The sequence below is a fragment of the Echinococcus granulosus genome (genome assembly GCF_000524195.1).
Source record: "Echinococcus granulosus chromosome Unknown EG_S00029, whole genome shotgun sequence".
NCBI classification, from domain to species: domain Eukaryota; kingdom Metazoa; phylum Platyhelminthes; class Cestoda; order Cyclophyllidea; family Taeniidae; genus Echinococcus; species Echinococcus granulosus.
In genome coordinates, this window is record NW_020170409.1 from 24,335 (window position 1) to 89,590 (window position 65,256).

The following is a 65,256-nucleotide window of genomic DNA, read 5'->3' on the forward strand; positions in this document are numbered from 1 at the left end:
GATTATAGCCACTCCACTCACGTTGATGTAGGCGCATATGTGTTTTCAAGGAGCTTTCCTGTGTGTAGGACTTATTGCATAGACAACAGACGTATGGTTTAACACCTGAAAGAGGTATCGAGTTAGAATACAGAAAAAAATAATGCGGAATGAGAGTGAAGAACGGAGAACTCACCAGCATGGATGATTTTGTGATTGTTGAGACTACGTTCGATTGCGAAACCCCGGTTGCATTCACTGCATCTGAATGGCCAATCTCCCGTATGGCTATATTTATGTCTCTTCAGATCTCCCGGCGTTACAAACGCCTTGGAACACATGTCGCAACGATGGCGACGGACCTGTTTTAAAGGTGGTGAAGTAGCACTCAATTAAACAAATTTCCTACTAAAGTTAGTCAAATAAATACTTAGGAAATCCTTCGACTTCATCACGAAAGCGTTGTTTGCAACATTTACTTCCCTGTTTTAACCAGCTTCTTTTGTAAACAAAATTCTCTAGCTTTTTCATAAGCTTCTACCCCCAGAGCAACTTACGTTGGAATGTGTATACACATGAAAGATGTAGTTGGAACCAGCAGCAAATCGGCGTCCACAAGTTCTGCAGACGTAAGGTTTGTCTCCAGTGTGTATTCTTTCATGAGTGTTGACACCACTACGAGTAGAAAAAGCCTTGTTACAGTATTGGCAAGGAAAAGGACGCTCTCCAGTATGACTGAGGATGTGTCGATGGAGAAGAGATGGTCGGTCGAAGGTCTTATTGCAATAGGGACATTTGCGATCCTTCCTTTGGGGACGTCTTGCTCCTCTTGTATTGTTTGGCACAGAATCAGATGCTGACATGGACGCTGAGGTGGAGGTGACAAAACTCGTAGCCTCCGCAACGTTCGAAATACTCTCTTGCGGCACTACCAATGGCACTACCGCATCACGAGTATTCAGTGGGGTGGAAAAGTTATTCGGTAAGTGGGCCTAAAAGTAGGAAAGGTGCTGTGAAGCATATAGTTTGGATAAAATCCAGAAGTAGGTAAAGCAATACTCACCCCTGTCGATTCAGGACTCCTTCGAGAGGAAGGAAGTCCCGATAGGGATGAAGAGAGCTGAGAGACTCCAATGCCACTGTCTAAAAGAGTAAATTTTTTTCACACTAATTTAAGACACCACTAAACTAAAATGATAAGTAGCTTACCTTGAACTTCACTGCTATCCTCTATCGTTTTGGGCATCTGATCAAGGGGGAGACGTGTGGACTCGGGGAAGGACTAAAATAAAGACAAGGTGTTTACTTAGCTGGATGGCTATGTGTCACACGTGGATTCGTGTACAAAGGGAAGTTAGGTGCATCCAGTTCGCGCCGATTGTTATCACTACTTTATTAGTGTTTGTTGTTTAATTCCACTCCTTTAACCCCCTCCTCTCCGTCCTTCTCCATGAAATAACACTGCCTCTTTAAGTACAAAATATTCTTAAAGGCAATCTTTTCTTAAAGACAACAGACCCGAAAAAGCAGCATAGGTGGGGCCGAGTGAGGGTAAAATTAGTTCTCTATTTTCTCTAAAACGTTATTGATTAGACCTCTTCAATAGGGCGCCAAGGCATAGGCTACGGCATGACTGCCCAATTAAAAAAGGCCATGTGAACTACTTTTACGTAGCCTACTGCAAATCGGAGCGGCTAAAGTACACCCATTGTGGCATAAAGGATCATCCACTCTCAGTCACTCATTCGCTCACAAACACGCAAACGGCATTGTAAGGCTGTCAGGGTGTGAGACGTGTCGCTAGCAGGGTTGAATCGTTAATATCTGAGTTTATGTTTGGAAAGTGAAAATATCGTCTCTTACGCTAGCCTCCAAGCTCATCATGTGCAGTTGCGAAATTCAAGCAAAGAATTGACCACGCCATCTACCATTGAATTAATAAAAAAGGGGTTTTAATCCACTTCTCCTCTGTTCACTCTATAATTCTTCCTCAAGGGGCTGTTTCTCTTCCCTTAAGCTCAGTTAAGGAAGAGGGTAGACTAATAGACCACTTTAAGCTCCTCTCGATGATTTCTCAAATGCCTTCTTTTTTAAAGATTTTCCTTAGGTTTTGAACACGCAAAGTCCGACATTTGGTTTCCCTGTTTCAGAACAAGTCGATCTGATCATATGACACGATTTTTATAAATGGATATAGGATCTGCAATCAGAAACTAAATGAGAAGCGTGGGGAGCTATTAGCAGGAGGATCCCCTCCCCCTTCTCTGCCAAATGGCGAGGGAGGAGGGACATTTGTGGATTCACCTATCATCACGTGCTGGTTTCGACCCCCCACTGAAGTGGAAGCGAAACCCAGCCATTGCATCCAATACACCGATTGGTCGGTAAAATCGTGAGAAAGGCAGGGTTCAGAGCTTGCATACATTTGTGCTGCACTCTCCTGACCGTGGGAGAGATACGTCAGATATAAGATAACAGTCAAAATGAAACACGCGTCTGGGACAACATTATCACTACGAAATAGACGAGGTGAGGGGTCGCTGTCAAAAATGAATTCACGCATGGTCTATTGTCCCGACCTCATAAAAACTCTCCCCCTTGCCTTGGCATAGCAACATTGCCCAGCTTCGCCCATTGAGGACGTGGCAGAGGTGATCGTGAATGAGTATGACTACCATTTCCCCATTTCAATCAGCCTAAGAGACAATCTATGGTGCGAGGAAGGCTTTTTGGGGACCTCAATCCCTAGGCCAGCATATATTTTTTATCAAAGGTTCTTACAGTATCGTCATTTCATTTAGCACAATTTTTTGCCTAGAGGTATTAGTGGTCTACTGTTCCCATGGTTAATTCTGCTTTGTATTATTTTTGAAAGTATGTTGATATCTATAAAAATTTATTAAAGGGAGAGTTAGGTGATTCGTATGTTTATGGAGTAAGCAAAAAGTTTGTGCGATAACAAAAAATGACAATAATATTTAAACTCTTGCAGAGAACTCCCTAAACTATTTTATTTGTTGGAATAGTCGCCAGCGAAGATCAAAAATAATCTCTTACCTGTCGAACGAATTTAAAAATTACACTTCCAATAAGCATTTTATCTCTAAAAGCAACCAACACTAGCTCCAGTAGCCTAATTTACCTCTCACTTGATTCAATACCGTCAAAGAAAGGGTAGAACTCAACCATAAATGGTTGCACTTCATCTGGAATTTCATTGTGAAATAATTCACCTGCAGTGTAACAAGCAATCTCCCCTTATGAAAATCATACATCTATCTTGACTTTGCAAGATCTATCGCCAAAATCAAAAAAGAATGATCCTTTTCCTAATGCTAAATAAGAGGCCTTATGAGTATCCTCTTCAGCCACAACTTTGAAGGCGATTTAGACTCCATTCATAAGGCAGACAAATTGGAGCTATATCCATCACGTTTAACTGATGTGTTAAAATACTAGAGCACAAGAAAGCTTGCTGATTTATTTCGCATGTAAAAAAAGCACATGCATTATACACGTTTCTGAAAGTTGAAACAAGGCATTATAACAGTACACTCTTTGATCACCTGATGCATTTGGCATAAATGTCCGAGGTTTGCATTCATTATTTAAACGGACTTCCAGGCAAAATACGTGGTCCAAATAAGGCTTACATTGATTAAATTACTTAATGTAAAGAATAGCAATTTACTTAAAAGGACCAGACGTGGGAGAATAAGTTTCTCGGAAGCAAAAACTGGAATGGATAAAGAAAAAAGCCAGCACGCACCTCTCTAGGATTAGGCATATGAGGGTCCGATGTTAGAATCGACGATTTGTCTGATCCAGGACTTTCCATCCTACGACGCACAGGCAACAACTCAAAGGCGAAGCTGTAGTGATATAAGGCTTATTTATACTCAATCTCTTTGACCAATGGGAGAGCTGCGAGTGGCCGGGGGTCTTACCCGACTTCACCCTGCCCTATATATTGGCCTATTAGGCACAGTTGCGATGCTCGATTCTCATTGGACGGTGCACTATACGTTTTATAATGTAAAATAAGTGGATGCTTGCCTCTTAATGTTAAAAAACACGAAATTTCTTTCAAATTCAACAATGTAAAACACGCCTGTGATTGACTTATTTATTATGAAAGAGATGAGTACCTTAAACACGCTTAACTCGCACATAATGTAGGTTATGGCGCGAATGCCCCACTTGACAAAAATAGAATTGATCTTATGTCAAAGTAATGGCTAAATCGCACCACATTCAGGTTTTTAAACAAGTGTTGTGATGGTTCGGTTTTATTTCAGTCTGATTAGGGTGTGCTTCCGGATCGATGTTAAGACTTCATCTGTCAGAAATTTGCCAAATTCACCCATTAACTGAAGACCCTATACACAGTGCTAAGAAAGTAGAGCAGGTTGCCTGCAGTAAAATTATTATCATCTAGACTTTAAGAAAGCAAATTATTACTGTGTTTGAGGATTTCGCCATAGCTTAAGTCACATGCAGTCAATTCCCAGCGTCGATCAGTTATCACAGCTTTCCACAGAACACCTCATAACACCAGAAAGAAGGCAATTTCTGTTAAGATATTGCTTGGAAATACCCTTTTTTTATCTTTTCAACAGGCCATGTCGTTAGTAAAGCCGAGATGATAGGTAGTTATCCACTCACACATCGTACTCTTCAACTTAGTTAAATGAACACCACATACATCCCTTACAACGTAATGAGAATGAAGAAATTGATAAGTCGAATTTTTTATGATGTTCATTAGCTGTGGTGCACTCTACAACTTCTGATAAGTGATATTTGTGGCAAAGTAATTTTTGTTAATGCCCAAAATGATGATAGCAGACGGGCGTTGCTCTGGATTTTTTATTAAACTACTTGAAGAATTCATTTGCCATTACGCTAATCATTATTTAGCATTGCTTGTACTCGAGTGAATTACTCGTTCATCCTACGCCTTACATTGCGCATTCAGTGGTGAGGGGCGTCACCCTCATATCATACATCTAATTTAATAATAGGATATCTTAACCCTTTTAAAAATCATGCGCATTATTATTCCATCGGCCTAAGTATCTGCACGCCTGGAACTGTCACAATAATTGATAAGGTAATCGACCACTGCCTGATTTTCAGGCTAGAATTTAAGCGTGTAAATAACATGTCATTAATTGTGGTGCTTTAACAAAGAATAGTTCACAGAATCACTGTTTACACCTGGCATTCAAACTCACCAGGTGGCTAAAGAGCGTTCAAGTCAAACTAATGAGTCCACTCTTAAAGATACAAAAGGCAATGCTACCGTGTCGGTAACGTATTTAGGAGTAAGAAATCAGTCCACATTTACTCACGATGGCAGGCAGCGGTGGCAATGCCTGCATGTGGCAGCGTGTGGTTTAAAATCAGGGTTAATGGGAATGAATGCGGTGAAGCACAACCTGAGGGCATTCACAGAAGCCTTCAAGCACAGTGCGGTGGTGAGACGCTTGTCCCCTCAGCAGTACGATGCCTTAATAGTGTAAGCGTTTCTAATGCCTCCCTACGCCTATGGGTGATTGGGATCACAGCCGTAAGGATTCCAGCCAACATTCTTGGCAGTTGTTCAACCCTGTGGAACGCCAGATCGACAGATATGCTATCCTTAAATCGCACAAGAGAGGAGCTGTAGGCATGATTTAATAGTTCATGAAGGTCTGCATAAGTGGTCAGGTTGTCTCAAGATAGTTCAGCCTAACCGACAAATATTTTTATTTTGACGTCTTCCTGGACTCGGATGATAGGCAAGACGTGTTTTCATTGGTCCGACTATTAAAGTCTTCCTCTATCGAACTACAGCCCGGAGAGAATGGTGCCCTCAATTCCTATTACGAATACCAAAGCCTATACGATTGGGGCCAACTTCCCATGCGCCTTACGCATCAGGAGTAATGAACAGGAAACAGCTCAACTATGGAATATAATCCCCGTTAGTATTTGGCCATACCTTGATTACGATGTCCCATGTGTTTATGGTGCACCAGTTTTGTACTGTGTGGCAGGTTCCTATTAAAACTACTTCAGAATATACTCAAATTAGTGGGCATCCTAAAAGAACGCGTCTTGGGGTATTAAATGCAACAGATGAGAGTCTAGTTAAGAGGGAAATTAATTCGCATAGTGCAAATTTCATCATTTGAAAATGAAGCTGTGTGAGGTATCTCTAGATCAGGTAAAATCTTAACACCACTTGCCGATAATCCACATTCTTTTATAATGCCTGGAGATTGGCCGTATAATTGCAACCGCATACTTTTGGCTCCTCCGTGATCACTTTAATGGCTGCTGTGGATGTATCAAGGGGTGAAGTTTGTACTGTTTTCCAACTATGATCATTCAACCTTTAACGCAGCTGATATGGGATTAAAGGTGTTTGCAAATCGTGACAAATAACGCACGACAGCCGATAACAAAAGCAATAAGGTGCTAAAATAAAATTACAGACATAGACATGCCCTGAAATGCGTAAGAAAAATAGGGAAGGTGGATTAATATTTCATAAACGTGAGTAAACATGACCTTAGCCTTGAACGTTTGCCCCGATTTTTTGTGAGAGGTGATGTTAGTAAGACATTATCACGTGGATATGATGAACCAGCTCAACATATCTATCCATCTATTTATCTGGTGACATCGAAAAGCGATATCACAAGGTGGTATAGCAACCTGAATGACATGACAAACTATAATCTCGTTTATTTTCCACTACTCCATCATCATTTTTGTATCCTTGATGGGAGGATGTTGCTAATATTAATATTATATTGAACCCGGATCCCATGCGTGGGGTAGTCTGAGGCCTTTTGAAAGGGTTAAAATATAGAGCCCTGGCTACCATCGTTTCTAAGCCGTGACCCCCACTGAATGGACCATACTCACCCGGTGGATCACGTTCTTCTCCCACCTCAAAAACACAGGGCTGATATAATTATAGGTTTATTGAAAAACAAGGTGAAATTTTGGTACTATAAGTACACACCCTGTCGCTATAGCCACTTGCGGTGCTCACCGAAATTTCTGTTCGCAAGTCATTTCCTAAAAATATGGCTACAGTGATTTCTTCACTTCTCTTTCTACCTTGTAGTGGCACAAGTCCTATAATATCCTCATGAATTCGCTCCCTAGACACAGTAAAATCCTTTTTTTACGTTGAAGAGCAAATAACTTTTATGCTAGAAAAATCATTCATTTGTTATGGCAAATTTCTCTTACGAAAGGAGTCATTTAGTCTAACGAACATTTAGAATGAAAAAAAGGGCAATGAAATACGATACAGTGTTAACCACCAACTTGCTTTTGATGGAGCATCAAAAAAGCACCACTTAAGGTAATAGTCATTCTTTGCTTAACCATTTACTTCCAGTAATTTTCCTTGCGTTCACGATTCTTAAAAGTCAACGGGTGGCAGTCTGATTGATAAGGCTTGACTTATTAAAGTATAACACTTGGGCACATCTGTGGTAGTTACTAAGCCAACCCCAATGAGGGGATGACTTTTCGCTTCATGAATTGAAGCCTTGCGGTACGTGCGTTTGACCTGCTATTTGGGATGGTTACTCGAATGAAATGACACAATCGTGTCATCCCCCGCAACACTGTATTCAAGTCTATTTGATGGGAGGTAAATTTCCGTCAACGGTGTTGCAAGGTTAATCATTGGACAAACGAAACCTTTATTCAATTCTATGGAACAATGACTGGGGAAGTCAAATGCACAATCATTTCCACCTCCATAACCCACTCTAGCCATGTAAGGTTTGGGTTGTTGCCATTTCCTTCATACAAAAGCAACGATTAACAGAATGTTATTTTCTTAATCTGCTGGTGTCATAACCAGAACGTGCCAAAATGTGTAGAGATGGTTGACCTGCCACCGTAAAATAAGCATACCTTCACGCGGTGAAACTTATTTCACTTTTAATCATATTATAATCAGAACATGGCTTAGCAATGGGGGATTAATGTCGGTAAATATGGATGTGGTGTACATTTTTTGTAGGTAAAACCCTTAAAATTCGAAGTAAAAATCGCTCATGCAAAAGCCAAACAATAATGAGAGATGTTGCTTGAATCTGATAGGTCCTAGCATTGGCTGTGTTTGCTGAAAAGCTCAATATTTCCAGCAATGTCTGATATTTCACGATATTCTTTTGTAGAAAAGGAAGTATTTTGATAGAGATCAGAAGTCGCTTTTCAGATGTGAAGTACGAAGGATCCAGCTACAATGGCGAAATCAGCGCTAACGCTTGTTCCCCTAATGGAGTGGTGCAAATGATGTCCTCAGACCTGATGCCTTTGTGTTGAGACCACGCAAAGCGAATTAGCTTTTCCTCAGCTTTAGCTCTACGTCGGCTTTCTACTGAACATCCCATTTTAAATGTTTACGGCACTATTCAAAATCATCCAAAGCAGTAGATGGCATAGTCACATTTTAAGCTTTCACCTAGAGTCGGTGTCCAGGGTGGTCATGTATTAACCAAATTTCCATTTTGTAAATCGGAGACACCGATATCCAAGTGAGTCCATGCTCACCCAGCATCTGGCTTTAGTTTTTATCTAAGGACGGTAGTCTGTTGGGCATTGTCCCTGGGATCACCATTAGGGTGGCTTTGGCTTGGTGACTCAGGAATAGTGAATCCCCCTATTATATCAGTCTTGATGGGTGAGTCATGGACAATGCCCTATGAACAATTAATTGTTGTTTATTTTTCGAGCCGCTAAGTCATCTATTCCTGTGTGAAGCAACCTGACCATGTAAAAGTGTCCAATCAAAAGATCACAAGAGTCGTAGACCAAGATTGGATGGATCAGTATTCTGCATTTATGGTATGCCGCCATATGACCAAAACCACTGAAGTGCTTATTTTTCTGCTTTGTTTTATTCTTTTCGATTTTTTGACTCAAGTTTGAGAAGTGGCTTCTCACATCGATTTCAAGCCTCCCATTTAAGACCGTTACATGGAAATGTGAAGGCAAATCAATGAAGAATTACATTTATGGTGTGCCTGCGCAAAATACCTTGACGCCAAGAGAGGAGGATAGATTGACATTGGACACCACTTTGGCATTCTTTAAACAAATGTAAGTATCGGTTGACACCTTCAATTCCTATTATTGCAGGTCTGCTGCCTTGAGGTAGAGGTCATTTAAATAAAATAAACATATTAGTAGATCGCACTTTTGGAAAACTATGAGAGAATTTTGCACTTAAAAATTAACCTCACAGAAATTAACTGATTATCTTCAACTCAAACTAATTTCACATATTTCTTGGTAGCTGTGACCACCTTTCTTGACACATTCCTTCTGTAGGGGCTGCATCAAGCCATTACGTTCTGATAACAGCTAATAGGTCTGTTGGATACGATTGTTGCCTGTCTTCTACCATAGCGGTACATCCATTTCTACCTGCTACTGCTCATACGTAGGAAGTATAGTGAGTCGTGTGCAGTGGTATGATCTGTGCCTTCACAGGAATCGCGAGGTATCAGATCTGCACACTACTCAGAACTGCCAACACTAGTGACACTATTCTCAAACAAGTCAATTGAGATTTTAGCAAATGAAAGGGAGGAGATACGGTTAGAATAAGGCATTTTCCATCGAAAGAATAATTGTGGTAGAAAGAGCACCACTTCGTGGAAGAACTTGATTTCAGGGCTAGCAAGAGTAACCAATCGATCCACTGTGTTTCAATGATTTGGTGGCCTGTAGCTTTATGAACCCTAAACTTCCAGTAAAGCGCCAATTCGGCACCGTGCGCGCAGACCACTGGGACAATCATGCCATTATGGAAAGAGCTGAGGAATGGGGCCGCCATCCCACACCCCTTGAGGTCGGCCGAGCTTAGACTCCCCCTTCCCCCCCATCCAACATCTGTCACCGCAACGGAACGGAGAGTACATTAAGCTCCGTTTCCATGCTACAACTCCCATTGTCATCTACCGTGAGGTTGAATTCTTGTGTTAGACAAGAGGCCATGGCGGTGGTTTGAATGTGTTCGAGGGTAATGAGAACACGTTTTGGCAATATTCAAGCCTCATTTCAATCTCAAAATTGATCAAAGTTAAGTTAACAATGTTAATCAACATTATTGCGATGTTTCAATTCAAAGGCTTACAGAACTGATAACTATAGGCACGCCTTAAGAAATATTACCTCATAGCAGTTTGGAAATACCATTTCATATAAATTGCCTCCAATGTTGTTTGTTATTCGAACTTTTGGAAAATCACGGAACAGAAAGATTTATGCTCTTCCAGTGTGTGTTTTTTCTAGCTTAATAAGATTCATTCACAGGAGCCACACTGACGTAGAATTTTGTATAATTTCTGAAAAAGGTTTATTTGGCAAATAGAGTTTAAAAGTGGGCAAAATTTCAGTGTGAGGATCATGAAGTGTAGCTTCTAGGCGTACCCCAGGGGGCCCATTCACGAATGTGCTTTTCTTTCTCCTGTTTACATTCTCAGGCGTCTGCCAGAGTCCTACGCTGATGTGACTTCTGCTAGGGCCTTTTGCTTCCAGTAGCGTGGCTTTTTTTTTAAAGACACCAAGGTCAAGTTTGATGCATCTATCGGATCACGCAATGCTAAAATTAAGTGTGCTCTTTCATATCATTATAAGCGGAATAAATGCGGCTTATTAATGCTCCACTTTCGGTGATTACAGTCATTTGCAATTCTCGTGACTAGCACTATTTGTTGTGCCATTGCTTTAATAACTATTTTAAAACATATTACAATCCCGTCACCACAGTCAGTGTCATTTTTAGATTGATGTGAAATACAAATCTTCATTTTAACAGTTTTTTGTAAAGCGAATTCGCTAAATCCTTCAAGTCAACGCCAGCCTAGATGTTGGCTTGTGGCTGTCAAAGCACAGGAGTCAGGAGGGAGAATACTGGAGCTACTGCCATCTGTGACGTGGTCATGGGGCTAGATTTGATACCCGAGGACGGAGCAACACGTGCAGTAAAGTATAAAATTTTGCCAGCTAATGTTGTATTATGTATTCTTAAAGAGCAACAAATATTTTTCCACAATATTCAATTCAAAGAAATCTCTAGAATTATCTTTTCTATCACTGTGTGGGTCATTAAAAAAAGGGAATCAGTCTTGTAGGAGGAAATATGCGATCTTGACTACGTAGGCACTTCAGACGCTATGGTTTCTGCCATCATCATCTACTTCTAAAAGTTTTCTTCTCAGAGTGTCTTCGACGTTATGAATCAGAAATTATATTTTCCACCTAAAATGCCTTATTATTCAGACAGCAAATGTCGCCCTTCTCCACCAGTTCATTTGCTTGGCGTAAACTACAAAATGCACTTCCCCCAGACGTCAGTTTTATTGTTTTAAGCTCAACCAATCTGTTTCTGACGCACAATTTATTCCAACCACTTATCATGGACCGATAAGATGGAGCTGTCACACATTTGTGACGCTGCAAATGCAAAAGTCAAATAGTGGTTTTAGGCGCTTCGACTTCAAAAATACTTCATATATTTGTGCCTAAAAATGTAGCAACTACACAAGTCCTAAGGGCCAAAAATGTAATGCATTAATTGCTCATTTACTTCTCGGTTTTCGCAACGAGCCAGTTAGGGGCTCCGATATTGTACCTCCGCAGGGTGGCCTAACATCCAGGCCATGCCAGTAGCCCCAAGGCCTACTGTACATCGGCAATACGTATTCCGTTCCAGTATTGTGTCTTCTTCAGGGAAGTTACGGGAACTCAGCTAGTTTAGCTTTATTTTGATTGTTAAATTTTAGTTGCCTTTAGTGAAAATTAATCAGTGTGAAGAATGGTAATTAATGCTTCGACTTGTGCAATCAAATTATGGCATTTGCTAACAGGATAGCGGGTTCGATTCCGTGGTCTTGAAGTTGTTAGCTATGCTTAATGCAGCACTGACGTAAAGAATGTCGGTAAGTAGCCCCATTTTACAATTCCCGTTGTGCGTACAACCACTTTAGGTTGAGTGGATGAACATGCGGCAGTAGTCTATGTCTTAAGGTGGTAGTAAATTCACATCTTAAGAGCCTACCTTTCACCCAAAGGTCTAACCCTTTGGTAAGAGGGGATTTGAACCTCGCCGCATTTAATTACCATTAGTCTGTAGACAACGGAGGTTTCACACGAAAGTTGGTGAAAGGTAGTGAATTTAAATAAATTGTGGGATATTGGGTCAGTATACCACACAGTAAGGAAATGCGTAGTAAAAATCCCCCGAACTACACGCACCTAAGGGCTTTCATTAATTAAACCAGCTGAATCAAGAGAGTGATTTTTTGTTGAATACAGTGACGCTAATAAAATTTGTTGATCACTCACTCTTTGTGAAAGGTTGATGTACTTTCAGGTTAAGTAAACTACTAGTATGAAAAATGTGCATGGGGTTTTGTTTTTAAGGCGTTTTACTCAACTCTTCGTCTGTTATTGTGCCCTCTTGGTTTAGCGTCACTATTTCTCAGCGGGTTATAACCAATTACAAAAGCCAGGTGAAACAAATTCTGTCGTAGATACGCTGGCGAAGAGACTGCACCACCCCTGATAGGGCGGCTGTGCTTTATGGAAAGCAGGAATTCTCCGCTGGAGTAGGCGTGTGATGCAATTGAGCTGTCGTGTGGAGTGTGAACTTGCCGTGGGTCAGCCAAAAGTACATGTACACACGTGTGCGAGCGCCATATCATAAGTGATTGACGCAAGGAGAGTGGGTGCTGTGGCAAAGGGGTGAGAATAGCAGAGGGAAAGGAGTCTCGAGGGGATGAAAAGTGTGGTGAGGGAAGGAAGCGCATCGCGTGGCAACGTCACACACTGTGTGCCTACTTGATCTAAACTGATTGGTGCAATGGTAAAGAAAAAACACCTTTTCAGTCAATTGCATGTCTGTTTGTAATCTCAAGGAGTTTCTTTCTGCTAGTTTGGTGTGCACTCATATGCGGGGTAACGGAGCAGGAACTCATTCCTTATAACGAGGGATACGCATATAGTAACCACATATTAGGCAGAACACAAAACTTAGCACAATAAGATGTGGTAGTTCATTAATGGTGCATTAAGGTCTATTTGCAGTGCGTACGACATCAACCCTATCCAACCTAAGAAGGGTGCGGCAATAGAAATCAACGAAAATTATTTATCTAAAATAGCTTTGTTTTTCTTCGTTGCAACAGCAGCAACGACTTAAATGTATTAGCCATTCAATACACCAACAACTATTAATTTGTGTTGTATCCTTCAGTTATACTAAATGTTGGTTTTGATACCAAATTCTCACCTATTTTATCGAAGGGGTGCCTAGTATTTGTGTACGCTTGGAAACTATAAATGACTGCTCAAATTTTGCCAGTCAATGAATCAAAAGAAAATTTCTTACTGAAGTCATCGGCATTAAAGCGTAGTCTCATGCAGTTGCTGCTTTAGGGATAAAATTTCTTTTAACAGGACTTAGATGATCAGCTAACTTTATTTAGTCACTGATTTGGTGCTTTTGGACACTATTTTATAAAGGAGACATCAACTCGTCTTGACTAACATTTGGCGAAATACGCTACTTGAAATGAATGACAGCTGAACTCACTAAATAAAATAACATTCTGTCAGCTCTCTTTCAATATTCTCTAATGCATATTTGTTTAAATACCCCTTTTAGACAAGAGGTGGTGAATTAATACGAACCTCTTGACAGAATGGACGCTATCGGTCTCCGTGGCGGCGGGAACGTACCCCGGACGCCTAACTGTGATACCCCCTCCAACTCGCCCACTCGTTTAAAGGGTAAGGCGGTGAAAGAAGCACAGTGCCCGTTACAAATCAATTAATTGAGAGGGAAGCACAAGTTTCAGGTAATTTGCCCACATCAAAAAAGAAAAAACACCAAGCATTGACCTAGCTTTCCTCAGGTTTCCATGTCCACCGTTACTTGACGAAAAATGGTATTTTAGTGCCCAAGTCTTTTTTAACGAATTCAAAAGATGTGCGGCTCTTGGTAGAACTTCACTGAAGGTGATCAAAAGAGCTGGCGGACACTTTGCGTAAATGACATGAATGATATGCCATGTTACGAAACCGTTGACAAAAATCTATACTCCCCAACTGCGTGGTCCCGCCACTTTAAGTGCTCCAGGCCCTCTATGTTCGCACCCCTGCGTCTGCTATCACATCGAAGTTTGTGTTTTAAACGCCGTCATCCATAAGACAGAACCGAAGGTTGCACACTGAGTTACTGTTTGGGTGAGGTATTAAACTCCAACCTCGGCGATACATCTCATCTATTCCACCAGATCCAGATTTACCTACTTTCTCTGCTGCGTATCCCTCAGCGCATCATACCACTCATGGCGCATTGATGTTCTTCAAAGAGAGCATTTAATTTTCCAGTCGTTTTTGGGAAAAAACTCTTCAAAAACATCCCCATTTAATAAAGCATATTGCCTAGGTTAGTGGGGGTGATATTCGACAGTTACTCCGCCATGCCACATACTTCCAATTTCACTGCTGTGAAGTCGACTCTGTAGATCCCAGTCATCTTTTAGAGCTGTGGAAAAGGTGTCTTTCCATTTGTAATTGGGGTGTTCTTATGTAAGCATCGTTGACATCTTCATAGTGGTCATGCTCAAATCCTTCAAATTTGGCTTTTCTTTGCAAGCTGAATGGTTTACCAGCAAGTACGACAGTGGTCATTTGCCAAAAGCAGACACAACCTTTATGACCCTTTTGCTGTACGACTCAGTATTTCCATCCCACCACCTCCATTTGTGACTTTTGGATTTGGCATCTAGACAGGGAGACCAAGATTAATGTTTATTTGCATCGATCTCTCTCACCACGTCCACCATTGTAACCCCCTGCCCTCTCCAGAGACGTTAAAAGATGTCCAATTTTGGAGTTTTATCAATGTGTAGAACTCCTGATGAGCTGTTAACTGAGGTAATACGAGACACAATTTCACCAACTTGGGGACAAAACTTTAAAGCAATACCCTCTTGTTACACTTTATAGATCAGTGCATCACCCTTTTCGCCAAAGTATTTTATACTTAGAGCCTCAAATTACAAAATACTAATATCAAAGTCACTGGACTATGAATCAAAATAACTGAATTTACCCCATCATCACACAACTCCCTCTCTTACTAGGCGAACCACTTCGGTCTTCAGCGATTCAGCTCGCACGCCGTTGGTATAGGGTTCTGCTGAAACAGTGCTGCTAGCCTCACAGTCCTTCTGGCCACCGATAGCAAAACCACTACCGGATTTGTATGCTTTACAATATTGTCAAAATAACACCCCTGAAATATGCAAAAAACCACTCCCTCCTCTTCAAGCCAGTTGCTGCAATCATTCAGATCAGAGGTAATGCTTGAAATAAAACCCATGCTCTTTCAGGGCAAGGATTGTTACAAAATGCCAATTTTACTGAAAAGGTTGTTTTTAATATTTGAAATATAAATGACTCTGGTATGCAGTGGAAATCCACAGGGAGGGGGAAAGTAACCTAGGAAGGAGGAGGGCTTTATCGTACCCAATGGAGGCGAAAGGATAAAGGACAATGGAGATTGGCTGACATTCAGGATCTGTCGCCACTGCGCATTTTGGACACTTCCGAAAAAGCGATTCGCAGAATGTCCTTTAAGGAGGCGATCTTTTCCCGGGGTTTGCCAAGGTCACGACCCGTCGTTCTCTCCTTCGAATCCACACGCTCCCAGTCCGCGAAGGTCACCGGGCGCACACCTGCAATAAAGTAGCATCAAAAAGGCGCCAATTTTAGTATTTGTTTATCCAGAATTGGGTGGTGCAGTCTTTACGTCTTCATTTCGTTCTGCTTGCACTTCTAGATGACTTCAGTTATCATTCAACGTAACGCCAAAACTTGAACAGAACTGGGTTCTTTTCTGCGCACATTCAAAAGAAAGGTAACAGACCTAGACGTAGAATTATCGTATTTTTCATTCTTTTCGTCAGTACTTCCAACCAACTCCAGTTATTCTGCAAGAGTACACTACACGAAATTACACCTTGAATGTGTCCATTGAACAATTCCTAAGGTTTTTAGACAGCTTTTGCGGGAACAATTTTGAAGCCTTTTCGGGAGATCTTTGGAGATAAGGAGTAAAATATTACCTTAAACGTGTTTCAGAATCTTGGAGCGATTCCCTATCCCGAAGAAATCTAATATGGCACGTTGACTATCAGGATCTCGGGGGAAACGCGACCATCACAGCCCAGATGTCTTAATGTCATATTTTAACATCAGTTATTCTGTTCTACTCTTCCTTTGAAATCTAATTCAGCCCTTTTAACTAAATTCACTCTATATGATTGACGAGCAGAATTGGGTAGAAAAAATGAGGGTATCACACCCATGTGACGCTATTGCATACTGTTTAAAACAAGACCCTTCTACCTGATCTTCATAAAGCACCCTAAAATCGTTCGTGTAAATAACTTTATTCCCAATGAAATTGTCATCGTCGTGGTTTTTCTTATTTGTTCCCACAGAAAATGTGATTGCGTAGTTTAAAAACGTTTCCCATGAGGACTCTGCATAACGCATAAGAAGCTAACATTTCTTACAATAAACAGAGTCATATCAAGCCAAAGCGGTACTTACAAAGGGGAGTAAATGATCAGACGGACAAGTATAAAGTGAATTTGCTTTTTCTTAAAACAAAACAGATTAAAAACGAAAAAGATTACTGCCTTAGAGCTACAGACGTCACGTGTGGGTAACGCCCCGATTTTTTTACCGAAACCCACACGTTAGAAGTGTGACACTTAATTGAGAGGAAGTGAATTGGATTGGAAGGAGGAAGCCAAACTGATGAAGATTGGTGTCATATTAGAACAATAAGGCGTTTGAAATGTGACGACAGATCTGCTTTTGAGAGGGTAGGAAGAACTACATTATACAATTTACTAAAAGGTTAAGTATTTGAGTTTTCTGTTCAACTAGAGTCTCCACAGGTCTTGCCATCACCTTAGGGTCATGCTCTTTTACTCGTGTCACTCCTCCATACATTTTTAACCACGATAAAATTTCACTCAGATTTGTATACTTTACAAATTCCTCAAAATGGACTCGGGCACCATAGCTGAAGGTGCATTAGATGCAAACCCTTCTTAAAACATAATTCCCCATGTAAAAAAAATATTTACCATCATTTTTCCCTATAAGAAGAGATTTGTGAAGCCAAATACAGTGGTAGGATAGGCAAAGCTACAGGAGCAGGGAAGGAGATGAAAGCAGTTTCATGAAGGTAATTTAGAAGGATGAGACTTATTGAAGCAGCCATTCCTAGCACTTACCAAAGGTGCACAAAATGCTAACTAAAAACCCCAGAAGCATCAAAGCCATTTTGAAGGAGCAGCAGAAGGCAAATGATTGAAAGGGAACAAACCTTTTTTCGCTAAGATCTCTTTAAATCCCTCAAAACCCACATGACGAGAGGGCAACTCCTTGCCCGCAAAGTCTGCGAGAATCGCATCCGCAGTGCTGCGTGCATCAGCAAGGGTATTGACAATAACCCCCGTCGCACCGATCTTGGCCCAGCCGGAGGCGTACAGCAGCGCATCCCCGTCGACACCGTAGCTATCACCTAAGGAGAGGAGGCCTGGAACACGGCCGTACTCGTCGCTACAGGCGATTATGCCGCGCTCCTCATCGAATGGCAAGTCGGGATCAATGCACACACTGCGGTGACCGATGCTGCGCACCACTAATCCACACTCCACGCGCTCTGGACTCTCGCCTTCTGCCACCACGCATTTTTGATCCTCGCCCAGTGGACCCTACCATACAAAACTCTTTACCTTCCATAACGCAGTGATTGTAGTTCGTTTGGAAATGCAAGCAGCGATTTTATGTTTGGTTAAAAAATAATTAGGTGCATAAGACAAATGATTTTGTAACACTTTGTAATAGTGCTTGGCAAAATTTCATGGCTCAGGGCAGCAATTCAGCCTTGCCAGCCAAGCAACCAAAGAGATTGCAGTCACTCTGTTTGTTGTGCTTCTAATGATGCGGTATGTAAAAGAAAATGGAAAACCTGCATCAAGGCGGGCAATCCAACCTCACGGGATAACAATAGTAATATCAATAGCGATGAAGTGGATGCTGGCGCTACAGTAACTTAAACAGTGGCAAAAAAAGGAAAAAGAGAATAGCGTTATGCGAAATTAATGCTAATTACTTTGTATTAGCAGCAGCATTTTCGAGAACTGATTTGGAAAAAAAACAGCATTTAGAATCAAAAGTAGATCTAAACTTAGAACCGACATAGTCTGAAGAGAGAAAAGCTTATAAAAGCACAGTTCCTTTCATCTCAATTGATCGTAGAGAGACTAGATACTTGTACTGAAATTTGTAACCAAGTCACGGGGAACGCAAGGCATTCTTAATATCAAACCATTAATCACACTCATATCACTGCCGGAGCCCCGGCTCCATCTCAGACGATGAAAGCACACGTGAAACTCTCCTCAGTACCTTATAAGCCATTGGCATCGGGAACTTCCTCTGTGGTATAATAAAAAAGAGCTTTTAGACATCAAAAAACAAGACAACGGAAACAAACCCTTAAAAACTACTTCCCTCTACCTAGACTATACGATCTTGTAAGAAATGACAAAAGAACGCACAAACAACATCGGATCCTCCAACTTTTTATTTCAACCTCCGGGCTAACACTTTTTTGTCTGCCCTTAAAGAGGTTACCAGTATGCCTATGCTGCTGAGACTATTGATAGGAGAAGGAATAAATCCCGGCTACAAACGTCTTTACTCACTCTAAGAGCCCTAACGAGATTGTACGCAATTTCAGTGAATGGCGTTTCATCACGTTTATCCGAAGACGGCTGATTGTTTTCCGGTCCAAGGGTTGCTAGTCAGTAATATAGCAGGCGCGTTACCATTAATACGAGAGGCGTTCATAAACCATGGCGGTAGTACTCGTGGTATCTGGCCCACATTTCGTGGGTCGGCCCGGAGACCTCTCATCAAGATGTGGAAAACCAGTGTTGGTGCGTTTCAAAACAGTGGTGCGATGAAGCACTTTTTAAACGAAAACGAGGATGCAAGATCGGCGGATACCCTTAAAAAACGGTGAAAACGAAGCGCTGATTGTTGCGAAGTCGCACAAAAGGCAATCTCGTCTTTTAGGAGTGCTGAACACGAGGTAATAATTCACGAATACTTTCCATGTGGACAATTTAGTAGAGGCTGGATGTCATAAGAAGTTCAGCAACTCCGCGGTTTCCAAGACATCAGTTTAACATTAGGATTTGTAAATGCAGCAAGAGATTATATCCAAAAAAATAGTCTCACAGAAGCAATTTCTCACAATAGTACACATCGCTTACCTCCAATACAGCCTATGCCTTTGGCAACGAAAACTAATCAAATACAGCTAAGGCTGCACCAAGAAGAGATCTTGAGCACGAGAAGCATCAAGAGGCAAAATGATACAGGGAGAGAGAGAAAGGCAAATGGAGAACACACCTCCAGCTTGTTCACACGCAGCTCGATACCAGCCACATTTGAGGCTTTAGAAACGGTGGGCGGCGGCAATGTACAATCGAGGACAGGGTAATGGGGCACCACTTGTATCGGTGATCGCAAAAAACGCATCTCACAGGAAAGGGGTTCACCCACCACACCGTGTTCTATAGGCATCGAGCTAAGAGTCGATATCTTGAGCATATGCTCGATCAGCCTGCGTCGTGGACGCGGAAGCTCTGTGAAGAGGAAGGAGAGAAAATTCAATTGCTTTGCTGTAACAAAGTGATTTTGTGATTTACTCTACACACTGATGCAATGGGCTCTGTTTCGTGCATTTCTATTCTACTAATCTCCCAATCCCACTGCACTTTTCACACTCTTGTGGATCGTGATGACTACTAAAATAATTCTAACGCACCACTGACAAAAGTGTTGCCAAACGCACTCCAAAAGAATGAAAAGTCCAATTTTACTGAGCAGAGGCTGCCCCCAAAAGATATAAGGAAGGCATCTGCTGAGAACAACTAAATCTCCAGAGACTCAAAGCGGATCGACCCTAAACCACATCGACTTTTGGTGACACCAACCTAGTGTTTTACTAAAAGGGCAATAATGAAGAAAATGGAGGCGTCAGTAATGGAACTGCTTACAATCCTTTCGTAGAAATAGTGAATTATAAACATCATTTGAAGACTCGACACTTTCGCATGCAGGCGACTGGGCATAATTGAAGCAGCAATAGGGTAGAAAAGAAGAGGCTAGCTTTTACAGTGAATTCTGTATTAACCGATCCTGCTTTTAAGCAATTGTTTCCAATGAATCCGCTAGTGTGTAAAATGCACTCGCTGCAGAACATCGAGTGAGTCTCCACGCTGGAATTCGCAATCAGGAACGTCCTAGGATTCAAGTCGAGCAGAATCATAGAATGGTCAATGCTTCTGTCATGTAGCTGTTTATATCACACCCGATTATGGACAGATAGCGGACGGGTGTCCAGCCATGTAGGAATTTGCGGTCCTCCACGAATCAGCCATGGGGATATACCCACATGGTCCATATGCTACATGTCCCCCGGGCCTTCCACATGCCAATATTAAGACAACCTCGAGACTCAAATTCAGAGATAATCCGATTGTCGTAATGTTCGTTATGTTTTTACTGGAAGCCACCATTACCACGTTCCCCGGTGTTAGGTTCATAAAAATCGCCACCGCCAGCATCAATAAAAATATTGAGGCATGAAAACAAAAACAACCCTGGCAACTAAAGAAGTGAGCTCAGTGGCTGTAAGGGGTAGTAAAATTCGTCCAACCGATTCGAGAGCCGGAAATAATACCATGAAAAAGGTGCACCTGATCGCGACAGAGGTGTTTTATGGGGTTTAGTGCAAAAGCTTTCAACTCGGACGACAGATAATGGGAGTTCAATACAGAAAACCAAATATTAATGCAAGGAAACTAAAAAAACCCTCAGTTTGGTTTATGTTCAACATGGCATACTGATAATGAATTAAATTTGAAAAATTGGAAAAAGGAAAAATGACAAAGACAAATACCACGGTTGCTCATGAGTCAAATGATTTTGAGTACAAAATAGTTTAGTATTATCTGACCATAGTCCACGATGACAATGAAAATGACGTATTAATGATGAGAATAAGCAAAAGCTGAAATATTTTACTTCTGTGATTAACCAACATTCAATGACAAGATCCACATGAAAGCACATATAGACAAACTTGAGTGGTGTCTGCTTGAAGTCTGCTGCGAAGTGGCCTCTACATCGGTAGCCTGGAGCCCTATTCATATCGTCCATGCTACCAATCTTCTGAATATTGATGATAAGCCTGTTTCCAGACGGCGACCTGATGGTGTCTTCATAAGCACCTTGAATGAACACCATTTGGCCAAACCGCAGTTGGAACAACTGATATCAGTGAGTCGTTAGTTAGGCTTGCTAAGGGTGGAAAGTAAGCCACAGCTGCAGATGATGTAACATGAAGCTTTGACGAAAATGGTGGATTAGGGAACTTGCCAAAATACAGGAACGATGAAAAGAATAGAAGTGAGTCTATGGAATTTATTTTGCCTTTTAAAATTATAAGATACACACAGCTTTATTAAGCCCAACTTCACTCACTAAGCGCAGACCAAAAACTACTGCTGGATGATGCGTGATACTATTTACAGCCATAAAAAGCACTAATTTGAATAGTCGTTGAAAAAAAATTAGTGTTTACGATCTATAATCCCTACGATCAAAACCGTTGATAAAACAGAACTGGATATTTCGAAGAATACAGCTATGAAACGCCAAGTAGAATTTAGCAGGTTATTTGTTAACTGAAAGCTAAAAAAATACCGGAACAATTCATTTATGACACGCGGAGGTACTGATAAGTTCAAGCAACCTAGCCTAATGCTAAAAGTTAGACCAATCACCAGCTGCTACTTACAGCAAAAAGTAGGAAAGTCAAGAAGACGAACCTGCGAGAAGCTTAATACGATCATTGCCAGTTGAAAGGGTTTCATTGAAGATGTTCCGTGGAGTGAATTCGATGCGGAGACCTTGAACAAGGGTATTTTTGGTTTTTGGAAGACAACACAACTCCCTGAACTCCTTCAGCGTGAACGCGGCCTGCAGAGGTCCCCGACGTCCTACTATGATCACTCGACGTACTCGGCTGGTAGAGAGATGCTCTATCACTGGCTCTGGGATGTCTGTATTCTGACATCGATAAAACAAAACTTGCGATTAGATGGCCCTTTAAACTGCTTGCGAGTCAACAACGTGGATTATTTTTGAATTAGCTAATATAGTTTGATGAAACAAAAACATTTTCAATATCTACGCAAAAACTTGAACCAAATCAGATATTTCTAGCATCTGGTGAGTTTTTTGTTTTAAAATCACGTCAGCTACAATTTCTAATGACTGTTTTACACCTAGAGTACCACCTTTGCGTTTGACAAAGTACAGTTCAATCTCTGAAAAGGTTACTCGAATAGCATTCGTGAATAGTGCACCAACCGTAAAAAGGGTAGAAAACTAGATTTCTCCCACATTACAACTGAAACATCGACAATTCCACAAAAGAAGCTAGACAATAGCCAGCAAAAGTATCGCAGCAAACTCTAACGGCAAAATTACTTTTCGTGAACTAAGTTACACACGCACATGGTGGTACATTCGAGGTCCCCGGTTTAAATACATCAAAATTGACTAGGAAAGTTGTCAGTTATAGCGGAAGCAGAAGAAGGTTCATTTAGGATCTGATAATAATTGATAGAGGTAAATCATTGAGCAGGAGACGTATTGAAAATCAGAGAATTCATTTGTAGTTGTTTTGCAATAGATTGCTTTGTTTTGATTGTTTTGTAAAAAATATTTACCACAACTCTTTGATGAAAATTTTACTTACTTCAAAGTTTCAAAAAGTGAAACACACCATCTTTTAAAATTTTTGTTTTCAGTGTCTCACGTAATGTGGTACCCAATTGTCAGGTCACAAATCTGTGATAAGTGGCTTTTAAGAATGTCCGATAACTGTTAGTACCAAATCATGGGTAACAAAAAGAAATTGGTTGAGATTAAAGCAATAAAGATGTAAGAAAATTCTGGTCTGACGACAGTCACATTTTTAGGTTATGCGCAGTTTCCATATTAGCTAACTCACTGGTGCCAGTGATGATGTCATACTGGAACAAAAAGCGTCCGAGCTGTAGTGATGGATTTATCTTCGAAACCCTAGTACCGAACATGCTAAACAGCCAATGAAATGTAAACATTCCACAGTGTGTAAGGAAATTTGTGTACTAGATTGTAGGGTTTCGGTTTGTGTTAAAGAGCCTAAAAGCGGATTTTCAAGTTTTCAATTTACACAAATCGCGGGAACTGGGCCGAGGTTTTCGGGGAAAAGAATCAAAATTAGAGCATGAAACTCGCTTCACAATTCGCGGCCACTTTGTCAGGTTTAAGAATAATTATGAGCAAAACAAATATCCTGGGAGGCATTCGGAAATCCGTGGTTGCACGCGATGATAGGTGTTCATAATCTAACCTATACTTAACGGGACAAGAATTGACAGGACTATCATCCCGGTTTTTTATTCCTTTACCACGCTAAATATAAGGTGACACTTTCAAGGTCTCAGAATCGAGATGACCATTGAATATCTGTCTTTCAAACCCACATTAGCCAGATGTCCAAACGGTAGTGAAAACTAAAGGGCATTTTTGAGTTTGGCATTAGAACGGCGCACAAATGGTAGCGGGACTGGAGTTTAGATCCTGCGTGAATCTTGTTCGATTTAGTCATAAGCCAAAAGAGTCAGTAGAAAGACCCTGAAATTAGCGAACGTCTATCATACACTTGGGAAAGACGCCGTATAAACAGGAACGTGGATGAAGGGCGGAGTCATTAATTGTGAGGACTAACAGTGAAAAAGGAGCAGGGGGCTGGGGTCACGGAGGGACACTGGCATCATAGAAGGCTTAACTGGTAGCCATATCATACCAAAATCCAGAAATCTACGAAATACCCGTCTCCATGAAATATTGTTTTCGGTACCACAGTTTTGCAAAACTTTGCCTTCTCAGCGATTTCAAAGCTAAAACTGGACTCTCTAGACCACTCAATGAAATACAGAAAAGGAGTACGAAGCAGGGACTCTGAAGGGATTAATAAATACCAAGGTTTCGTGATGGGACTTCTTTCAACGTTTAGGAACACGTTCGAGATCCAAGGGCCTTCAAAATATGTCGTGTAAAAATCGCCTTTTCCAGAATTTAAAGTCGCGCAAAATCCAAAAATTGATTCAAAATTCTTTTCTCGAATATAGTAACCTTTTGGACAAAGTTAGTGGCTTAAAAGATGGGTAAAAACCTTGAGCGACGCCTAATAAAAAGCATTTTCGGTAGCAGAAGGAATCATTGGTCTTTTTAGTTAGGCAACCAGCAGCCTCCATATATTTATCTCCATCCACTCTTATTAAATTGAGTGCATCGGGTAGTCAATGGCTTTTCTAGATTTACGAACCAAATCCATGATTTGCCACACATTCAGGGAAAATGAATTGAACAGTGGCCAAAGCTACAGCAACAATGAGGGGTTCATATTAGTATCGGGTCCCAATTAAATTCACGTGACACTGATATAAGCCAGTTTCTGCGCAGACGTTATTTGATTTTTTACATTAGCAGATCATGTCAACAGTAAACTAAGAAACCAGTACCCCTTACTCAAAATATTACGGTTGTGGTTATAATTATTCGAAAAAACACAGATTTGGCCCTCAAAACACCTTAGTATCATGCAATATTCGTGTTAGGTCAAACGTCATTTGCGATAGTGCCAGGGAAACGGATGCTATAAAACCACTAACAGAAAAGTGCCAATACAGCGAACCGCAATTAAAGACTCACTTTGAGGCGATCAACAGAACAGAGAAGAATTCTCGCGACATCGAGTGAAACGTTTCCCATACCAACAATGGCAACAGTTTCGCAGTCCAAATATGGTGGAGGCTAGAAGAAAATGGAAAAATACAACGCTGTTCCATATAGAAAAGACTAGACAGTAAAGGTGAGGCTACCGCTTGTAAATCTGGATATCCATTATACCATCCGACCAGTTCCTTGGCTGATAAGACACCCGGAAGTTCCTATGAAACGCATGAAAATACTAGGAACAAAAACCAACCTCACCACTAATATTCATACGTTTGTCAGCACTTGCCCCATAAGCCTAAGCACAGTGTGAATAGGAAAGAATGAGAAAAGAAACAAACCAGTACGATGGCGTCATAATGATAGCGAAGTTCCGCCAGGCTAATATCATCACCAACGGCTATATTCCCATAGTAATGAAAGCGGGGATTCTTGGCCACTTGTGTGAAAGTATTGATCACATTCTAGAGTAGAATAAAGCGGTACTATAGGTCGTTTTTGAAACTCACCTTGACTTCTGGATGGTCAGGAGCGACTCCGTATCGAACGAGACCAAAAGGAACGGGCAACTTTTCGAGCACATCAATACGTGCACTTTCGTGCCTCTACATTAAATATAACGAGGGCGTTACACGCAAAAAAATTGTTGGAAAAGACACGAACTGCAAAGTGCTTAATCAAATATTGTATTGAGGATCACCACTTACCTTTAGCAAAGTCTGCGCGACAAAAAAACCTGAAGGGCCGCTTCCGACAATGCAGACATGAAGATTCCTCTTTTGAAAGCATTTTTGAATTGCACGTCGTATTGACGAAGTAAAACCTAACATAAATCTGAAAGGGATTTGAGGACTATTATGCATAGTTCATGCCACTTGACTAAATCCACTTTAAAAAAGGCGGCAGAACATAACCGATTAACATGCGCAAAAAGTGAAATATAAAAACATGGTTAATTTACATACAAAAGGTAAAGCAAAAGTGTTTGCTATTTGTGCTTTAAATAAATGCATATTTCACTCACGCGTGAGGGCGACGGATTTCTCACTTAAGATCAGACAAAAGGCAACTGTACGTCAATTACGTGTTGACCTCGAGGTCAATTTTATCCAATCAGATCAACGTGGGCACTTCTTAAGAAAATTTTTAGCAAAATATGTTAATCTTTTAAGATGTTGGGGGAATTCCTAAAGCGCATATTTATTTGCAAAGCTTATATATCAGCTCTTTGCTTTCCACTACCTAAAAACTCAGTTCTGGTAAGTGGTACAAATAATATTAAGGCCATCACTTTCCTCATTATGGTTTAATGCCCCTACTCTTCACCGAAGTTGTAGTAAGCCAAAGTAGTATGAGAGAGCATACATTGCCAATGCACAGAAGAGATAAGAGGCTACTCAAAGACTTGAAAGTCATTTTGTAGAGTGGAAGTGTAACCTATGGAGACTCAAGTGCTCCCTTATTTAAATAAACAGTTAAGCAAGATTTGGTAATTTTAAGCAGGCTGCATTTATTCTAACTCTCCTGCATGTTAGGAATGTGCGTTTTTATGCTGCCTTGGCTTATTATGCCTTTAACGAAGACCCGGGGCTCTACCTGAGTACTGTTGGTAAATACACTTTCAAAAGTACCCCGTAATGCCTAGCTAGTTGTAAACCAAAATGACGAATAATTTATCTCCCTTTCTATTCAGATGCAACCAAACTATGGCTATTTAAATCAAGTGTTTAGTGGTACAATGCTCTATATTTTTTGTAATGAGTCTGCCTGTATAGAAAAGAAGCTATGCCTTAATTACTGCTTGCTTGAATTGTTTTCAGCTCACGGACCCCCTTAAAAACACCCATCCTTTTTCGACAGCTTCTTGCCTAGTGGCATTTTCCTCATGCATTCAATTCTATCTCCTTATCCAGGACTCGCTCGTCATTATTTATTTAGTTGTTCTAAATAGTCATATTTGGTATTTTTGCGTCCCACCCCATTCAAGCATATTCTTCCAACTAAAGCCTTCGCCACCTCGTAATTGTTTAAGCTACATGTGATTTACGGTATGCACCCGGTAACCTAATCTCCACAGCGGGCAGGCAAGTGAAGATACATCCTCGTCTATATTCCCAAATTCAAGTGAGTAAAATATGTATAGATGTATTTGCATATGAATCATGTGGGACTCTCATTTTGCCATTGCAGATAATGCCTGTGCTACGAATCAAAAAGTCTCCTCAGGGGATAATGTGCGATGCCAGTATTGGTGGTCTTGGATGTGGTAGTGGTGGTGACGGCGATACAGATAGCTTAAGAGGTATCAAAACAATAGGCCAAGTTTATCTGTCAATCTCGTTCTCGTGTACAGAGGAAAGTATGGGGCGGAGGGGTGGAGGAAAAGAGGATGTGAATACTGATACACAAATTTGGGATGTAGAAAAGGGTCAAGAAATAACAAGTTCCGATGCTGGTTGTCTCGTCCATAGGAAGTTTGGATGAAAATAACTCTTTCTCCTCTGATGGCAAAACTACTTCGAATTGCGAAATAACGAAAGGTCCTTATTTTTTCGTCATGGTTTCAAACTTGCTTTTTTCTTAATGGGGGCGTTTGCTGCATTCGTTCCTGTCAAGGCAAAATAAGTAAGGATGCAGTAGTATTGCGGTCTAATAATTAATAAGGCTTTCCGTCCAAATAGAGACCTACGAGCAAGCGAGATCTACCTCAGCCTTATGATTACCTACGCGCCATTCCATTCACGGCATTTTTGTTTAAAGTCCACCACTCCTTCTGTAAATTTAAAATTGGTGTTTTCTTTGGCCTTATTGACTGCATTAGGTCCTCTAAAAAAATATATTAATGTGCTTCTTGCGTCTCCTTATGCCCAACTTTGGTACTTATGACTGTTTAAGCCTGCGAGGCTTTTAAGTATTGCCATAGTCTGGGGTTCAGTTCAACCAAAAACCGCTTTTATTCTGAAATTACTGCCTACTACAAATATTTTTACGAACTCTGTACGTAAAACAAAGCATTCATTTTATGCGTAGGAGTTTACATGTTAGTACGTCTTCACTTAAAAGAGAATATGGAACTTTCTATTTTTAACCTGGCGTTCCCCTTCTCAACCAGGTCTGGTGGTTCGATTACAATAGCCGGCCCGGTTTGGGAAATTGTGCATATTTTCAATCGAGATTAAACGCACCGTCCTGTTTTTCAAGCAAAACGTCACTTAATTTTGTCCTACATGAGTCCACATTTTACCAGCTCCAACCATTTATTTATTTATCAGTCGGAAAACTCAGGGATCCTACTTAAAATCAACTGCTAGAGTAGGAAAATATTTGGCCTTTCTGGAAGGTGGAAGACTTTTCACTTGCACTTTATCGGAGGAATTTGACCTCCATGCGGGATTGGAAGTTTGTTTGTCAACGAAAAGTCTTGGTTCTATTTTTATTTACGGGATTTACCACCACGTAGCTCCAAAAATACATCTTCTGTGTTACAGCAATTATTTGAAATAATGGACAGTGAATGAACTTTTTCAGCTGTAGCCAAGGTGGCAAGTCTTTTTTGGCCTAGTATTTGATTCTTCAAGACGTGGATTTGATTTTAAAGGTTAAAAATGAAGTCAAGTATGCAACCGGAATCATTCCACACAGGACGAAATGATTTCCTAATCGGCATCATAATTAAGCCTTTTGAAGGTGCCAAAACAGAACAATGGGGATCTATACAAAAAAGTGAAGCTGTTCGTCTGAGATAACTAAATATTTTCGTTTGTCAATTGAGCAATTACGCTAGAAATCAGCAAAAGTTGATGAACAGCTTCGTTTTTTTATAGAATAGTACTATCCGTTTATCTGCTTGCCCAAAGTGATTGTCTAAAGGCAACAATCACCTCAAGGATGCGGCGTGGCTCCTTATCAGTTTATAATAGGTGGTTGCCTAAACTTGTGCACGAGAGAGAGATTTGTTGAGCTTAAGAAAGCGAGCTGGATTTTTGCGGATAATAGCATTTTTGGGTAGCAACTGGAGTTATTAAAAATAACGAAAATTGGTGAATCGGACATCTGAGCAGCCGTAGTGGTCAATTTTCCTCCGGGACCTCCGGAGCGATGGTACCAATAACGAAGAGGATGAGCGTGCAAACATATTTTTTATTATTCCTAAGATAACTGGTTGAGATTTTGATTACATGATCTCGTAGGAGGCCTTTGAAATCAGGGCACGATATTCTAGTAATAGGTTTCTCTTTGAAAAGCTTTGAATCGAAATGAAGGTGAATTTAAAAGGTGAGTACCTATTCTGACTTATTTATCCATACATTGACAATAAAAAGAAATCCATCATTTTCTGACTTGTTAGGAGAACAATAAATCTCTCTTGTGGTCACTTATGCTGACATTTATGCTTCCGATTTGCTCCTTTCTGACCCGACCTCATTTGTGGGCTGTTGCAGGTGATTTACTATCGCAATGCCGTGAAAGCGAAACAGTTGGGTCCACCAAAATAGCACCAAATCAGCCATTCATGTATGCAACAAATCCCATATTTTGGACAAAAATTTCCTATTTCAAAGGGCTATTTTTGACTCCTAGACGCATGCAGACACAAGGGGGCATGGAGGGACACCGGAATTATCACATTCCAAAGAGTTTATTCTGTTTTGACATTGACAGAACTGGTTAGGCATCGACATTTGCGAGAAGGGGGCTGCTGCTTGGCTGTATGAATTGTTGACGATAAACAGAAATTAGAGTTCTCAAGGCAACTATCCTAACGTTATTTCAGATGAAAAAAGGCAGATCGTCCGCCCTCCATATAGGCACGTGGTGAGGATCAAGCTTCGTTTATCCATCTAGTGTATCATTATAAACACTGCGTTTAGGTTGTGATGTTACAACGTGTTAGAGTTGAAGTTCAACACACATTTTGGAAAAGATTAGTTAGAGGTGTGCATGCAATTTGAGAGTTGACAAATTAAAAACCAATCCTTATTTAGTTATATTAAGGAATCGTGATGAAAAGCGTAGCTAAGACTGGCGGCTACTCTGGAACATGTAAAAATATTCAAATACTGAAACTCAGAGAATAAAGAATCCATTTAACGCTCGAAGATAGCAATATACAGTAGTAAGAATATGAAATTAATATGGCTATCCATCTGTTTTATATCGGATTTAAAAAGTAACTTAAAGGCCACTTTAACTTCTCTTTACAAAGGAGTACAATTTGAGAATGGACAAAAGAACGTTAAGAGGTTGGTAACCTGTGAAAATTTTAGAAACCGGTAATTGCCTGTGGTTCACACCTGTGACTTTTCAATTCATGTTTTCTATTTCGGCTTAAAACATTGAACGAAAGACGACTAAATTTGACTTTAGGATGCAGTCAGCATAAAAACAGGAACCCCACTTGGTTGTCCAAAGTAAAACTACCCAACTAGTAGGCTTCACGAGCCCCGACGTGTAAAAAGGAGCATGCTTATTACCGACTTAATGGAGACCTCGACCAGAGTAAAACTCTTTAGGTCCAAACAATGGAACCGTAAAGTAAAATGTCGACCTATTCATTAAATATACTTGCTTTATTAAACGCCTTCTTATCATCACATCGTTCAAACACTCCCCTAGCATGGGATCTTGGAAAGCAATCCTTCTTCCCCAGGAAATTTATTAATATTTTCAGAACCATTAAAAAATCCTATTTTTGCCATCATCGATCCCAAAACTGACAATATACGCGCATAGTCTCTCTGGATAAGGTATCCTAGTGGCCAATAGTTTCAGTATCTTTGGAAGGAATTTCCTCCTGCCATATACCACCGAACGTCGGTCACACCATTTCGGTAGTTCTTGAATGAACCCAGGATTGAAGTAACTCATTAACTTATCGCCAACTGAAAGTGGACGATTTTAAGTTACATTTTAGCGATCCATCCGAGCAAATACTGGCATTTTATGCTCCCGACTGTAATAATCTGAGCACTACATATAAAACACGAAAGTACTTTTTCGTGTTATATCTTACCGTTTGTCAAGAACAAAAAGCTGTCGGAGCCTAGTTTATCTGCACTTTAGCTGCGCGAGGTCATACGAACTTTAGCTGGGTGAAAGCGAGGGGGGTGGAATCCTTTCCTCTGGATCGTTAATGGCATGCTGTACTTATGACACGTGCCAATGAGTGGGTGATGTTTGCCTCCATCCCTTCAGCAGCCTTGACACCTGCATAATTAGAGGTGTTAGCGTGAAAAGTCGCGAGGCAACCACATTTTTTCCCCTCTAGTAGGTCTGGTGAACAGTGTATTTGTAGCCATGTGTCATATAGTCACTGATTTGTGTCAATAAGGCTGGGTGGGGGCATCTGCGATGGGAAACGCCAGAGTGACCTTAGGTTGGATTCGTGTTCAATCACGATATTTCTTCGTTCAGGTACAATGCTTCTACATTTTGACCTAAATGCATTATTTAATGTTTAACTATTTGATATTTAGTTAGGGAACTTTTCTTTAGTATATTCATTTTTAATCAAACCTTAATCTTCGCTAATAATATTGAATTTGCAAGTTGAATAGGGCCAAGCCTTAATTTTTTGGTATTTGCCACTATCCTCTCAGTCCTCCCGTGTGTTTGCGTGTTCTACAACTTCTTTGGGGTTGGCTTGGGCGCCTATTTAAGTGCCTAAGCTGATGATCTGAATTAACAAACGACTGAAGTCTTCGTTTTCATTCAATCTGCATCTATAAACTTGAATAAAGAGAGCAGCTAAATTCCCTTGCATTTTCATTTACATATAGCGAATTTATTTGAAGGCAAAGATAACAATGTAACCTGTGGGAACTGTAACACGGCAACAGAGCGCCATAAACCCCTCAAATTCCAGGTTTACTCAAGATTCGTCATTTAAATTTAATCTCATCTACTGATTTTATGGAAACGTAAGGAGGAAAACGATACCACTAAGCACGCAAGTTCCCCCACAAATACCATCATTCTACGTTGGAATGCGAGGAGATCAGTGAGACCCCAGTTTAAAAATACCCTCTGAATGGTCAAATGACCCAAGGAAGTATCGCGATCCAGTAGCAGTTTGGTTCAACATTTCTTCTTGCTGACGTTCTGGCGGAGAGGAAATAAATTATTTGTGCAAGAGAATGATAATCGTTGGCTAGATCAAGTGCTTTTTTGCAGAAACAAAGAGTGGCGTAAAGGCACCCTGGATGGCTACTAGATTTTGACAAAAAAACACTCAAGTGAAGCCAGATCCTGACAGGAAAAAGTGGATTTAAACGCAGTGTTAGGAAAGTAAGATATGTAACATCCTGTGACGATTCAACTACTCTATTCACTACTACTCGTTTTACTTATATTTATTCTCCAAGTTATAGAAAACAAAATAAGTAGAAAGTTAGGGACAATGAAGGCGCATTCAGAGCCATGTTCAAAATTTCTGGAGAATCTACGCAAAAGTCAATTAAAATCGGAGTTACAGTGGCGCATAAATAAACCCCAAGGTTACAGCATTGTACCGTTCCCTATGTTGTTTCCCATCGAGGGTCTCATCGAATACATTTGGGCGACCCCATGGACCTGATCAAACCTACTATCTATATAAATCACTGTACCACATAATCGGCTTTGTTCCCATGGCACCCTCGAGATTCGGTCCTCAAGGCAGTGTTTTGATGCCCAGGCTATCTAAGTCTGCTAACTCTCACTTCACGCCTGGAAATTTATCTAAGTTCGTATGTCTTTTAGCGTCTTCAAATTTTACTTTATAGGTAATCATACGTTCAGAACGGTAACTTTGACCTGTTAGTTACCAGTGGAAATACGCTATAGAATGTGAGCAACTACAGTGGTTGGCTGAATTGGCATTGACTCTCAACGGATGAATTATGAGAGGCACATGAGATTTTGACACATTTGTTGACCTAAAGTTCCCCATGGTGGCCACTATTAGGATGAGGTAAGATCAAGGAGTTTTAAAGCTGTCTATGGAATGACTGTTTACCCATAAAAAGGCTTAAATTATTGCCAAAAGCTGAATCTCTCATACCTTTACATGTTGAAGGGAACAAATAATAATGAAACAGCTTCAAAGTGAAAAGAAGAATATAGATAGAACGTAGTCCCGAGAAGCTGAATGTTTCTACTTTTGGACAAATAATCCCATGAAAAGTATTGCCAAGCAAAAAGCGTCCAAGCACTGCTTATAACAGAGTTCGCAAAGACGGTGTGGTAATTACGGTTAGGTCTGCCATTCTCCTATCTGTTAAAAATAACTGCATTGACTTCATTCACACCTCAAGGTTTATGGTAGTACACTTTAATAATGTTGTGACTGTGGACGCGGAAGAATGACTGCAGGAAGTGCTGATGGTGGCATCCGAAACAAGACAGGAATTGGGCAACAGAACGATGTATGCTTACAATACCTACAGACAATCGTATGAACCTTTATTTACATCAACTATGCAATCATCTGGCTCTTTTATGCATTTGTTGGACTTTTAACATCTCTAAAAGATACAAAGATAATGAAAGATATGGCAAGTGAATCTCATGATCCCGTGTTTGTGTCTACCTATCGCACACAAAATTGACTTAAACAAGACGCAGACAAAAACGGAAGGCTCACCTCGTTGAGCACTGACACTGTTAGGCGAGAGGGTCCGATGTCGAAAGGAAGAAGTGGGGGTAGGTATGGTGGTTGGACGCACCACGAAAATGGGTACCTCGTAACCTCCATCACCAGCTCCAAAAGGAGAAAGGAAGCGTGCCGAGTGGCGAAGATACTGTCGGTCGGATCGTGGGTAACCACCCATCAGTTCGGCAAAGAGGGGCGAGGGTGCGTAAGCCAGACCATGTCCTACTGCTGATGCGCTCCCCCCGACGGGGCCAGGGCTCAGTAGTAGGCGGTTTGGCCGCCACACACCGTCCCGATCAAGGCTACCTTTCCTTAAGTCTGTCGATTGATGCGCCTCCGCTGTGCCGTTGCCTCGACGGCGTGGACGGTCCGTGAAAGGCGGTCCGTGCAGCGGAGACATTGATTTGCCATTAAGATGGGGAACAAGCTTTGACATTGGTGGCTGAAAGGAATTTGGGTTTTGTGTTTTGGACGGTATTCAAGAGTGAAGAGGGCTTCTTGCAAAGTGATTAAAATGAGACTATATTTTCATTTTATGAAGGAAATTGGTTTAATTTGTTACATCCATTGCATTACCTTCATGCGAAATTAAAAAGTGCCTTCAATAAAGTCATAGGGCAATGAACTGTTCGTCAGACAAGTATCAACAAAAGTACCATCTTCAAGAGCATTCACGGGTACCATATATTCGAGGCCTATTCAAGGGCCAACGCGAGCCCAGCTTTCAAAAAGGATCTCGGAGACTTTTGGTAGTAGAAGGAAGGGGTGATGAAAGGCTGTTTTCCATGACAAGGTCCACTCTAAAAAATCTTCTCATCTCACCTCGTCTAATGGAATGCTTATTCACTGATGCCTCCATAGCATGTTCATTTATAAACACTCATAGAAGGAATTGACAAGGATAGCATTGACATTGAACATGGTTGCTACTGAAGTTTCATAAGCAACTCGATCACCACCTCCACCCAACCAACTGGACTACACCTTCCAAAACTAAAGTTTATTTAGCACCAGACCATAAGCATCCTCTACCTACTCTATCGTTTTAAACTCAGTCGATCTGATTAAGAAGACATTTTACATTTTTGGGAAATCCGGGCAAGGTAAGGAATTTAAGGTATCACGTACCAGTTGACGGTGATGAAGAATTTGTTAAAAGGTAAAATTCAACCAATTGAGGATAAAGACCAAAATGAAAGGCGTTCGACAACAACGTAAGTTGTTGTGTTCAAGAATGCTTATTGATTGGATCTATTGAAAGATAAATGCCTTCTGTTAGTAAAAATGCTACCTTTCCCTTATAACAAATTGTTTTCTCTTCTTTATGAAGCACAAGACAAAAAAGTTGAGCGCGTGCAGCATGGAGGTGAAGAAACATACGCACACAGCATTTATTCCACGCATGCATTTTGGAGACATTTTCACAAGCACGTGGATAATATTGTCCGAAGAGAACTGATTGGTAATGAAAAACAACTGCCCGCTTTTCCATAGGTTTACGGCATTCCTGTGATAAAAGGCACATAAACGACTACAGTGAAAGCAGTGATAATGGTCATTTGCTCTTCAAAACAGAATGTGCGATTTCACCAGAACACCATCAGCAGAAATCGACGGAAAAAATGTGGTGAAGAGGTATTTGCCTTCGTTGTGTGTTTATCGGAACTGACTTCATTCTCTGAGCTGTTTTGAGGACATTTTGGCGTTCTGTCCATGCCTATGGCCATCTAACGCTTCCTTCCACACAATCGTATTTCTTACTACATCGTAATGGACGACTGGGAACTACAGTGGTAGCAGCAGTAAGCAAACCCTGTCAAATTAATTCATTATCCTAATAGCTATTGAGATTGGCTAAATCTGAAGAGGATCGCTACTAAATGCTTCGTGAAACCTCGTTGACCTCCGGTATTCATGCCAACTTCGAACTTGGCACCATGGTCACTAGTAAAGAGAGGTCTGCTTTCAGGACTTAAGACTTACGATTTAACCTGTGGACTAGCAGATATTACTGCAGGCAGGATCCTTTCCCCGCCGATAGCACCAATTCAAGGAAGATAATCAAACCTACAGAATGTTCTACCACAAATGTGATGTTTAACAATCCCTATATGGTGCTAATTATTTGCATCATTCCCATTTCGGACGCTAAAATGAGGAGGGGAGGATTAACGTCTTCATCCTGATGGCATGACGTGTTGTTTATGTCCTTTCCGCCACTGCCTACGCTGATAATAAGCAATTATCTTTCTTACTTCTTTAGTGATGGATCGAAGAGGAACAAATTGACATTGTTTTAAACACTTTTATGTCCGCAACCTACCTGCGAAACATCCACCCGCAATGGCTGATGCCTTTTTGTTTGCTGCGTCTGTGCAGGTATCTGCTGTTCCACCTGTTGCTTGCGGTTGTTTGGCAGCCTTGGCTGTAGTGTACCTCTGCTAGCATTTAAAAATGAGGGAATAGCGATACCAGGAGGACCCAAAACTCGCGGAGTTAGAGGAGTTGTGAGACTTTGGAGAGAGTGTGGCCTCAAGGTTTTGTCGTCGACAGATCCTGTGTCGATCCTGTCAAAGCCCTCCTCAATATCACTTTCGACAACAAGTCGATGAGGCGACGGTTTGACGGTGTAGACAAAGTGAAGCGGAGTTGAGGACGTCGATGGAAGAGGCGGGGAGGAGGGTGCCGACTGTGATGGTAGCGGTGACGACAGATCTGCGATTTTAACCTAAAAACGAACAAAAGAACCTAGCCAATGAGAATGTCTGAAGAACCTAAATAATCGACGCTGTCGTTTCGTGAATCATTACCAAGTAAAGGCTTGACTATATTGCTAGCTAATATTTGTTCTTCACCCACAAAAGAGAATAGTAATAGATTGAGATAAGGGCAAAATCTTTATTAGATAAGAACCATGCATTTGCGGTTGTCTTTAAACAACTATATTCAAAAAAATACCATTTTCCTAGTGCCGTCCAACATGACACCAGTGTGTGTATGTATGTTAGTTTATTAAAACCCAAAGTCGAGAGCCGACAAGCGGATTTACATGAATTCTTAAAACAAAGTCACTAATTTTTCCCCCTAGTTACTCCAACCTACAACAAAATTCAGTGTTTTTCCCTTCCCCGTCTAACACGACGAAAAATGCCAAAACTGCGCCACAAATGATGCTTCAAGCCCCCTAAGCCTTTATTATTCCAGCTTCATATATTTGCTCCTTTAAAAAAGCCCTCTGTTCCAACCTTCGAAATGACCTTGATTTGGTTGCGGCCAATAAATCTTGGGCGGCTGATGCCGCCTGTCTCTTTTCTGCCGAAGTGGCAGCGCTTCAATTGTGGGAATTATGCTGGAAATGGTTGTGTAATGCATAAACAATGTCTTGCTGATGACACTTCACTCAGACTACTTTTATTTGCAAAAGATTCCCTTTACAAGTTTTTTAACAAGCTCTGGCAGTTTTCTTCTTGGTCTTCAAAGGCCATAACAACAAGAGAAAAAACCTGTCGAGATTGATCTGTGAATTGCTTTCTCTTTTAACGTCTAGGTTTTTTGTGTTTCAAGCGCCCAAGAAAGTTAATAGCATGAGGAGGTGCTTCCACCAAACTGATAATCTCTCTTCGTTAAATGTAACTGATAGGTTTCCCTATTCTTCTTACAACAGAATGGTGAAAGGATGGTCTACGGTCAACCGAGTTTCTGGTAGGCACATGCATTCCCACTGCAAATTTCGATGATAAATTTTCCTTACTGCCTCTCGTAGGCACAGTGTCAGTACTAGCAGATGCAAATATCCCACATTCTTATGCTGGAAAAAGGCATACATGGCTTTCATAACGCAAGTAGTCTCGAACAGGCGACACCTCCTTCTCATCCAGAGGAAAAACTTGGCCCATTCAGATGGCGCTTACTGAATACAAGTACAAAACTTTACTACGGTGTTTATCAGTTAAACGTTTCACCAGAAAAGAAAAATAATTTTCCGGACTTGTGGGAAGATTTAATTGGACGATTGGATAATTTGGTGGGTACTCCTGTCCTAGTGGAATGCGTGCCATTTACGGGGCGGAGGGAGGTAATGTCAGACAAGGGGGATTTAACACCCACGCAGTGTTTGGTTAGCAAAACAAGCTCCCGGCAACCGTTTGTCTGTCTGCCAAATTGTCTGTTATTCATATTGGAATGAGTGGCAACCCCTAAATCAGCTGCTTCAGCCTGATTTCGAGATTCTGCGTCGTAAGAAATAATTTCTTTCCGCCCTTAGGAATGAATGCTAAAGCAGAACTAGAGAATAGGAAATAGAAACCTAGCCAAAGACGGGAACCGAAGTCCAAAAGGATAGGCTCAAATTCTACTTCTGGAGGCCAATAGGAATTATTCAAACTTAAAATGTAAAAGGGTAGCTCGAAATTTCTATCAAAAGGAGAAAGAGTGTTTTTGATGAACCAAAATGCCTCCATACAAACAAGTGCTTGTAGCCATAAATGGAGTTCTTTGTGACCTGAGGCGCAAGAACGGAGGCTGCAGATAACAGGAGACCTCCAGGCCAGTAAGGCACCGCAATAGGACACCCAGCAATACGACTTTTGAACTGCAAGGTGTAAATATTACAAAGGCAGGTGATTCCCAGTCAATCTCGTGAGCGTTTGGTGCGTAAACCGCCTGATCCTGAAATTTTGAACTGTTAACTCACACTGCTAGGATAGGTCAGGGTACTGGTAACTGCTTCCCATTTGGAAGCTTCGAATAAGCTCATTTCAAAGAATCCGTACAGTTCCCACTTCATACAATTTTTTTTTCATTTCTACTATTCTTCAGGCAAACGTTCCCACTTTGATCTAAGCATTCCCCTTACTTGGTATCCCATCGCCTATCTTCATCGTCGAGGCCCTATCTCCTCTGTATCTCGAGGCAGCTTTCAAACATATGGTAGAGGATCTTTCATTTTGTTTACTAAACCGCATACTGGATGATCAAGATCAGAGTTTGCTTGAATATGTGAATGAACATATCCGATAATCTCTTCCTAAGTTGATTAAATCGCCATGATAAAGCCAGATTTATTAATATCCCAAGCAAATTCACAAGTAAGACAAAGCTGACAGCATTAGTTAATAATTACCCTGGATGGAGCAGCAATCAGTTCCATAAAGGCACTCACAAATTTTTTCTGCTGTCCAACAAAAGTCTCCCCACTGGAAGGACGATGCCTCACCTCCGTTCGATAGATGGGACCTCCAGAAGAACCTGCGGGAGGAGGTTGAGGTGGAGGCGGTGACGCTATGGATGGGGGCTCGGGGTCTGTGGAAGTCATGTAGGGTCTCATGAGGACATCCAGACGCCGGCTGTCTATTCTCTCCACCTCTGCACTTTCCGAGAGTCGTCGACCCTGATTGCGGTAAATGCTTTCGTAGTTGGCGTAGGAGTCATCCATGGGCCTCTTTGGTGTTGCTGTACTCACGAGGCCCCGCAGCTGTGGTGATGTCGCAATACCCACTGCATCCTCCCCTGCCGGTGCGTATGGAAGTCGTGATGGGAGGCCCACGCAGTCGGTAGTGACGCGTCGCTCGAGTCGGTGAGACGGCCGCATTTTCGGCGGTCTAGGCGGCTTGTTGAGATCTCCCGCAGTTCGACCAGGGATCATAAGACCCTCATCTGGCTCCCATTCATATATGCCCTGAGATATCGAGCCGTTGGTACGAATTGTGGCGCCTCGAACAGAGTCTTTTGAAAGGCCAAAATGATGAATGGGAAAAGGTGGTAACTTCCAATGAAATCTCCTATATATTTTGCAGACAGATAAGGGCTGCAATCTAATAAATATATTTAAACTTTACATCGTTCCCCAGTAAATTTCGTGACTTTTGACTTGATAAGCCCCCTGAGAAAAGCCCTCTTTATCAAGCTGCTTCAAGCAGAAACAGTCAAGTATTTTAAGGCTTAGTTTGTTGCACCGCTTTCATCAGAAAGTATCACATTGGCGACACAGTGCTAGGGGATCTTATCCTACTTATTGACACTAGGGATGCATAAATTCCTGAATCTTTTTTGCATAGACTTGCTACAAATCACATAAGTGAAATGTCTAGCACTTCATTTCACGTAAACATTCACATCAAGATAAAACGTGTAAGAAAACAGATTACGAAAGTAATAAAGTTGAAACTGTATGAAATCGCGGATACTCTTCACACTTATCAATTATCAAGGATTGCAAAGTTATTCTGCACCACTAATAAGCGAGATTTTGAAGTTATTTAGTTGTTTTTATAACAATATCACAATTTAAACCCTTTTTACGTATTACTGATATGCTGAGTGATCCACCTACCTACTTTGAACAAGTAATGCGTATGCCGTTGTTTCACTCTCGGATAGTGAATGTTACCCTCGTTGAAAAACTTCTATCAGTACTGCTTGCCAACTTTAATTCTCAAAAACGATGCATCAGAGAGTTGAGCAACTACATTTACGCACTGAACTGCACTTTTAGGAGATTTGAAGCCACAACGATATTTCACATTGGTTGAAGATCTTTGGTCCCACGCTCATGCATATTACAGTGGTTTGTCATCATAACTGGCGCTGTCTATCAAACACAGGCGTTTTCTGCCTCAAGTGAAGGCCTTCCTCCAATGAACTCGAACATACTCATGTTTGGCACCTTTCACTTAAAACTCCTTCCAGAGTGTTATCTTGTGCTTCCAAATCGGGCCACTTGTTCGCAGTGTTAGAGGGACATCATTCAAACCTCACCAACAGCTTCAATTTCATTGTGTTATTATCTTACAGTGTTCCATGTAATAAAACAGCCAATTCAATGTTAGCTTGTTGTGAATACACCGACATCCGCCTGCCAAATGCCAAAAATGCTCCCTCCTTAGCAGTTTGAATAAAATCCTAATTGAGCTGCTTCTGATGCCGCTATTGCATTCAAATCATACATCCGAGAACATTTTTGATTACAAATTTTATTTCCATCGCCTGCTTTTACATTACACCTCAAAATAACTGACACAAATTGTACGTGGATGCAATTAAATGCTATTTTCTTGAGTGCGATAATTAAATAAAGAAAGACGTTCATGCACAACCTGGTTTATTAACATTTAGTGGGGTTTTGCAGCATGTTTTATCACGAATCTCTCACCAAATTAACTGTGCGATTTTATTGCCGTCTTTCCAAAAAATTGAAGCAGTGATTTGAAAACGACCCACCAAAGTTAAAGCTCATTGTCTTGCGCTTTCTGGTAGTTATCATTTTAATTAGAGTATTTAAGATGCCGTAACAAGAGCCTCTTCAGCTTTAGCGAGAATTCTTTTCCTTATACCTTGGAATGTATGCACACTATGGGACCACAGACATTAATCCGTCAGGTTAGTTAGTCACGTGTTTCTGGGGTATTTTGGCATCAAAAGCTCAAGCTGAAAACATTTTTGGCTGATGGATGAAAAAACAGAACACTATGTTAGGATTAACGCATTAAATTCTTTCTTCATGGTTACGATAGAGCGATGACATCTTCAAGCTTTGGAAGGCTAGTACATCAGTAGATAATTGGAAGGCAGAAAAGGTTTTTTGCAGTGTTTAACCTAAACTAAGATTCATTAGTTAAGCCTCTTAGAACCTCTTTGAGAGCTAATTTTGACAACTGAAGAGATTTCGCTAATTACCGTCAATTTATGCTTCCAACCTAAAAAGAAACCGCGGAATTTTCCATGGCCTTCATTCGTCTCAACTCTAACGGTAGTATTTCTACCGCATATTTCTTTTCTATACTAAATTACACTTTTATTGCCTAGTTGGCCTAAAATTAGCTGAAAGTAGACCAATAAATTGCTCCCTCTCTCCAGTTGGTGAGATTCCACCCTTCCCGCCAAGTAAAACTGCCCGACCTTTCTTAGAAGTATTGTAGCCCTCAGGACCTCTTTCCTCGAAACTCGTTAAAACGATACTTTTGAAACAGTATTTAGCTAGGATATTATAAAATAAACGGTTTGGTTACGGCCATTTACGTTATTTGGAGCAGATGGATAGGTAAAACAATCATCGGTAGTATTTTGACTTGACCTTATTGTGACTACCTTTTCAGTGAACAAGCACGTCATCGGCTCGGATTGAGTTTAGGTATGCCCTTAACTTTACCATCTAGGCTCGTACCGCACAGGCCAGATGTCTCCCATTAATTCATCTGCCTTCTAATTCTGCCAAGAATTACTCAAGTGCCAAAGTGGCGATAATGTTGGACAGTGCTACTGGGTGCCACGTTAAAAGGCTTCTGCAACAAAAGTCTGCAGCTGTGAAAACTCAAATCAGAAATGCTACCAGAACCTCAGCTACTCCTGACAACTGCTTCGATCTCGAGTTTGAAGGAATCAGAAGCTTAATCCCAAAACTATAAAATCGTGACTTGAAACCATCCTATTTGCGAAACAAATGTACTCGTTGCAGAACTTCGTCCGACCTTAGACCCTTCTTTTCAGATTGATGCAGTTTGCTATCGTAGAGGTTTGGTATCCTTGGGTTTTCAAACTAGAGGCGTGTTATTTAATAAATCTACTCGCACTCACTAGTATTACTGCTAAAGAAACGAAACAAATTTATTGTATGATGGCTGTTCAATGGAAGATTACCGACGATCGAAAAAGAATAGAGAACGCTGTAAGTGAAGGACATGAAAAGAAAATAAAAGGAGTCAAGTGTCTGATTAACCTAATTCTGTGGGGTTCGTCAGTCTCCTGTGATTTGACGACTGCATTGGTGAAGTATGGGACCATGCTAATGCCGCCGAATCGTCAGTCTTTTACCAGGTTTTTAGCAAATTTACTTCCTGAAATGTACTAGTTACAAGGTTCCCGAAGAACACTGAAGCCTCAGAGCATAGATCATGGAAGCGTGGCAGAGCTCACCATAAGGCACTTGCGTTGTCCTGTTCGACATGGCCGGTTTGCCATCAGCGAAGCGGACCGTCTTGCGCGAGAGCGAGTCGCCAAGGTTGGAGGAGGCGATGGAGTTACAGCTGTCATGGATTTCGCTATTAAGATCAACGCTGTCCCAGAAGCCGCGTCCACTGAATCCGCCTCGAGGTGAGTCAGCTCCCACCTCGGAGGTGGACCGCTGGCCCTTTAGAATTCCCCGGTGCGTTGGTGTCGGCGTCGGCATCTGCGCTTGCACCTGCGGCGTAGGCGGTCGGTAGGCCAGCTGCACTGTCGGCTCTGTGGGTTTCGGACTGAGCGATGAGGAGCGCTGACCTCCACCACCACCGCCACCGTTGGTACCCAATGCACTGTGATACCACTTAGGAAAATGAATTTGGGAGGGGACCAAGTTAGGTGCTGTCTCGCCCAGTCTGGTTTGACCAAATTGATCGGACATCTGGTAGAGAGAAAGGAATAAGGCACGAGTTAGTTCCTTGTTTTTTTATAAGGGAAATTTTGTTCGAATTTATCTTCTTAGCCATATTTAAGCTCAGATATTAATTATTCCGAAGTATTAAGCAGGAGTATACAAAATTAATGTTGGCTTCTCCATCAAACATTGGAAAAAGTGAGCTGATGTAGAAGGAAGGCCTTAGAATCCTAAACAAGTTCATTAAGCCCATTTATCCCAGTGTTATACAGTGACTTTTAAAAACCCCCCACGTGTTGACCTAGTTAGAATTGACTTTGTACGAAAGGTATACGCATCATTTGGGGGTGTTCTGCGAAGATTTTCCTGTATTGGAATAGTTACCCTAAGTTTCCATCAGTATTAACGCTACCACTAACAGACCATAAACTGGAACATCTTTAAAGAGTCCACAATCAATCGTTTGTTGCTTTTGAACAACTAAATCCCCCTATTAACCATCATATTGCATGTCAATAGGGTTAAACCTGAAAACAGAGCCATAACAAATTGAAAGGATGTGGATCCTCCTCCGCAGAGATAAAATTTGCCATTTAATCTGCATTTTTGCACGTAAAGAAAGTCCTAGACTGAATGTGGCAACGGAAGGAGGGCAAGTCGCAGAGCAAATCAGTGCGACAGCGTCGACAGCTTGAAACGTCAACTGCAGAAGTGCCTAACTGTTGAAAGAAAAGTTCGTTGATGAAAGGATATGAAAGTTTCTTTCGGCTGACTCGTTAGTGGAGAGGATTCACTTTTTGAAGAGTATTTTACTAAGGAAGGTCATGGAAAACGATAGACTTCAGGCTACTGCAACAGGCGTGCTCACCATTCAGACAACGCTAGGGCCCATGATATACGCTGACGACAGAAAGCATCAGCTTCCCCTATCCTGCCGTTCTTGGGAGTCAGACTAATTAAATTTGTTCTTTTTTTTATTGCCAAAGATGGCAAGTGCCTTTTTTGTCACTGGCACACCAATTATACTTGTCTGCCAAATTGTAAAATTTTTGCCGCCAACGCTCGCACTGATTGAGAGACAATTGCCACACCGAGGAGGCAAATGAGTAGCTGATCAGTAAACTACTTGACACTTCAAAACTTCTACAAGCGAGTAAGCCAATAAACTCGTGCCTAGCAAAATACTTCACAGGGAACGGATTGAGTCACCATGACAACTGAAACGCATTGACTTCTAAGGCATTCGATTGTAAAGGGGTTTATTTAGATGTTAAGCGTTCAAGCTAAAGTGAGGTTCTTAATTCTACAATTTCTTATAAAAAAGCCTAGTTTCTTGGCAGTACTACACGAAGAAGTAAGTGCCAAGGGTTTTCTGTCGCATGCTAATGGCCTATTCACCTGTTCTGGGTGAATCAAGATGCCAGACAACGGTGTCATTGTGTGCATGCAGGCAACAACGAGCAGTCTTTTAGAACTTTATTTCATCAGGAAACCCGAGTTAAACTCCAAACCGCAGACTTCTACTTTAAGGCCAGCTCGGTTCGATGATGCCAACCACAGTCGCTCTGACTGTCAGCCTGTCTGAGGTTGCCATCTCAGTAGCGTGGCGGCGAGTGGTGCCAACGTTTCAGTGATCGTTTTACCTCTACAAGTCAATGGCGACCCCATCTGTGGCAGTTTCATTCTCAGGCCACAACTCTTCCCTGACCAAATCCATAGCCTTCCTTAAGACTGGGAAACATTAATTCGCCTTTGCGACGGGTAAGTATTATTGGCAAATGTTGCCCTACCGATGCTTTTCAGGTACTAGTTCAATCTGGGGATATGTGTAGAAATGCTGGGACAGCTAACTAGAAGGACAAATTTTGGTTCATTTTTTCTAATGTTCCGATAGAATAGCGTTGACTGATGAGGCACCACCTACCAGAGAAATGTCGTTCTCAAAGCTGCCGCGTTGACTTGGGGGTAAGTTATCCATTCGTCCGGTAGAGTAGATGGTGGTGGGCGGTGAGCTGAAGGTCGCGTAGGCTCCACGACCCAGGTGATTCATCTCCACAGGACGTGGGTTCAGTGTACTCATCACGTGGCTTTCCATCCGTGCCCCAGGCTGTAACAGATACTCCGTACTTATTTTCAAAGTTGTAGCTTTTCTCTTCCCTCAAAACTGCCTATTCAATAGAATAAAAAAATTAAGAGGGCCCTTAAAATAGTTCTTGAGTGTGGCACTTTTGGGGCTTTTTTAGCCCCCAAAGGTGATATGTGGGAATCGCTGCTGACAAAAATGTGGGCTGTGGCTTAGGTTCAGTTTATATCGTGATTAAACTTGAACTAATCTGGCCAACTATTAATAAACTGTTCACAGAGAGTTTAGGAGGAAGAATTTGCCAAAATCCACCCTATTTCATCCATATTCTAGCTTAACGCGCAATTTCAGTAATCTCATCGCTGAACACACGTTTCATAGAAGCTGTACATTGTACCCCCTAGCTATACTGTGGTCGTTATCCCAAAATTAAACGGAAAATAGACCAAATGCTACCTTTTACAGGACAATGATGTGTTGATGGAATGATTCTTAGAGTTGTTGACGCAAGAATTTATTCTTCAAATGATAAACACGTCGTCACTTCTTCGAAATTGGCATGCATCATAGAAGTAGAGTCACTTATGACTCAGTTGTAAGGTGAGAAAGTTGACCAATGAAATGGACTGATCCATTTAATTCGCCAAAGTTTATTTTATTTCTTTTAAGGTAGCCCGGGTTCGCCCACTACAATGACTTATGTTTTGAAGACCACTATTTAATTGTAGTGATCCAAAAGTGCTGTTATGGGGCAAAATTCCAGTCCATAGTGCATAAAAAACTGCAAGTTCCATAAGGGCATAACTTCATATTCCGCAGAGCGCATGGTGTTCAGCACCAGTAGAAAGAAAACAATAGGGATATTATCATTTGCCCAAGAAGTTTCCTGATTTGGCTGGAAAAATCAAAGATGTAGAATGTGGATACGTGTGCGCGTGTTTGAAATACGCCTCTGTCCTTTTCACTATGAAATTGCATCCTCAATTTCCAATGAAACAGTAATGTGTAGGAAGCATGTAGTGAATATGCTGGGAGGAATAGCTGACTCATTTGATAGGACTAGTCATTGTTTTTTGCATTCTGAAGGAAATTAATTACTCAAATTTTCTGGTCCCTTCACTTTACCTCCCACCGCCTCTCCGCTTCCCAATAATCCCACTTTCATAGAAGCCGTCACTTTTTGCTATCCATCTGTTTGCTAGGGAGTCATGGGCTTCGAAGACAGTCTACAACGCATGGGCCTGCCACTATTTCTTGAGTAAAAGTGGTCGGAAATGGAAAAGCAAGTGTGCACCTTGTGACAATGAGTGACGAAGACGAAGTTGTTATCAACAAAACAGGTGCATGCCCTTTCGGATCTTGGAAAAACTGAAAGCACGCTTTTTCCACGACAGAAAGGCCGACTAAGGAGAGCAATTTTCGAAAAGGTGACCTCGACATAAAACGGATGATAGCTTTTATTCTCCTTAATTTTGACCCTTAAAGAACGAATAAGTGGTTGGAGTTGTTGCAAGTCCACAGCAGAAATTAAAAGGAGGTACATTCAGAGGCAAATTGAAGAGATTTTATAGGTTCCTGAGGGTAATTAAAACCTAAAACAAGGTAGCATTTAAATCACAAACATATTCTGATTTAGTTCTGCCTTGCGATCAGATTATATGGTCAAGTTTGAAAGGAAAATTGATTGTGATTCTTTTAAGGCCAAGACACTGTCAATAATAACACTCCCTGGGTTTGATTTGTGGGTAGGCAGAAGGGATTGCCTACAGCGTCTGTAGGTGTCTCAGGTTAAGACAGGACCATGTGTTTCGAAGCATGCGTGGAGAATCAATGCTTTGACGCGGTCTCGTATAAGCTGAGGTGCGCGTGTGTGAATGGGTCCCATGAAAAACCACTTTTGGAAGGAAACAAAAGAGAACTTTCAGAGATTAGCACATCGGTTGGATCTCAGGAGGGTCTACTCATCGAAAAAGCACCCCACAAAGAAAGAATGTTTTGGTGATACGGCACTCAATGATGTCCCTTCCAGTTCGGAGGAGTCGAAGACTCTAGAACTGCAGAGCGCATCCCATGTCCTACGTGGCGTAGAACAGACTAATCTCTACGACCCAAGCCTCCACTTTGGGATCAAGAGGTACTCGAGTCCAATCGTCAGAGAATCAATTGATCAGTCTCTACCGGGGATAGAATATCAGACATCGAATCAGGGAAGAATGGTAAATTACAATAGGCAAAACTACCACGCATTAAAACTTTTAGAGTGCTACGCTATCACCTTCGACGTGTACGGAGAGTCGCCGACAATTATAGCCAAACCGATGATTGAATGGGACAGAAGATTTGGCAGAGCAGCAAAAAATGTCTCATTTCTATATACACCCACTCAGAATCTTGTTGTCCTACTCGCGACAACATCAGTTCTTCAAATACCCCGCAAATCCACTGATGAAGCAAATGATCAGTCTCCAATCTCTGGTGCTACAGCAGAGAGAGAGCAACTATTACAAGGCGATCTGAGGCAAATTAGCTTTTATTCATCTAATTTGAGAACCAAACTGCCCATTGGTTGGGTCATGCTACCCATGCCAATTTACGATGAATCATAGGAGTACGTAAAATACCTTCCAGAAGAGCGTCAATGTGTGCAAATGGAATCGTGAGACTTTCTCAGTCTAGCTGCATGTTCATTTGCTTCTCTTTCGCCCATTATTTGATTACTTCGTTGTGTTGATTAATAAAGTAATAAACAAGACTATATTTTGCAAAGAACTGTCTTTTTCGCCCTCAGATCACGTGCGAGCGGGTGTTTTGAAAAAAGCGATACCCCACGCAGCAATCGTCACATGCTTCGTGTGATGTAGGAGGGTAAGCCAACTGGAAGCGCTAGCACCCTGTTTTCTCTTGGAAAAAATAATAAAGCACGTTTCTTATTAATTTACTTTTCCTTTTCCATACCTGCAATGAGTGTTGATTTTTCGTAATGGAAGTGCAGAGTAAACAATGTGGAGGCATAAAGTCAAAAAAAGGTGCCATCAAGAGTAAACCTCCCCTTGTAAGGCCAAATAGGCAGTTGAAAAGGACAACCAGACCGTATTTACCGTGTTACGGTGCACGAATTGGTACCTCCAAGTGGCGTGGGCTCGGAAGGCAGAACAATTTTGCAGTTTTGGATTCAAACGAGGGGTCTCACAAACTCAACACCACCATCTCTCCGTCACGGCTTATTTCAGCTCGAGTGTACCATCACATCAACAAACTAAACTATTCTACTCTTCCAGCAAGGATGACACTTTACAGGAGTATCGTAAATTCCGGGCGCTCCAACAATCCTCCTGTGAAACACCAACAACGTCCAACCAAAAAGCCAAAGACTATTAAACCTGAATTAAGAGACAAGTCGAAGTATAATCATGTTATTTCCACAACTGAATCCACCGCTCCAGACGACACCGATCAATACCTCGGAAAAGTGCCTTACAATCCCGAAGGCAGCAGGCTGTTTTTGTATGATTCAAATGGTACAAGTGATAGTTTTTGGGATAGCTCAATCATCGGTGTCGATGATGAAGTATCTGCATCAGTTTTCCTCCAATGTGTTGACAGTAATCCTCGAGACACGCTCCAACCGTATAGGAGAAAGATTTTTCCTTGTACAAAACCACGAAATCCACCACCTGCTGTAGGCGATGTTAAGACTCAACAAACTGATGGGAAGGCTAGCATTCGACCAGACGTCAGCGTTGATACTGAGCTTCATGCACATGAAGATATGTGCCAGCACAAACAATGCGATCAAAACACAGGTAAAGAGGTGGATGTTACATTGAAGACCCTCTCAATGCTCGACGACACTGTCTTTCTGGATGACACACCAGGAAATGAATCCTCCATGACTATCGATCTTCAAGCATTGAAGGAAGAAGTGGACAGAGCTAATGATCTTTCTACTGCAAGACTTGAGTTGTTGGAAAGACCAAGTCTCATTCCCTCTCAGCGGAAATTTTCCATGGAGCTTAAGTGTAATTCGCAGATTACTGAGACCATTGTTGAGAATAAAATTTCACACCGAACGTCGGAGTTTGTGGCACAGATGTCCGCTTCTCTATCATCCGCTCCAAGCTACCACCAAGGTATCATTCCTGAGGTTGGGCCTTTGGCCTTAAACATGTCCAATTCAGGTGTGGAAAGAAAGAACTCCCACAAGACTATCTGGCAACGCCTTTTTAGGCGAAGTTCTAAAAGTGCCTCCAAAGATTCTGAAGAGTTGAGCAAAATAAATTCAAAATCGAGAACTTTTGGAAGCACCAGTCCTTCTCTGGAGGTGACAACACAAAAGACGCTGAATACCTTCAAAAGTCATTCAAATAACACCAGGAATGCAAAGCAGGATGCTCGTTATAATCCACCCTCACCTTTTGAAGTAGCAAAAGCACAGAGATCCGGTTTAAAGGAGGAAATTGTGCCTATGGCGTCCAAGGGGAATCAAACTGATTTCAGAACTAAAAAACGAAAATTTTCAAAAGCGAATAGGATGCATGCTTCTTCTGAATCACCACACCTGGTTCAGTGGCAGTCTTTAAGCAAAGAAGGGTCTTTATTTTCTGTTAATCCCAAAGAAGGCAACAGACAAAACTCCAAGGAATTAGCAACGATAAAATCCGGGAACTTGGAACAAAATACATCTAAAGTAATTTCTGTGGAGGTGAGCAATTCCTCAATCGCAAGTGCGGATAGCGATCTCGTCTGCTTTGTTCAGGTAGCAAAGACAATTTCCGTCGAAAATAGCCCACCAAAGTCGGCTAAAAAGGCGTACGAGGAGAAGGAAGCCTATAACACACAAAAAACGATCCTTCCAACTAGTTGTGTAAAAGAAGGAGAGGGAGTGAGGGAAGGTTGCACTAAACGGGCCGAATCTCGACGGACCAATTTGGAAATAAAAGCCCCATGTGTAAGCGCTATCTCACCTCCTACCAACTGCGTTGACACAACAGATGAAGACGATCCCTTTGCATCGGACCACTTCTCTAGCGTGTTTTCAGCCAAGGATAGTCTCGATTTGTGCACGTGGGTGGAGAAGCCAACGCATTTTAAGATCTCAGAGGATAAGACAATTTCAAGAAAGTCAGAACCTGTCACTGCGGCAGGAAGTATTGCTCCCTTCCCCTTGGAGGAGACAAGAATCCCTGAGAAGCTTCATCCAAAAGACAGCCTTGACATGTATGTTCTTGGTGATGTAGATCCAGTCGAGAAGAAGCCCTTCAAGAATGAGGTCAAATTTTTGCTCAGGAGGAAGAAAACTAAGTTAGTTCAAGAGAAGAAAGAAGTGCCAGCAATTGATTGTCCTCAATTGCTTCTTCAACCACAACAACAACAGCTACAGCAAAACATGGACTTTGCTAGTGCCATAGAAGAGTTGGCAGCTCAATTTCAGCAGTTAAAAAGGCAAAACTCGAGTGTTGTTGAGAGTAGGGCATTTTCGGGGGAAAATAAATGGGGTGAGGGAGAAGATGGTAATGGTACTGAATACGGCTTTTACAATGAGAATGAGGATTCAGTCTTTTTGGATCAAAATCGGCCTGCTTCTGAACCACCTCCAGAGATAGTTCCTAATTCGCACGGACAGGAGAGCGTGATAAATGAGGAACTGATGAGTTTTCCACAAGTAAGAGTTTTCATAACATCACCAGACAGCATTACACACACTCCTGTTGAGGAATCTAGTCACAATTCCCCAACTATTGAGCAAACCTCTTCTCCTACTGATGCACCTCCCCAGTTAGTGATCATTTCACCATATTCCACCGACGGTTCAAATCACCCCTCTGTTGTTGGACCTGTTCCGACATTCCCGATGAATGAGGCCAACCTAGGAGCCTTCTATTGTGTGCTACCAAATCAATCGGACAAGCAAAATCAGGTGCCTAATTCCAGCCCCGATTTAGCATTTCATTCATTGCAATATGGTTCGGTAATGCATCCTGCCGGGGTTAGAATCCCGACATTCCCCATAGTTACTGAACCCCACTTACATTCCCTTGAAGTACCTCAGCAAGTTGTATTTTTAAATCCAATGGAGATGAGTCCAAGTTCTCCTGATCCCAATATCAATGAACTCCCTTCCATACAAATGCAAGATCCGCCAACTAGTGATTTCATTAGTCCAGTAATACAGTTCGAGAGTCAAAACTTCAGACCTATTCAAGATAGTAATTATGCAGCATCTGGAGAGGATTCCCTTGAATATATACTACCTGAGAATTGTAACAAATTCCAAGAAGTATTAGCAAACTCAGGACAGAATTTATTGGAATGTATTCAATCCGAATTGATAACAAACAATCAGAAAAATACAGAGATCTCTAACAGAAGTTTGAAGTTTGGAGAGGTTGTGCCTTGTATATGCACCCTGAATCCCTCTTCCAACTTAATCTCACCGAATCCATCCGCTTTGATTATGGAACAAGGGTTAATCGGAGATAAGCAGGAGAAAATGTTTCGCAGTGAAAATACGATCTCAGGAGAAGCTGCTACACAAAGGAGCAACTTGGAGAAAACAAAGGCAACTCATCCTACTCTTACTCACTCCTATTCGTTAGAAAACAACAGGCATTCTGACGACCCAGAAATAAGGACGAAAGATCTTAAGCATAACATCTTGACTACCAACTTGAGTTATGGGCAAGCATTACCCCTATTTGCACTGAACACAACAATGTCAACAACAACTGCTTCAGCTGATTTACATTTCCCCCCAGACACTGCTTTTATAAGCGACAATCAGGTGAGGAAAGCTGGTGAATGCTCGAGACAGGCCTCATCGCCTTCAGAAAAAGGTTCGTGCACAGAGATTGAAGTAATCGGTATTGATGATGAGGCTAATACCAGTGAAGGGGAACGCTGTAAGGTAGGTCAAAGTGCGGTGCTGATTGAAAAAATATCCGATTCTCTCGTGTCGTTTCTTGAGCTACATTCGACGACGAGACATTCTCTCTGCGATACTAGCACAAAGAAGGAAATACCTGATCAGGAGGACTTTAACTTTGTGTCAAGCATGACCCAAAACATAAGATGCAACAGAAAAGCAGACTATGAAGTATCAATTTCAGTCAGTGGAAACTCGCAAACAGATTTGAAAGTTCGTTTGGGATCGGTGACTTTGACTCAAGAAGGCCAATATGAAGACCGCTCGGTTGCGACACCACCACAAAGGGAAAGCAGCAGATGTGGTAACACTGGAGAAGTGGAACAGCTTCGATCGGCAGAAGAGGACACTCTATGGGTCCCTTCAAGCAAAAGCATAATTGACAGTGAAGTTCAGAGCGAAACTCTAAAGATAAACGCCAGCACAATTAGTGGGGGCGATTTTGAAGAACCAGTGGTGAGTAGCAGTGGTCCAAAACTTTGTCAGGAGCAAAATAACCCACCGGACAAAAATTTGGATGGAAACGAATACAGTCCTGTATCAGAAACAGAGGTTTTAGAAATCCCACTCAACGTTGCCACCAATAGAAACAGTTGTTATTTTTTAAATCGGGATGGTCTGTCCCTGTCTACGGACTCAAAACAACGCGAAACAGGAGAGTACTCTGATGTTTCCGGGTTCCAAAACGTCATGGTGACCTCAAAGGTTTCACCAGCAGCCGCTCCATCGTCAACCTTTCAAGCACTTAATGTTGAGGTGAAAGCAAACCCCGCTTGGCTATGCCAGGGCATGTTTGTTCGAGCAGTGAAAACAAGGAATGAGGGTGGGTACATGGAGAAAAGATCGAGAACAGGTGAAAACGAAAGCATTTCATCTGGCCCCTTCATTTTTCATGAAGAAATTAGGAACCAATCGATCCCTTCCATTAAGATCAATCACTCAGACGAAGTAGACTCCAGGAAAACCAAGGATGGCAGATTTATTTTAGACTGTAGCATGGATGTACTTCAACCGTCAAAAGTTAAACGGGAAGAAAGTGATGTTATTGATCACCTAGGTTTCATAAGTATTGAAGATCAAAACGGTCCGATTCAAGGACCCACCACTAGAACCCTGAGGCGGGATTCCAATTTCATACAGCGTGAAAGCAATATCCCTCTAAGAACTTATTTTAGAAGCACGTTACAGACGACACTCGATTGTAGTGGAAACGGAGCTCACACCATGAATAGTCAGGATCTTGCTGCTAAAATAGAAAACGTCGGAAGACAGAATGACGTAAAATTAAATGAGCAGATCCAAGTCTTGGAAAATAACGGACCTGTTGAAGAAATACGCCCAAAACCACGTAAACTAGTTAATTTGCCTGCCTCCAGCACTCCTGATAGTAGTAGAAAACAAAAGCTCTCTCCAACTAGTGCACAGGAAATGCCAGCACTTATCTTCGTTCCTGGAACCCGACTGCCAACTGAATTGATGAAACTGTACGACAGCAAGACTGATCATCCCAGTGGATGGTGTATCATGCCTCTTCCTGTCTATAGAACACAGCACGCACTCTACGCTGCTTATGCACAAAACTTCTCTGGTTTCAAAGTTTGATTTGTTTTATTTTTACTTTTTGACAATAAATTACGGATATTACCATCATCAATCCCCATCACTTAGTTCATTCTTTTATGATAATCGGCTGATGTGAAGACTTAAAATCTATAAAAGAATTTAGTTAGGATAAATTCATTCTACATATGGGAAACGAGCCCCTTTCCCCTAACTTCTTCCATAAGTCATTTTAGACCTTGGCACGATGCTGTTGCACAGCACGGGGACATAACACCTTGTCTTCCCTAATTTGTGGGTTCAAGGTCGTGCAGTGTTCAATAGTTTTAAACGTGAACACGCGCCAACACATTAACTGGGTGGGTGAGTCCATGTGAAGATTGTGATATGACAAGTAAATTGGCCACTGATTCGGACGCCCTTGGTGGAATGCCCCTAAAAGGCTCCGAACTACCGTCTGTATGTTTTATGGCAGAGGCGATTCGCATCACGGGTTCAAGTACAAATGCAGTTCATCCAAGGACCACTACGCCTAATCGCTCCTGCATCTCCATGACCTCAAACAGGATCGCAGAGGAGGATTTGTTTAAAGAGGCGATTAGCTTAAGATACGGAAGGGATCAGCACAAGTCCGAACAGACAACGGATGCAAAGTGCGTCAGTGATATTCATCTGTTGTATTTAAAGCAACCAAATTCATTGTTGACCCAACCTACGCAAGGGTCTTTTCGAATATCGAAAGTGGTTCAGAAGGACAATGGCAAATTATGCAAAAAAAGGACACTTTATCTCTGTAATCGAGCGCTTCAACGCCGTGTTGCCGATCACGATTCCTACCTGTACTGCTCCAAAGAGATGGATTTCTTCAATGAAGTAGGTCTTGTTACAGAAGTGGCAGATGAAACCATCTTAGCAAGTGAATTCCATCAAAACCTTTATCCACCCTCACTCTCTTTCATTCAGTCAATTGGCTTATCACCATTCTGCTCGTACCAAACCGAGGAGGAGGCATTTTCACAGAAGTATGGCCGCACTCTTGAGATAGATGCCCAACCGAGTTCCGTAAAGAAAAGCCTTGAGTCAAACCTTGCGATTGGTGACTGCGCCCTGACTTATTTAAGCGTTACCCCAAGACATGACAGCACTGTAGGCAAACGTCTCTTCATTAAACCAACCTGGAAGGAGAGGCTTTTCTCGCGACTTTGTTATTTTAAGCCTAAATACACGAGTTTATAAATTTCATAGTCACCATAGCCCAAGGGTTCCTCCTGGGGTTTGTCAATCTGCCCCGTGCATTTTACTTGTTTGTGATTATCCTTGAGTTTAGACATAACTGTTTTTTCCTTATAATTTACGTTAATTTTGCATTGATGTTTACTTAAAACACTGCATTCTTCTTTATTCTTACGCCTAGAAAGCTAACAGCCAGCACTAAACGCAGTCACCATGATTGGGTGGGTGTAGCGCAGTGGGACTACAAGGTCTCAAGATGGTGATCACATGGATTTGCTTTTTGCCGTACTCATGTGATTTGCGTCTTTCCACCTGCCAGAACTGTCACAGTGTCTAACAAGTCGAATTGAACATTCATAAAGTGATGTGTGACTTTACAAGCAAAGTCTACTTAAACGATGATCTACTAGGCTGGAGTGAGGAGTCAAGTGTTAAGTTTAAGCCCTCGAAGTAACCGATGAAATAGCACTGTGTGGCATTTTCAGTCTCCGTGGTTTGTACTTACCCTTAGTGGCAAGGCCTTCTGGCCATCCCTAAAGACTCTCACCCCTTCTATCCGCTAGTAATAAATCATTTATTTATATTAATACATTTTATCATGACCTCAAGAAAGGTTCAAGGTCATAGGGCACGTAAGTTTCCCCAAGGAAGACGAGGCGAATTAACCACAAACACCGCAAATGATTCAGTTTATGATACAAGTGGGATAAATATAGCAGACTGCACAAGGAATGACTGAGATCGGGTCCTTGTATGAACCTAGTATCTTGTGAATTAATCACCAAATCAAATTACAGCTGAGCTAATAAAAAATACATTTGAAGCATACCAACGTTGACAAAAGCAATCAGTATCAAAAATGAATACACAGGGGTGTGTCAAAGATAGGGTTGTGTGGAGCTTGAGATAGACAAATGGCTATATCATTTCGCCTACCTTTTTGATGATTATTTATGCTAATGCTGGCACTAGTGGACTGGTCGTATTTGAGTATTTTTAAAGTCAACTTTGAAATCATTATCTCTTGTCGATTTGTGGGCACATGTAACGCACTTCAAAGTTTCGTAGAGAAAAGGGATGCATTTTTTTTGGTATTTCTAGTTTAAAGTATTCAATAAAAGGTAGAGAAACTGAAGCATAAATTCATAAGCGTGTGAATAAAGTCTTGAAACTATGTAAAGCAAGATATTTAACACCGATGCGGCGATGCAATGATGGTGAATATATGGAATGCACAGAAGACGATTACTTACTGCCGCATAGAAAAATCCAGGTACCGTCCTGTCCTGACAAATGGAGGAAGGGGAGATTTAGCAGACACAAAACACTCTGAAAGGTTCGCCTGATTCAGCGGCATCCATGTGAAGCCAGTGATGCACAACTGCACGATATTGTAGTGCCGATCCCAGCCACTTCATTGGTTGCTCGGGTGACGAATCACATCTCGGGGATCAGTTGCGTGTACGTGCTTGCACATGCACCTATTCACGATTGCAGAGAGATTGTGCAATTGTGACCTTTTTGCTTGCCTCTGTCACGAATGTCAGTTGCCTTCCTCCTTTTTCTCCCTCTAAAAAAAGAGGCTTTGCAAATTTTTCACATATTTCTTGGTGGCAGTAGTCATTTAACGGTTCAAACTGTCTGCCATCTTTGGTGACCAGCTTCGTCTGGGATAACTCAGAAACTCTCTCATCCTTCATTAAAATCTCGGCTTATGTTAGTTATCTGCTTCTGCTAGGTCTTCCTAATTGTAATTGTCTACGCCCCATCTTTTATTCTTCAAATGAAAAATAAAATTGTAATGAAACAGTCTGATCCAACTGAAGGAGTACAGTTTAGGATTGACTAGCCAATAGTCGTCCGGTCATCAAAGCCGATCCAAGTCTTTCGCACAAGGTACCCTTAGCAGAAGGTTAAATTTTGTGATAGATGGGTCTTCCATTGATAGATCATCTGTAAATATTTACACATTCGTAGTAAGCAGAAAAACGAGGCTCTCGGTTTTTCGGAAATAATAATCCCTTATGGTTCCAAGTGTAGAAGGCTTAAACAGAGTTGATTAGAGGCGGAATTGCATTTCATGCAATTAAAAAGTCCCGAATTAGAAGTTAAACTAGTGCTCTGTCAGTCGATTTTGAAATCTTCACAATTTACAGACAATTGTGCCGTCAACCATGTAATTGCCATCACGAAGTTGGCATTTTTATTGGCATTGCATAATTTTTAGGGCATTGTTGGGTCCCTTTACAAAGCTTATGCTCTGTAACGCCGGTGAGAAAACCTAGTCATCTTCGTGTGGCGGCTCACTTCTGTGCCCACGGTGATGCCTTTACCGCTGCTGGTCTCGTTCGATCATTGGCTGGATGTTGAATAGGTCCCTGTATGGTTTACACTTTCACGAATACTTTAATATCTGCGGTATGTGTGCATATCTATCCGGAGAAAAGTTTGTACAATGTGTAATCAGGTGACATTAGCAGAAAACTGCTACTCTTGTTTTAGCCTCAAAATTGAGACTCGGTATATTTCAAAGGCGATGAACAAACATGGCACTGCTAGCCGTCAGGAGACTGCATTTTTAGACGTCACTACTTTTCACTTTCAGGATTTCTCGACCACAATCTATAATCTACCAACAGGTATGCCAAAAAGTAAAGAAACCTCCAGAATATACATACTTTCGGCGCTTTTTGCGATGATACGTGTACCCAAACCATTAAAATTGAACTTTGACCTTCCCACTCAGTTTTTGGTATTAATTAGGCGCATTTTAGTTGCAAAAAAGTGCCATTGAAATTAAATTATACGTGATGCAATTACGGCGCTCAAGAAGCACCAACTTATCGCAGAACGATTAAATGGTGTTTATTTATGTAATCAACGCCTACGCAGCATATTAAAACCAATTGGAGAAAGGGTTTACGTTGATAGGGAGAATGTTTTTTTTTTCAATTTAACACGAATCAGACATGAATTGGAGGTGGAAAAGGGCTTGCCAAGCACCTGTGCTTCTGCTGCTGGTAATAGCGAAAGTTATGGACTCGACTACTTACAGTTTAAGCACATCACATTATTTTTTGTGGTTATGTAAATATTCCCTTTGGTCACGAGACTGTATGAAGCAATTTTACCGAGACTTCATAAAGTTCGAAACACTTAAAAGTGTTACGATTGGTTGTACTTTAAAGCCTACCGCGTGACGACCTTCACGATAGGTCGCATAGGTCATGTGTGCTTTGTATTTCCTAACTTTCCTTTCTTAGTTGTAGTTTTTGGTAGGCTCCTTGATCCATTGACATATGAAGGGTGTGACTCGAGTGTTGCTTTCTTTGATTGAGTTTGTTACTTTTTCTAATGGCACTCTGCCGCATTTAGTGCTAGCCAAAATAAATCATTTTCACACCCTTCGCATCACATTTTCTACGTCTCAAAGTGGACTTGAATGGATGATGTGTTGTCAGCTGAGAGGTGTCGTTAATACTACTTGAATTGTAAATTTTCTCGCTTTATTATCCAACGCATGTTATGCTCGGTTACTAGGGTGGCAGTCTCTATATTACAATGCCTCCCACAACAAGAGCCCCCTCTAAGCCCTTGTGAGTCATCATCATCATTTGAAACACCATATTTTGCTCTGGCTCATCATACAGACTAACATGCACGCATCGCCGGAGTCACAAGGCTCCGTTTTGCAAACAGCTAATAAATGACACCAAGTAAACACTTCTGAGAATGGGGGGTTTTATAGCTAAAATGAGTGATTTTTGAATGGGTATACCAGCTACTTGTACAGGCCAATGGGCTCCGGCTATTGCTGGTGTGTTTTGCAGCGAATGCCTTCTCGAAGTATTAAAAATACTATTTATAGCTAGATATTGGTGCTTTTTATTTTCAATGATGATAAGGCTTTATTACCAGAATTACGTATATAGACAAAAGAATGAAGCCAAGAAGGCCTCTAATTAAGAGATCACAGTGAATCGCGAAGTTAATTTTCTCAGTTTTTTTCCCTCAATCCACTTCAAGGTAAATCGGATCATATCCGTAGCATTGATGAAAAAAATTGTACTGGTCGCTTAAGCCAAACCTTGACTCCTAATTTTATGATTTTCTACAAAAAGGCTCATTACCGTGGCGGTAGTACACGCAGTGGTAAGTGCCAAGCATCTCCTGTCACACGCCAACGGCCTACCCACCCACGCCGAGCCAAACGAGACGGCAGGCAACGATGATGGTGTGTGCATGCAGGCAACACCGAGCGGTTTTTTAATAAATTTGTGCCAAAAATAAAGCTACGTCAAAGTCTAACTCGCAGACATCGACTCGTACGCATTTGAAGACTTCAAGCAAAGTCCGATTCGATGATGCCAATCGCATTCGCTCTGTCAGTTCGACTGAGGCTGCCATCTCAGCAGTGCGGCAGCTAATTGAATGGTGCGAATGTTTCAATGATGGCTCTATGTCTATACATCAGTGACCATCCTGAACGTGATGGTTCTGGTCTCAGGCCACAAATCGGTAGTCTTTCCAGTGAACGCTTACGGTGTCAGATGCCCGATCCTGTACTTCTGACTAACTCAACCTGGCGCGAAATCGAGCAAGAAGCTAATCTTTCTGTAGGGACGCTAAGCATGACTGTTTTTACTTTCGGTAAGATACTCCACCCTGGGTATTGGGACACCTTGCAACATCGATGATAGAGTGAAGGATCCCTTCCCAGGCTTCATAATTCTTCCTATTTTGAAGCTTTTTGGGTGCTTTTAAATTCCGAGCTAAGCGCGCGAATGTAGTAGAGGACAATTTTGAAGAAAAAGAACGCAGTTTTCATCCCCTTGAAGTGTGTCATTTGTGGTTTGAGACTTTAAGCCGTGTTAGACTCAAACCCATCTAGCGAAAAGGCTGATTGAATAATCTACTATTAGCACCCCTTCCAGTGTCTAGGCCTCCACGTAAATTTCGTGCCTATAATTCTTTCCTTGCAACAAATCAGAAAACAATTGTAAACGTTCCAAGAATTTGGGCATTATAAGTAAGATGAGGGTAATTTGAGTACTAACATAAAAAATGACCATCCTCAATCTGAGGATGGCACTATTTTTAGAACTTGAGCAGCAGCTGGAACGGTGCTGATGCCGAATCAGAACATCAAGCACCTGACCCGTGATGGTTGGTTTCCCTTAAACTCTCGCGGTGATCGTATTGCCTGCCAACTCAGTGGCGAACAAATCAAACAGAGTGCAAGCAAAACCATTCATCTCTTGAAGTTTTGGTTTCGTAGGATGATTATACCACGCCTCAGAATGAGAAAAATAAGCAAGGAAATTTTATTCCGCTACATTTCTGGTTCATTTTTTCTCAAATTTTCTTGTGAAAAAAATGCAAGTTGTAGCCACATCAGAATTGTTGCGAGTGTGCCTAATTTCAGAGTAAATCGCAATGCACATGCTCTTGTAACGCGACTCTCCTCCTCTAAGCCGCCATCAATCGCTAATGTTTTGGGGATCACACAGCCTCACCACGGTGAGCGCTCACTAACCTTGGCTCCAAACACAATTTCATCTACGTTAGCTGCTTAATCTTCAAAAATGTGCATCCAGACGAATAATTTTTTGAAGCAGTCACGCACACATCAAGAAAGGCTCGTTTTCCATAGTAGGAGATTCACTGCGGTTCTCTTATAGATGCAGTAGGAAAATGCACGCCATGCCCTACTGACATTCTGAGTAATACCGTGGACGTTATTTCAGGTTGCCCATAACTAAAAAGCCCTTTCTACACCAAAAATAGCTCCTTTATTCAGCCACCCCACCTTGGTCCTTTTACCGACCCAACTACGAATTTGCATACAATGCGTGAGTGGTCTTTAATGGCAATGCAAATTTCTCCGGTACGTCATTTGTTCCGCTCTCTGACGCAAATTTCGCGCACAGTCAGGTCAGTTTGGTTTTGCTACTGTTTAGAGCTTCCAACACTGAGACTTCATTCAGTGGGTCAACCAAAACTTACAAGCTATTGATGCTGCTTTTAAACTTTCTAAAAGGTATTATCATTTCCAAATGGTATTTATAAGTTTAGTGGAATCCAGATTCACATGACAGAAGATTGATCTTAAATGAAAGGCAAAATATTTGCAGATGATCGTAAACGATTCAGATGCATTGCCGAAAATTCTAATAGTCTCCATCGGGCACCAACGAAGTGAATCACGCTACCACTTACTGATTTAGCCCTTTAAAAATTGTCAACAAATTAGTCAACAAGGCGGAACTGAAGTGAAGAATGCAGAAACTGCAACAAAAACTCAGCGCTGGTTAACTACTTCTTAGATTCATGTTACTGAACGAAATGACAGTAAAGGTAAGCCTCGTTGTCATGCACTGTCTGTTAAGTGCAGCAGCGTCACTCGCTTCATCCTCGTCAGCAGTAGCAAAAAGGGAACATCTCAAATGGTCAAGGAGGCAGGAGACCACGCTGCCTGTTTTTTATGACTTTGTTGATTGCGTGACCTTTTATTGACCTTCTGAAGGCAGGCGGGAGCAGGGGTGGTGTGGAGGAAGGAAAAGGAATAATTGGTTACCTTATTGGGTGCCTTTGGTATGGGATTGCCTGTTCTAAGGAGAAATACCTCACAAGGAATGCGGTGTTGCCACCACCAGCAGTGGTGCATCTGAAGCCTGCTTAAGTCTGCATTTACACACAAGGTGACAGGAGTTGACTCCTCGTTTGAACGTCGACGGTCGTAGCAGTTCATTCCCCCTTTATCTGGATCCTAGCTACTAGACGTGGGGATAGGCCATCGCTGTAAACTGCGAATCACAGAAGGTGATATCATGGCTTGAAAAATGTTCGTAAATTGACAAATGCGCAGGTTATGAGTTTTGTCACAGCAACGAACTTCTTTAATGGATTCAACACCAAAAAGCTACCAACCCCTTCAATTACTGCTTAACTTAATTTTATCGCCTGTTTGAGACTACCTAGTTCCCTCTTTTCTGCAAGGCAAGAAATATCAGAGCGATAACTGTAGTTACAACAGGAGGACTCCGCTGTAGGATGCCAATGCATCATCGCGAGTCATACGCCAACTCCTTTAGAGCGTTAAGAATGAGACAACAAGCGATCTGAAGGGCACAGCTCTTTTGATTTTACAAATATTAACAGAGCCCCGCTTCAATGTCGTGTAAAGAGTTTATTTATGGAGCTGCTAATCCCAATGTGGTAAGATCTAATAAGATCGAGTTCGATTTAACGCCTCAAACAACTGAGGACGCATGCGGACTTCAGAGGCAATATTCTCCTCCAAACTGAAGTTTTGTTCGCGGAATGCCCACTGAGCCAACAGCAGATGACTGATTGAATTAGAATGAATCAGTGGAAGTTGTGGGCGAACAAATCGACGATCATAGGCTTCGGGGCGCCTCATGGACGAATGGATGAATCACTACTTCATAGAGCATTAACCGGCGATTTGTACTGGCATTTCTCAAGGATGAAGAAAGGAAGTAAAATCAGTGGTGTAAGTTGAGCAGCATGGGGTGTAGACTCGTCTAACTCGAATCAAATCTCACCGTACCTATCACACTGACTGACTGCCAAGCCTACTAGGACCCCGTGAATTTACAACCTTCAATGGATCGTTCAAGGTGAAGACTAAGGTAAGGTATCGCAACCTTGAATCCGACTTTGACCGACTCGTACAACTTTCTAGACAGGTAATTGAGGATCCCGAACGAGATTTGACTCAATACCCATTATTTAAATATGTGCACTATTTAAAAATGAGTCAACCCCGACTTCCACACAAACTAACTGTGATTTCGATCATGCCATCTGTGCCTCTAAACCACAACTCTTCGACGCCCCCATTAGAGAACTATTTGCAGACATGTTTATCTCTGATACACACAAATGATTCATAAACCCATTTAAACCCAGCAACCCAAATTATTTTTTTCAGTTTAACCCCTCACTCTCCCATCGTGCAACCACAATATGTGATTCAAATGCGCATAATCTTATTTACATAACTGCAGAAAATTACCGTCTGAATAGTCTGAACAGCGGGTGCCGCTCTTTCGCTTTTTCACGTCGAGCCGCAGCTGCTGATGAGGTATCCATGTAAATGGCATCATCAGCGCCCGAGATAGAGGCCATCTGTCCGGTCCGTCGCACAAATCCCGCGCCCCGTCCACCCTTCGCCGTGCGTCCACTACCAAATCCATCCGGATCTACTGGCAGTGTCTCCTCCATTGCGTCCTCGTCTGTGCTCGCTAGTACGCGATGCAGTAACTCTGCTTGCTCTGCCTTTGTCCCCAGTCGCAAATTCTCCTTCTCCATTCCCGCAAGCCTGGTGATCACCTAAAAAGTGGAAAAAAGCACGTTAGCAGCGGGACGATCCAGTGCCCTGGGGAGAAAGGCTACCATTTCAGTGCATACAAACCTTGTACGCATAGCCCTGATTGACAAGAAATCGCTGTCGTTTGAGAGCGTACTGCATCTCCATGGTGTCCTGAGAGACAAGGGAGTAGAAGAAGGCGTTGTATGCCTCGGCGTCCATACCTCGTTTGGCACGGAGGATGCGACCTAGACGCTGGGCCTCCTGTCTTCGACTGCCGCCATGCATGCTGATTTGGATGAGCACTGTGGCCTCCGGCAGGTCAAACGAGTTGTCTGCCACCTTGGAGACAAATATCGCCGGCACCTATACCGGGGTAGTTGGGAAGAAAAACCCACCTCATGATTAGTTGACCGTTAAAGATAGTCCTTGTAAGCTACTGTGGTAGATTGCCATTGTACACGAAACAAACCTTTTCGGTCTGCGGTAATTTGGCCACTACAATGGGATGTGGACCTTGCTCAAGGCATTTGTATAGTCAGTCTTCATCTCTTCTGTATGTTTAAAATGTACCTGCTTCTATGGTTACGCGCCTTGTAGAGCCAAGCTTTAACCTCAAGCGAATGTGCTAATGGGGAAAATTAGGCAGCATTTAACAATAAAAAGATCTTTACGAAGTTTGCACAACCTTCACCGAAGGAACATCAGACAATAATTATGGTTTTAAAACAAAAAATATGAGAAAAGACTACTTTTTCACTTTCAAAAGCTCGTTGGCTAGAAATACCAATAGAAATTATGCGAAAATTGGCATTAATTTCCCACTCAATGTATTTCTAATTAAGACAGATTTTAAAGGTTCTGACCCCCAAATAAATGGAGGAAAAAATACGCACTCTGAAAACTCTTCAGCCTCTCTATTTTGTTATTAACCACTTCCAGAATATTCCCACTGATGACACATGAAAAGCGATAATCGGTTTCAATATAACCATGAGGTAGAATCCTAATAAGTGGTGATGCTAGGCTTTACAGGTTGTAGATCAATCGCGGCAAAGACAGCTAGTCCGAAAGCAAGCAGAGTGTCGATCCCAAACTTACATTCAGGTTGTACTGGAAGTTCTGCAGGATCTGCATTCTTTCGCTCTGACTAGTCGGGCCATAAAGGTACGGACGACCCATTTTCTTGGCATAGTACTTTAGCGCGAAGACATTGTCCGAAAAAACAATTATCTTGTCATTGCGCCTTTCATGGTACCTTATGAGGAATTCACAGGCGCGGAATTTGTTCGGGTTCATCACCGCCAACAACTGTTTTTTCATGCTCTTCATCTGCAAAATGATAAACCATGAATCACTCTCACTATCAATCTATAAGTAGCAGGTTTTATTTCTGTTGCGAACCTGAAGGTACTCGCGGTAGAACTCAGAAGTCATGGGGCACCACACCTCGGCGCATTGCACTTTGGCAATGAAGCCGCGTTTCTGCAGCTCCAACCAATTGGCCTCGTAGATTTTGGGCCCGATGAGGAAGTTGAGGTCGGTGATTTTGTCGTCCTCGCGTACTAGAGTGGCGGTCAAACCCAGCTTGCAGTGCGCCTGCACCATAGTGAGAACACGACGAAACATCCTCGCTGGGATTGTGTGCACCTGACACAAGAGGTAAGTTTTTTGGGCAACGACTAAGAAGTAAGGGTCACAGGGGCCAATGTGTGTTTGGAAAGTGACTTGCTTAGTCTTGAACTTCAAAGGAATACCTTTTTAATAACAAGAATATAAAGAAAGTACAAACTTAACAAAACTGGTCTACTTCAAGAAAATTGCATCTATTTCTATGCGGTAAATTTCCTTCGTGACCCAACCCCACCACTCCTTAACATCATCACCAAAATGTCACATTATCGTCATTACATGATAATCATCCCCTTAAAACAATTGCTCATGACCTTCATCGCCCGAGCAACCTAATAATAACTGTTGTAAACAAAATAGATCTCTTCGTAAAACAATTCGTGGATTTCTTTTCATCCCCGAGCAAGCCACAATTGTGACAGGATTACAAATTTTAAAACACTTTGGGATCCTCAGAAGGTATTCTCTTCTAAAACTCCAGGGTTTTTTCACCTCACGTGATCATGGTTGGTGTACGCACAACCATTTTTTGAGATTTGTAGCT

General features: G+C 41.6%; 6 protein-coding genes across 6 annotated transcripts in view; 2 read left to right on the forward strand and 4 right to left on the reverse strand. All coding sequences in view use genetic code 11, as the record gives it.

Annotated features, from left to right (window-relative positions):
* The window catches only part of EGR_04543 (Zinc finger protein 316), a gene marked incomplete at both ends in the record, with an annotated part of 4,376 nt that extends 559 nt beyond the window's left edge, over positions 1–3,817 (reverse strand). The window contains 6 exons of the mRNA XM_024493792.1: positions 22–105; positions 176–341; positions 537–971; positions 1,043–1,122; positions 1,189–1,261; positions 3,749–3,817. Coding sequence (XP_024351720.1) covers positions 22–105; positions 176–341; positions 537–971; positions 1,043–1,122; positions 1,189–1,261; positions 3,749–3,817 — 907 coding nt within the window. The remainder of the gene's footprint in view (positions 1–21; positions 106–175; positions 342–536; positions 972–1,042; positions 1,123–1,188; positions 1,262–3,748) is intronic.
* Positions 3,818–15,588: 11,771 nt separating this feature from the next.
* On the reverse strand, positions 15,589–25,732 carry EGR_04544 (NADPH:adrenodoxin oxidoreductase; the record flags this gene model as incomplete). Its single annotated transcript, XM_024493793.1, has 10 exons — positions 15,589–15,752; positions 17,420–17,810; positions 19,519–19,754; positions 22,005–22,245; positions 24,943–25,044; positions 25,113–25,181; positions 25,220–25,264; positions 25,308–25,430; positions 25,476–25,571; positions 25,703–25,732. The coding sequence occupies 10 exons, from the start codon at positions 25,730–25,732 to the stop codon at positions 15,589–15,591; spliced, it is 1,497 nt and encodes a 498-aa protein (XP_024351721.1).
* Positions 25,733–31,963: 6,231 nt separating this feature from the next.
* Positions 31,964–45,027, reverse strand: EGR_04545 (hypothetical protein; the record flags this gene model as incomplete). The annotated part of the gene is made up of 7 exons (XM_024493794.1): positions 31,964–32,067; positions 33,590–34,040; positions 35,922–36,326; positions 38,061–38,189; positions 38,721–39,322; positions 42,509–42,974; positions 44,872–45,027. 7 exons carry the CDS (start codon positions 45,025–45,027, stop codon positions 31,964–31,966), a joined length of 2,313 nt encoding a protein of 770 aa, XP_024351722.1.
* Positions 45,028–46,904: 1,877 nt separating this feature from the next.
* EGR_04546 (hypothetical protein) lies at positions 46,905–47,636 on the forward strand (the record flags this gene model as incomplete). Its single annotated transcript, XM_024493795.1, has 1 exon — positions 46,905–47,636. The coding sequence occupies one exon, from the start codon at positions 46,905–46,907 to the stop codon at positions 47,634–47,636; it is 732 nt and encodes a 243-aa protein (XP_024351723.1).
* Positions 47,637–48,313: 677 nt separating this feature from the next.
* Positions 48,314–53,554, forward strand: EGR_04547 (hypothetical protein; the record flags this gene model as incomplete). Its single annotated transcript, XM_024493796.1, has 1 exon — positions 48,314–53,554. One exon carries the CDS (start codon positions 48,314–48,316, stop codon positions 53,552–53,554), a length of 5,241 nt encoding a protein of 1,746 aa, XP_024351724.1.
* Positions 53,555–61,970: 8,416 nt separating this feature from the next.
* Positions 61,971–65,256, reverse strand: part of EGR_04548 (TFIIH basal transcription factor complex helicase XPB subunit) — a gene marked incomplete at both ends in the record, with an annotated part of 6,940 nt that continues 3,654 nt past the window's right edge. The window contains 5 exons of the mRNA XM_024493797.1: positions 61,971–62,094; positions 62,787–63,103; positions 63,186–63,446; positions 64,182–64,412; positions 64,485–64,730. Coding sequence (XP_024351725.1) covers positions 61,971–62,094; positions 62,787–63,103; positions 63,186–63,446; positions 64,182–64,412; positions 64,485–64,730 — 1,179 coding nt within the window. The remainder of the gene's footprint in view (positions 62,095–62,786; positions 63,104–63,185; positions 63,447–64,181; positions 64,413–64,484; positions 64,731–65,256) is intronic.